The sequence below is a fragment of the Sceloporus occidentalis genome, unplaced genomic scaffold, assembly GCF_023333645.1.
Source record: "Sceloporus occidentalis isolate IW3139 unplaced genomic scaffold, rSceOcc1.0.p SCAF_137, whole genome shotgun sequence".
NCBI lineage: Eukaryota > Metazoa > Chordata > Lepidosauria > Squamata > Phrynosomatidae > Sceloporus > Sceloporus occidentalis.
The window spans coordinates 913147-984539 of record NW_028317117.1 but is presented as its reverse complement, the minus strand read 5'-3'; the positions used below and the strand labels follow the sequence as shown (position 1 = coordinate 984539).

The following is a 71393-nucleotide window of genomic DNA, read 5'->3' as shown; positions in this document are numbered from 1 at the left end:
CGCAGATTGTACCCGGGGACTGTTTCCGACGCTGCCACTCAGGGTCCCGACGTTGGATCAAGTCGCCTTTGGTAACGCATTTCATTACAGCTCCATTATGGATGTCAGACATCACTTTTTGTTTCTGGTCTTAAATAAATGTTTTTAACACTTTCTTTCCTGGATAATGGCTTTTAAATCAAAATGGGCATCTATTCCATTTTCAGTTTGTCTTGGGGTCAGATAGAGCTGCCACAAAATGCCAAGATAAGAATCACTGCACTGGAGTAAAAAGATAAAGAACTACATGGATGACATAACCACAGTTGCACTAGTCCAGGGGCGTCCAACATACGGCCCACGGGGCAAATGCGGCCCGCGAGACCTCGAGGTGCGGCCCACGTAAGATCGGCAGCCAGGGCAACCGATCTGATGAAGTGGCCCACTGCAGAAAAAACTTGGACACCCCTGCACTAGTCAGCAAAAGAAACCATCCAGAAGTGCAAAGACTTTGGCATACCTTCAGATGCAAAGGTCAACTACGTGAAGCCAGAGAGGACTATCTTCTGCCAGCCTTACCCTTACCATTCCTACAGACTTCATTGGGATCCACAGTGTCTAGTTTGGTAGAGATGGTGTGGCCTTGAAGGGCTAGGAAGAACTTTCTGAACAAATTAAAATAGATGTTTGGACTATAAACATTTTTTTTTAAGTTCTGGGCAACAAGATTCTTTCATATGTGGCCCATGCATGGTCCCTATTGGCTACTGTTGATTAAGTCATCACCAGGACAGTCTTCTACTTTATATGGGACTCTAAAATGGACAGAGTAACGTGAACAGTCATGTACAAGGATTGATGACAAAGAGTGCTCAATATACAAACTGTGTCAATGGCTTCCTGTGTGCAACTGCGTGCTTATAACGCTCACCTTGTGACACCTCTGTCCAAAATCCAGAGGGATAGGAGAAGTTTGGTAAAATCATGTCTTTATTATACAAATAAAAATAATAATAGCACGATCCATGGCTATAGTTCAAAATCAAAGCCAGAGAGGGTAGTCGGAACCTTTGCAGCTTAAATAGCCAGAGCACAGCAGGAAAGGGTCTGGTTATTTAACAACAAATAAGGTAGGGGTGTGACCTGTTTAACAGAGAAAAGGTAGTGGGGTGAGAAACCCTCACAATACTTCTTCCTAGATGGAAAGCCCGGAGAAGGGCGGGTGTGTGGACATCAGTAAAAGGAACCCAGGATTCTGGTTAGAAACGCAAAGGTTCAGGTTACAGCAAGATAACCAGACCTTTCTTTTAGACCCAGTAGGAGGTTGCTGCGGTCAGCCTAGATTTTTTGGCACTGCATGGATCTACATAGGGATCCTTGATCATCCTCCAAAGTCAGAATGTTCTTGGGCATGAACAAATCGGGCAACAGTGATGGCTGAAACCCTTAGTTGGCCAATAATGGAGACAATTGAGAGGAGTTAATATCGCCATTACTGGTAAACACCGTCCATGGAAACAGATCAGACCAATTATCGTGATGATCCAAGATGTAGCAGCGAAGGAATTACTCTAAGGCTTAGTGAGACCCTTCCACCGCACCGCCAGACTGCAGATGGTAGGCAGAGAATGATAGTCAAATACCCATCTGGCTATAAAAGGAACGACAAAATCTGGAGATGAACTAGCTCCCATGATGTGAGACTATCTCCTTGGGTAAACTAAGACAAAAGACCTCCCGGGAAAATATTGAGGACGGCTCTTGAACCGATGGCAATTTCTTGCAAGGTATGCATTGGGACATTTTTGAGAAACAGCAGACAACCATGAGGGTGGCAGTATGACCTTTGGATATATATACAATAAAACCCATAGATTGATGTGTCCCACTGGAAGGTGTCTGGGAATTTTGCTCTGTGCTCATACATGACATGCAGCAACAAAAGCAGTGCCTCTTTAGAAAATGTGGAGAATTGGCAAGACAGGGAATCAGAATTAATATTCTTAGTACTGGGAAGATACAAGACTATATAATTCAAATGAGACGGGAAAAGGGCCCAGAGAGACAAACGCTTGGCTTCTGAGATATAGGTTAAGTTCTTATGGTCAGTGAGAATTAGAATGGATACACTAGTGCCCTTTAGTAAGTGTCTCCATTCTTGGATTATAGCCAGTAACTCTCTATCCCCAATCTCATAATTACACTCCGCTGAGGATACTTTTTTTTAGAAAAGAATCCACACGGGTGTTAAGGACTCTCCAGAGTAGGGTGTTGAGACAGTAGGGTGTTGAGACAGTAGGGTGTTGAGACAGTAGGGTGTTGAGACAGTAGGGTGTTGAGACAGCAGGGCACCTAGACCTGTCTCAGACGCATCAACCTCAAACATAAAGCGTAGAGCGGGGTTAGGGTGAATCAAAATAGGAGCCTTAGCGGACACAGCTTTGAGGCTCTCGAGTGCTTGTATAGCTGCGAAGACCAATGAGTTGGAGTGCATTCTGTACGGGTCATGTTAATCATGGGTTTGACTATAGAGAAGAAATTCTTAATATATTTCCTATTGTAGTTCGTCAACCCCAAGAACTCTTTATGCCAATGATTTCCAGACTCTGGCTGCAGAGCTAACTGAAATAATGAATCACTAGATCCAGACTTTTTGAATGACTACAAGACGAGATTGCTGCAAAAGATCTGCCCCTGATCTTGAAACAATTGCTTTTGTGGGTCTCATTGGTTTTTACCTTAGAGAACGGCAGGTTAAATGTGACAGGCAGAGGAGATCCTTTGCCTGCTTTACGCACCATTTTTCATATCCCGAGTCTTCTCAACCTCCCTTGGTGATACCTAGCAATAGGCACTATACGTCTTTCAGAATATGAAAAGCAATTCAGACAACGAGAGGGCCTGGTCCTCTACTGTGGCAAGCGGTAGCATTTAGCCTGTGTGTATCCACAAAAGCTGGGAAACTCCAGCACCAAGAGAGTGAATGTAGTGTGTGTGAGTGGGTGTGTATGTATATATTTTTCCATTTTATTTTTTTGCTGAGTCTCTAATGTTTCCAGTGGTAAGAGCACCAATGTCTGTGGAAGGGAATGGCCAAACCAATATTTGGGCAGTGTACTAAAGCTAGCTCGCTTAACCTATGATAAAAATATTAAATATGTTTAAAAATGATTTAAGAAAAAGGAAAACAAATAAATAACTTTTTAAGGAGCCCAGTGATGTCACTGTGATATATGGTATGACAAAACCTTCATTTTCATCTTAAAAATTTTCATCTTATCAAATGCAAATTACTTTCAGCCATCACATTGCAGTTGATATATTTTGGTTACAAAAAAGCTTTTCAAAGCGATTATTCCAAAAATAATAGAGTTAAGTATAGGGCTGAAACAACTAATCGATAAAATCGATAAAAATCGTTATCGATTAGTCGAATTGATTTTTATCGATTATAAAAAGAGGTTTTTTTCAGAGCAAATGCTCTGAAAAACTCCTCTCCTTATATAATCCGACCTCAAACAGAGATCGGATTATAACACTAGAATCCAGATCCCCCCGCAACGCTGCAGGGGACCTGGATTCCCCTCACTGTCGGCCGGTCTCTCACTTCCGTCTCTCTCCCCCCTCCCATACATCGCTCTGCCTCTCTACCCGGCTCCCTGGTGTCTTGTGAACCTCCGTTGCTGACAGGAGGCAGAGTGGAGTATGGGAGGGGGGGAGGAGGCAGAGTGGAGTATGGGATGGGGGAGGAGGCAAAGTGGTGTATGGGAGGGGGAGGAGCCAAAGTGGTGTATGGGAGGGGGAGGAGCCAAAGTGGTATATGGGAGGGGGAGGAGGCACAGTGGAGTATGGGAAGGGAGGAGCCAGAGTGGTGTATGGGAGGGGAGGAGCCAGACTGGTGTATGGGAGGGGAGGAGTCAGAGTGGTGTATGGGAGGGGCCAGAGTGGTGTATGGGTGAGTTATAGTGGTGTATGGGGGGGGGTATTATGAATTTCAGGGCATATAGGGGGTATAAGGCATATCGATATAAGGCATATCAGGGGGGCATAAAACATATCTGGGGCAAAAGGTATATCAGGGGGCTCAGTTGCATATCACTGCCATATAAGGAGTATAAAAATGGGGGCACAGTGGAATCTGGCATACAAGAGGTATAAGGCATATATGGGGGCAGAGTGGCAAGCTGGGGGTCAGACGTGCATAACTGGGGGCAGTTTGGTAAATAAAAGAAAATATAAACAAGGCTTTTTTCTCATAGTTTTTATTAAATATGAAAAATAGTTATCATATGAATTAATATTTACTAATAACTTTGTATTAAAACCTAGTTTGAGAAACACTGTGTTTGGGTTCTTGTAGCTTTTATTATTATAGGGAAAAGAAAAAATGTCGGTGCGCTAAGCTAGTCACAGGCTCAAATAATACAAATGTATAATACGAGACCTACCAAACAGGTGTAAGCATGCTGCAAAAAACAGTGTATTGGCTGTACAATGTATACAAAAAACAAAAACTGTCTGCACTTCTTACCCTAATAAAGTTGGCAACAAATATATAAACATAATATAAATTAGAGGTTTTGGTTATATGAATTGGCCAAAGCATATTTAAGCTCACCCGCCACGTCAAGGCACACTCTCAATAGGGTGAGAACCAACTCACCTCCTACATAGTGGGCACACAAAGCAGTTTATACTGCTACCAAAACCTTATTAATGTGTTGGGGGAGGTGCAATTAAACCTCCTCCCTATTAACCCCTGGACAGCAAGCTGCAACCAGACTGATGAGGAGCCAACAACCTCAAATATGTGCAAACAGGGAAAAGAAAAAATGTCGGTGCGCTAAGCTAATCACTCCCCCAACACATTAATAAGGTTTTGGTAGCAGTATAAACTGCTTTGTGTGCCCACTATGTAGGAGGTGAGCGTAGGTTCTCACCCTATTGAGAGGGTGCCTTGACGTGGCGGGTGAGCTTAATTATGCTTTGGCCAATTCATATAACCAAAACCTCTCATTTATATTACAGCTTTTATTATTATGTCAGTAAAATAAGAAGGTGAATAGAGAGTGGCCATTGCAATAAAGAGATGAAAATGTAAATTGTACGTTTTTTATTACATTATTTTAAAATAATCGTTAGTTGCGGCACTAGTTAAGTACCTCTTTGATCATGATTAAATTCTATGCAGAATAAATTTATTAGGTAAATAAATCAAATGTGTAAGACTGTCTTTAATATATTCAATTGTAACAAAGTCCAGTCTCCATTTCCTGAAATAATCCTGCACAAACTTTTTCTTAATTAAAGCGCCTCTAAATCTGACTTTCTTTTAGCTGATAATTAGCTTATTGCTCCTCCACTGTAATTAGTCATCGGAATAACAAGTTTTGTTTTTAATGGTTGTGTTTCTTGATAGAGGAGCATAACCACATGAGACACGGAGGGGAGGGACAATGACAACAAGCTCTCTTTTAAATTAACAACCTGATAGTTTAATGTCTGTAATAGCACATAAGGCATAAGAGACAACATGTAAAACTTCAGGGGAAACATAAGCAAATCACCAAACCACAATTTAGGAATATTATATTATATTGATCTCTAATCAAATTAAATACAAGTTTTTGAAAATCTAAAATTTGAACATGTACAAAAATCCTCCATTTAACATGAGTAATTATATATATATATATATATTACACATACACACACCATAAAAACTGAAGCTTTTTTGCCATGTTTATCCAATTGTGATTCTCCTTTTTCTTGCACAATTTTCTTTTGTTAACCATTTTACATCCATACAGAATGTGGTTTCAATGACCATGACTAAGTAGTACCGTATTTGCTCGATTATAAGACGAGGTTTTTTTTCAGAGCAAATGCTCTGAAAAATACCCCTCGTCTTATAATCAGAGTCATCTTATAATCAGACCTCAAATAGGTCTGACTATGAGACTAAGATCCAGATCCCCCGCAGCTGCAGGGGACCTGGATCCTCCTGTCTCGCCCCCCCCCCAACTTACCGGTGCTTCTGAGTCCCCGGTGTGTAGCCGGGGCAGCGTGTGGACATCTACGCGATTCCTCACCGGGGAACTTCTGCGCGATGTACGTAGACAACTCCCGCTGCTAACCACACATCCTACCGGCTGCAGCGGAAGCTGCCTATGCGAATCGCGTAGACGTCTACACGCTGCCCGGACAACACACCGGGAGTCAGAAGCACCGGTAAGTTTTTTTTCTTGGGGAGGCGTGTTAAATTGGGGGCATAAGGCATTTCTGTAGGCAGAGTGCTCTATGAAATGCCTTTTAACACCCTTAATGCCACTCTGCCTCCAGAAATGCCTTTTACCCTCTATAGGCCACTCTGCCTCCTGAAATGCCTTATACTTCCCTATATGCCACTCTGCCCCATAATATGTACAGTGGCATATAGGGGGTTTAAGGCATTTATGGGGCAGTGACAAGCCTGGGGGCAGATGTGCATAACTGGGGGGCAGGTTGGAAAATCAAAGTAATTAAAAACAAAATATTTTTCTCAATCATAGCTTTTTTAAAAAAAATAGTTTACATGAATTAACATTTACTGGCAAAACTTTTTTTCTTATAGGGTCGTCTTATATTCAGGCTTTTTCTCCTAAATTAATATTCAGATTTTGGGGGGTCGTTTTATAATCAAGCAAATACGGTAATATGTTCTATTGGAAATAAAGCAACACACTGCTGGTGCACGGTGGATGAACCAATCTTTGCCCCACCAGAGGCATGTGATCACCAAACCCTAGCGACCACATGCAGGCATGTGACAAAGCCAATGTATACGTTTGGGTAGACTTACTAAGAAACTCAATTCATTACATATGAACGTAACGGGGGTATTTTTGCAGAGTTCAGGCAAGGACATGTGAAGTCACAATTTGACCAGCCTTAATTTACATGCACTTGCATGCTAATACTCATAAGGCAATTCACTGATCTGCAAGTTGTTTGTGAGTAGATACAAAAATGAAGTCATATGCCCTCACCAGAAACTCGAAATTACCCCCACAAATAAAAAAATACATTTAAAAAACAAGGGCCCTCCAAGGGAAGGTAAAGATCACTCTCCTCTTAAGAATAGGGTTAACGGGGATAGGGGGTTAAATAATGTTTAAAAAAATATTTAGGAGGCGCAGTAGGACGGAGGGTTAATTTAACCCTATTGGAATGAGGGAGTGAATTCAAAACATTGAAATCCCTATTGGAGGGGTGTAACAGATCTCGGTACCCCAAATGGGTATATCCACAAAAGTCGGCGTCCATCGCGCAGACCTTCCCCGGCTGTCAGAGATCAGAGTCCGGCACCGGTGCGGGGAATTCTCTCTGACAGCCGGGGAAGGTCTGCGCGATGGACGCAAACAACCCCCGCTGCTAGCCACACCTCCTTCCGGCTGCAGCGAATCGCGTAGACATCTACACGCTGCCCCGGCTGCATGACAGGGGAGTCAGAAGCACCGGTAAGTTTGGGGGGGGAGGGCAGGGGAGTGTTAAATAGGGGGCATAAGGCATTTCTGGAGGCAGAGTGTTCTAAGAAATGCCTTTTAACCCCCTTAATGCCACTCTGCCTCCAGAATTGCCTTTTTAAAGCTCTATACGCCACTCTGCCTTCTGAAATGCCTTAAACCTCCCTATATGCCACTCTGCCCCATAATATGCCTTTTAACCCCCTTAATGCCAGAGTGGCATATAGGGGTATAAGGCATTTCTGGAGGCAGAGTGGCACATAGGGGGTCAAAAGGCATATCATGGGGCACAGTGGCATATAGGGTTAAAAGGCATATCATGGGGCACAGTGGCATATAGGGCGTATAAGGCATTTCTGGGGCAGATGTGCATAACTGGGGGGCAGGTTGGAAAATAGAAGGAAATAAAACCAAAATATTTTTCTCAATCATAGCTTTTTTAAAAAAAATAGTTTACATGAATTAACATTTACTGGTAAAACTTTTTTCCTATAGGGTCGTCTTATATTAAGGCTTTTTCTTTTTTTTCCTAAATTAATATTCAGATTTGGGGTCGTCTTATAATCAGGGTAGTCTTATAATCGAGCAGATACGGTAATTCTCAATCAGGTCCTCCTTTGCACACCGCTTAGTATTTGCACTCTGCCCACCTGAGCCCAGTAGGGGTTGCTATTGGAGTTTATATGGGCTGCTGTTAATGCTCACAAGTGAGGCTGACCGTGGGACCCTGGAGCCCTCTCACATGAAAAATGGCAGCCGCACCGATCATCAAAGAATCGCTTCCTAAGCATAAACGGTGTTGCTAACATGCCTCGATATTAGGGCTGAAACAACTAATCGATAAAATCGATAATAACAATCGATTATAAAAATGATAATCCGACCTCAAACAGAGATCGGATTATAACACTAGAATCCAGATCCCCCGCAACGCTGCAGGGGACCTGGATTCCCCTCACTGTCGGCCGGTCTCTCACTTCCGTCTCTCTCCCCCTCCCATACACCCCTCTGACTCCTCCCCCCTCCCATACATCACTCTGCCTCTCTACCCGGCTCCATTACTGACTTCATAGAAGCCTCAGCGTAAGTGAAGGGCAGTAACGGAGGCTGTCTGTGCGCATCGTTTAGACCCCCACCGGCTGACAGAGGATCATCCTCTCTGTCAGCCGGTGGGGGTCTGCATCGCACAGACAGCCTCCGTTACTCACCTTCACTTACGCTGAGGCTTCTATGAAGCCTCAGTGAAAGTTCCTGTCAGTAACGGAGCCGGGTAGAGAGGCAGAGCGGTGTATGGGAGGGGGGAGGAGTCAGAGGGGTGTATGGGAGCCACCCTCCCATACACCACTCTGACTCCTCCCCCTCCCATACGGCACTCTGCCTCTCTACCCGGCTCCCTGGTGTCTTGTGAACCTCCGTGGCTGACAAAAGGCAGAGTGGAGTATGGGAGGGGGGAGGAGGCAGAGTGGAGTATGGGAGGGGGGAGGAGGCCGAGTGGAGTATGGGAGGGGGGAGGAGGCCGAGTGGAGTATGGGAGGGGGAGGAGCCAAAGTGATGATGTATGGGAGGGGAGGAGCCAAAGTGATGATGTATGGGAGGGGGAGGAGCCAGAGTGGTGTATGGGAGGGGGAGGAGCCAGAGTGGTGTATGGGAGGGGAGGAGCCAGAGTGGTGTATGGGAGGGGGAGGAGCCAGAGTGGTGTATGGGTGAGTTATAGTGGTGTATGGGGGGTATTATGAATTTCAGGGCATATAGGGGCTATAAGGCATATCGATATTAGGCATATCAGGGGGGCATAAAACATATCTGGGGTAAAAGGTATATCAGGGGGCTCAGTTGCATATCACTGGCATATAAGAGGTATAAGGCATATATGGGGGCAGAGTGGCAAGCTGGGGGTCAGATGTGCATAACCGGGGGCAGTTTGGTAAATAAAAAAAATTTAAACAAGGCTTTTTTCTCATAGTTTATTAATAATTATTATATTATTAAATATGAAAAATAGTTAACATATGAATTAATATTTACTAATAACTTTGTATTAAAACCTAGTTTGAGAAACACTGTGTTTGGGTTCTAGTAGCTTTTATTATTATGTCAGTAAAATAAGAAGGTGAATAGCGAGAGGCCATTGCAATAAAGAGATGAAAGTGTAAATTGTACGTTTTTTATTACATTATTTTAAATTGAAAAAAAAATAAAAAAATTTTATCCGATTAATCGAAAAAATAATCGGCCAACTAATCCATTATTAAAATAATCGTTAGTTGCAGCCCTACTCGATATGTCAAGATGGCGTCAACAATAGAAAACTGAATGAGTTCACAGAGGGTCTATCCAGATTCTTGAGCTCCTCATGCAGGTTGAAATAAACAAAAGTTTTTTATGAGCAAGTCCTACAATTCTATATCGTCACAAAAATTCCGGCATGGAAAGAGTTAAAATATTGGCATTATAAATGATGGGTAAATTGAATTGGCCGGCTTCAAAGATGTCCCAAATATGGGTCGTGGGCACAGACTGACCAGATGTCTAAATGGCAAAAAATACACACCTCACAAAGGTGGCCTTTTACCTCTCAAATAACCCAACAAATAACCCATGCATGTGGGGTATCACTGCGCTCCGTAAATTCATACCTGAAGTACAGTGTGTGTGAAAATAATACACAACAAATGTACTACCATAAAGTTTGACAAAGGCTGGTGGTGAAATTAGTGCAAGGAAAGGGTTAAAATACCAGCATTTTAAATGTGTCTAGTTTTTAAAAATATATGGTTTGATGGGGTAAATTGCATTGGCCGGCTTCAAAGATACCCAAAATAGCACATGGGCAGAATGACCAGCTTTGGGGAAAAATTGGTTTTGAAATAGCAAAATGCTACTGGTACTTATTGTCCCATAACGTGCAGAAAAAAAGCAAAAAAACCCCATAAAAATATTGGGTATTTTTAAACTCAGGACAAAATCTATTTAGCAGGTTTTTTCGTTAACAAAAAAAATCACCATATTTTATCATTTTTATAGTAAATTAGATGATATGAGAAAAATAATGGTATCTAAAGAAAGCTCTGTTTGTCCTGAAAAAATATATAATATGTGTGGGAGCATGAAATGAGAAAATCACAGCTAAACAGCAACACTGAAAAATTTTAAAAGAGCCATTGTCCCACAATATACCGTATCGGTTCGGATATAGGCCGCCCCCGTATATAGGCCGCACCCTAAAAGTTTGGTGCTTTTTTAAAGAAAAAGTTTTTTTCTTTAAAAAAGCACCAAAAAAACATGCTGCCACTGTCCTCCCCCCCGAGATATGCTGCCACTGTCCTCCGCCCCCCAAGATATGCTGCCACTGTCCCCCCCCCAAGATATGCTGCCACTGTCCCTCCCCGAGATATGCTGCCACTGTCCCCCCCCCCCGAGATATGCTGCCACTCTGCCCCCCCCCGACTTACCAGAGCAGACTTCCAGGTGTCTTGTGGGGCTGGCGGGGGACATCTACGCAATACGCGTATACCAATTCCGGTGCCGGCACTCAGCGGATGTGCCGGCACCGGAAGTTGTATACGCGTATTGCGTCGATGTCCCCCCGCCGGCCCCGCAAGACACCCGGGAGTCTGCTCTGGTAAGTCTTGGGGGCAGAGGTAAAACACATCGTGCAGACGGTCACCGGCTGCGGCGATGCGGGTAAACAACCTCCGCAGCCGGTGACCATCCGCACGATGCGCTTAGACAACCTCCCGTGCCGGCACCCCCCCGTGGAAAGTGCTGGCAGGGGAGGCTGTCTGAGCGTATCGTTGAGTAGGATGCAGGTCCCCTGCACCGCTGCGGGGGATCTGTATCCTAACCCCGCTGCCTGCCCGGCGCCCGGGACTGCATGTCCCGGGCGTCGGGCGCTAGGCCCCGAATATAGGCCGCACCCCCACTTTAAAGACTTAAAGTGGGGGGGGGGGGGAGTGCGGCCTATATTCGAGCCAATACGGTACTATGAGTAAGAAAGTCTTGTCATTAAGGGGTTAAAATCGAATATCAGTTCTTTGTGCAAATACTGGCCATATAGATGTCTGACCTGTAAGTCTGACGGTGACATCTATGCTCCTCAAAGGTAGAATAACCAGGTTGCTCTTCGGAGCCATCACAAGGCAATCGGGGTAGTGGGTTGTGTTGCTGAATGCCTCGATATTGAGGCATGTCAGCAACACCGATTATGCTTGGGAAGCAATTGCTGATTTCTTCCTAAGCACTGTTTCATCTTTGATGATTGGTTCGGTGGTGGCTTTTCTCCCATGATCCACGGCCAGCCTCCAGCTTCCGTGGATGCTGCAAAGTCGCAGATTGTATCGTGAGCCCGTACATGTACCGGCTTTGACGTGAAGGGGTTAATAGGTTAATCACTCATATCTGGAAAACCACTTAAAACTAAAACGATAACATTATATAGCAAAACTATTCCACATGAAAAACTTCTGCAGCTCACTCATCTTCGCTCTATTGTTTATTTATAATCTGCATGTTATCTCATCTTGGAAAATTAATTGAATTAGTTTACCAAAAATGTAAATATTGCATGAATATACAGCCTCAATTACTAAGCTCTATTTCATGTTAAAAAAATGTCTTTAAAATAAATGTAATCAAAATCATAGAAATCATCAATTTAGGGGGGAAGCAATTTTTACCGTATTTGCCCCCCCCAATTTGAATATTAATTTAGGGGAAAAAAAGAAAAAGCCTGTATACCCTATGTCACCCCACCTCCCTAATAAGCCAGTCTGCCCCAGATATGCCTTTTAACCCCCTATTTGCCACTCTGCCTTCCAGATATGCCGTATACACCGATATACGTGATGCTGACGCTCCGTCATAGAAGCCCCCAGAGGAAGTGTCGGCAGCAGCAGAGGCTGCCAGAGAGAGGAGGATCCAGGTCCCCTGCAGCACTGCGGGGGATCTGGATCTTAGCCTTGTAATCAGACCTCAAGACAACCTTGAATATAAAACGAGGGATATTTTTCAAAGCATTTCATCTGAACAAAACCTTGTCTTATAATCGAGCAAACGCAGTACTTTTTTTTTTTTTTTTATAGTAAAGGTGGTAAGGTGCGCTTTTTTAGGGGGAAAAAATTATTTACATTTTTTTGCACTGTTTCCAGTACAGTTTGGCTCATGATCCTTTTGGGGATCTTGCATACATTTTTACATACATTTTAATTTTCCTCTCCTCCTGATCTGGTTGTGCTGATTACAATACGATCGGCAAGCAGTGCTCCATTACCCTGGATTGCAGATTGCAATACAATCGGCAAGCAGTGCTCCATAGCACTGGATTGCAGATTGCAATCAGGCAGCAGGGGGAGTAGGGAGAACTTCCAGCTTGTGTCACTGTCTTCTTGCCACAAGTTCTCCTGCCATTTTCTGGCTCCTAGATCAGAACCAGCTGCCAGAGAGGAGGATTCCCCCCACAGTGCTGCAGGGTACCTGGATCCTCCTCTCTGGCAGCCGGTGAACATCTGTGCAATGCGCGCAGACAACCCTCGCTGCTTCCAGCACTTCTGCTGGGGCTTCTATGACGGAGAGCTGCCGTGACCTGACTTTCCGGGGCTCAGTCGTAAAAGCCCCAGCGGAAGTGGTGAGCAGCAGCCACCAGGGAGTATGGGGAAGCATTGGTAAGTCAGGGGGGCAGAGTGGCATATCTGGGGGAGTAGAGTGGTGTTTCTATAAGTAAGGTGCATTATGAACAAACAGGGGGACCTTAAAATTTCTATTGGTTTTTCAAGGTTCTGTTTATTTATAAACATATGCTAACTGCATAATAGATTCCAAAAATGTTAAAATACATGTATGCCTGTTTATCAGATAAAATATTGTTTTACCATTCCACTAATGGGTATTTTTTCTTTAACCCCTTCAGTCCCCTATGGATGTACCGGTACATCCAAAAAACGCATCCCAAGAATCCCCTGTACGTCTTGCCCTTCTTGCAGCAGCAGGGACACATGCCTGCCTCTGCACGGAGATCAGGCTGTCGTTTGACAGCCTGGACTTCCCCGACAGCAAAAGCCGGCACCGCCGGATTTCTGCTGTCCAATCTGACGTAACAGCTTCCGGCATGAAAGCCAGAAAGCTGTTACATTTTTAAATTGGGCATTCCCTTCCAGGTTGTGTCACTGCAGGGGATATCCTGTCCTCTAATGAGGCACAGACGCTGCGATCTCTATGCAAGTCTGTGGGGTCTGCAATCTCTATGCAAGTCTGTAGAGTATGTTCCCTATAATTGCTGGAAAAGTATGGAAAATCTATATAAATTAGGTATTTCTGAAATCAGGACAGCTGAATTGATAAACTCGGAGGGGATTTTCCATCACTTTACCTAATTATGGGAGGATTCAGAGGGAAAATTAGGTGTTTTTTTTCTAATTTTCACTAGTTTTTACTAAATTTCTCATTTTAAATATGGTATCAAAAGAAAGCTCTATCTCTCCTTTAAAAAACAATATATAGTTTACATAGATACACTATTCACAGGAAAAGAGAATAATCGCTGAACCGACAAAAATAGCAAAATTGCTTCAGGACTTGAGGTATCCACTCAGACAACTTAGGAAGGCAGTGGTGTGGAACCTGGATCCAGCAAACTCATCTGTCAGAATTCGATGTTTGAAAACTGTAATGCGCATGTTCCAGTTTTGAACCCACGGTGCCAAAGACACATGCACTACCCAAATACAAATCACAAGTTGTTTTAGTAATTTCACGTACCTGTTACTCACCTGCAGTCTGTTCCCACCCCACCACTACAACCACCACGGAGGAGAGGGAGACCCTCCTCAGCCACAGACTTCCGAAGAGCCGCGCAGAAGTAGTCCTCCGACTGTATGGCAATCCGCTTTCCGAACTCCCAAACTGCAGGACTTTACACACTCAAGATGGCCGTCATGACGGTTTTGGCGGGAGATTCGAACTGCCTCTGCAGATCTCTATTTAAACCCCTCAGACCATAGTGACCTCGCCTTCTGGTGGTCATCTATGCCTTGTGCTAGCCCTCAGAGCGTGTTTATATATTACTGTTATCCGTGTTTGACCTTGGCTTTGTTTTTGACTATGTTGTTCTCAGGAATCCTGACCTTCGCAAGTTTACCGTTTATCCTGTCCTCCAGAATCCTGACCTCTGCTTGTTCCACTTTCTGTACCCTTGGGTTGTACTTGACTTCAGTTACATTACTGTGTTTGGATAGAATGGGTTTGTTAAAACTGAAATTTTACTGCAATGTTTAGGACAGACTGGCACTAAAATGGTTAAATCCAAAGTGTTAAAACGCCCTTAGTAAAATTTTCAAAAAATATATACTTTTGTTTAGTAGTTTTTCTTTTTCTGGACGCTATTGGGGTGAAACTGCCAGCATACCACATCTTAAAAAAAATCTTGTTTAGAAACAGCAATGTGCATCATTCATATTTAACCCCTTCAGTCCCAGGGGTTTTTGGTACCTCAAAACCAGGAGCAATTTTGCCATTTTTGCTGTATGTCAGTTCAGTGATTATCCTCCTTTCCTGCGAATAGTGTACCCATGTAAATATATAGCAGAGAGAGGGCTTTCTTTTGATACCATAGTTAGATAATTTGCTGAAAATTTAGGATGAGAAATTTAATAAAAACCAGCGAAGATTAGAAAAAAAACCCCATTATTTTCCCCTCTGAATCCTCACAAAATTAGGTAAAGTGACGGAAAATCCCCTCCAAGTTTTTCAACTCAGGTGTCCTGATTTCAGAAATATCTAATTTACATAGAATTTCCATACTTTCCCAGCACTTATAGGGAACTTACTATTAGGTGTACGTTATTCTTTACAAAGCCGTAGAATTTTTACATTAGTTATGGTGGGATTGCAACTCTAACTTTAAACAAATAAACCAAAAATACCCACAAAGACAATCCAGACTATCAAATCAGGGGTATTTGGGCATTCATTCATGCAACTATTTGACCACCAATCACTGTCAAAGGTGGCCGCAGAAATAATTTCCTGCACTTTTTTCACCATCACTTCTGTGTTGCTTAGATTTTTTTGCAGTGTATGTGTGGTTAGAGGTCCTCTTAGGGACCTCTTGAACATGTTATTAATGCCACTAACTTTTTTTTTGGCTGATTTGTGTTTCAGCATGTGGGAAAAGTGAAAAAACACGTTTTCTCTCTCCTCCCTGGACCGATCACACTGTGATCTCTATGCAAGTCCCCACAGACTTTGCTTCCAAAAACAGGACAAATACCTAAACACACTTTTGGAGTTTTTCCCATTTGCGCTGGTTATATATATTTTTATAGGTGAAACTGTAAAAATATTTCCTTTTTTTCCTAATTTCCCCCACATAGATATTTCTCATACTAAATGATGGTATATATATATATATATATATCAAAAGAAAGCCCTACTTCTGCTGAAAAAAGTTAGTGGGCAATCAGAGTTGAATAAAAACTGCTCTGATCATTTAGTGCAAAAATGGTGTGTGGGGGGGGGGAACCCTCAGTCCTGAAGGGGCTAATGATTTTTATTTAAACAGTTTAAATTTATAAAGCCAATCCTGCTATTTCTATACACATTATTGGGACCTTAATACCCCCTTTATACCCGCATACCCAGCAAACATTTTGAGCTCCTAGAAAAGGAGAGCACCGGGGATTTTGGGCCCAAAGAGGGTCTTCCTAATGAGTGGATATGACATGAATAGGGTGGCAGGAAGACATGGGTCACGCAGGGTTAAAAAAATTATGCAAAGAGCCAGGGTGATTTGCCGATATTTGTACACCAGTGCAAATACACCGTACATTTAACCGTATGGGTGCCGGGTGCAGGCTTTCTGAAAGAACTTTAAAACAAAACGACTGTAAATAATAAGTACAGAAACCGGCGCCAAATAATCAACAACACAAAATCTCTGACCGACTGTTCCAGTCACCTCAGACGCATTCCCGCCACGGAGCTTTCAAGCACCACGTGACGGTGAGAGTCACATGACCCGTGACGTAACCAGGTCGCGTAGCTGGGAAGGAAGTAGTCTCTGCCATGGAGTCAGATGAGTGCGAGCAGTGGATGCTGGAGTCTATCAGGCTGTGAGTTGGAGTTGGAGTTGGAGTTGGAGTTGGAGTGGGAGTGGGAGTCAGAGAAGGGCAGAGCTGGGCGACTCCGAGCAGTCAGAGAGTCACGGACAGTCATTAACTCTTTGTGGTATTTTATAATCGGGTCTGTTGATGCATCTTTTATGGCTGGTTTTTGACGTATTAGTTGATATGGAAAGGTGCTCACACTTCACAGCCAACCCCCCCCCCCCGCACAAAAACACGTATTTAACCTTTTAAGTGCCAGAGGTGAACCAGAGTCACACAGCTGGCACTCGCAAGGTTAATCTTGAAGTCACACTCTTTCACTCCATGACATATCGGTGCCTGGTTCGGTGCTTTAACCTCATGTGTACCAGGACACATTTTTTTAAAAAAAATATTATTTTGGTTCGGTGCAAAGTGCATAAACAATATATATCATATCAGATAATATTCCTGAAAGACACAGAAAAAATGAATGTAAAAAAAAATATTTCTGAGTGATAAAATATGAGATTTAAATCAGCAAGGCGGCAGCAGCCGGGACGCATTTTTCTACCCGATAGGCCGGGCCAATTTTTATAGTTATGTTGTACTTTGGAGACAACCTTGGAACCTGTATATTTTGAGGCCAGCAGTGCATCTCATCACATCCCACCAAACATCAAAGAAAAACCATTTTCCCCATTTATGTTAAAGCGAATAGTAAAAATAAAGTAAAAAAATTTTTTTTCTTAAAACGCCCTTAGTAAATGTAGTTGTTTATACGTGGAGATCGCCCACACAGCACATGTAGGTGACAATACACAACGTACTAAAGGGTAGGTACATATTAGAAGGGGGTAAATACCGTAACAATCTGGGGTGAAAATACACACTTACGCAAGTACAAAACCTTTGGAATACACGTATTTTAACATTTTTGGTATCTATTATACAGTTTGTCTGCTTATGTTATTTACAAAGAGAAAACCAATAGCCATTTTAAGGTACCCCCTTAATTCATAATGCACCTTACTTATATGCCCCTCAGATATGCTTTATAACCCCTGATATGCCACTCTGCCCTTAATGTGCTCTATAACCCCAGATATGCGTTATGCCCCCTAGATATGCGTTATGCACCCCCCCCCCCCCTAGAAGTGTATCGAGGCCAGCCGGTGGACGTCTGTGCAATGCGCGCAGACAACCCCTGCTGCCGGCACTAACGCCGGGGCTTCTATGAAGGAGAAGCGCCGGCGGAAGTGCCAGCAGCGGAGGTTGTCTAAGCGCCCTGCAGCGCTGTGGGGGATCTGGCTAAATGAAAACGCAACAACTGCATGTCCCGGGCGTCGGGCGACACGAACAGCGCATCCCTGCGCTAAACCCCGAATATAATCCGCACACCCGCTTTAAAGACCTAAAGTGTGTGTGTGGGGGGGGGGAGTGCGGCCTGTATTTGGGCCAATACGTTACATATGCAAAGGTGGAAACCACAGAAATTTAAAGGGACCACACAGTTCATACATAAAGTTCATACGATGGCTGGAGCATAAGGCTCCGTTACCGACCGGTTTATTCCAGAGCACATCTCATTATTACATCTTACTGGCCATCATCACCTATAAAGTGCCTTCTTGCAGTATGGGGGGGATGCATGAATGTACCTCACTCATACTGCAGGGCAGCGCTATAGGTGGTCAGCAACATGTGGGGGGAAAAAACATCCAGATCCCAAATGGTTTAATGAAATGCTTGGCAGTTTTAGCATCTTGCATTTTGCTGGAGTATAAATCCTTACAGGACAGGAGGTGAACATAATTGCTACAATAATCATTTTTTTTGCCATATATATATATATATATATATTTCGTGTGATAAGTATTGGAAAGGGCTGGGTTATCGGGAGCCTTTTCTATAGACAGACATGGATGATTATATATGGTTCTGGAGATAAGTAAGCTTACAAAAATAGCAGAATTTTTTTATTTTAGGTATAAAGACCTCCATGACTTTGAGTTGCAGGATCCAACGCGAGTCATTGAGTGGGTAGGCGAAAAGAGTAAGTGAATTGAGTTTGTAGGCCTGCATTACTGTTGCATTTCCTTTTTTGTGATTGATACACATATACACGGTTCCCTTCAGGTATCTGTGTAGCGGGTTATGAGTGTGCCAAAACAAATGAAATTCTGCAGCTGCTTGTACCACAGAAGTTACATACAAAAGAAAATCAGGTAAGAACTTTTTGAACGTGTTTTCAGTAGACTTGGGCACCAGGGGGCTCTTCGTGTTCGTCTTCGTGCTCGTCTTCGGCAAAAAAAAGAACTTCGTATTCCGCGAATATTCGCCTGGTCCTGTCTTCTCTTCGGGCGAATATTCGCGGACATTCTTCGTGCTCGGGTTTTCTTCGTTTTCCCCGGTTAAGGGGTTAAAACGGGGTTAAAGCCGCTCTGGCGCCAGGAGTTTAAATGTCCGTATGAGCAACTCTATTGGTCGTCAGCAGGGGGCTCGTCTGCCATTGGTTGATGGCAGACGAGCCCCCTGCTGGCGACCAATAGGGTCGCTCGTACAGACTGTTATACTCCTGGTGCCGTAATTGTCCGGCAGATCCCGCTGGTCTCCCTGTTCTATAATTTATTAACTGATAGAACAGGGAGACCAGTGGGATCTGCCGGGTAAGTTACAGCATTGGGGTTTTAAAATTCTGCACGAGCGACTCTGTTGGTCGCTCGTGCAGACTTTTAAAACCCCAATGCTACAACTTACCCGGCACATCCCACTGGTCTCCCTCCCTGTTCAATTAATTAAATGTCCGTACGAGCGAACAATAAAGTCGCTCGTACGGACATTTAACTCTGTACAGGGAGGGAGACCAGTGGCATCGGCAGGGTAAGTTGCAGCATTGGGGTTTGAAAACCCCAATGCTGCAACTTGCCCTGCCGATGCCACTGGTCTTTAACTAATTGAACAGGGAGGGAGACCGATGCCACTGGTCTCCCTCCCTGTTCAATTAGTTAGTCTGTGCCGGGTTAAATGTCCGTACGAGCGACCAATAAAGTCGCTCGTACGGACATTTAACTAATTGAACAGGGAGGGAGACCAGTGGCATCGGCACTGCCGATGCCACTGGTCTCCCTCCCTGTTCAATTAGTTAGGGGTTAACCTTTTTTTAAAGGGTTAAGGGGCCGTGCAAGTGAGCCTATTGGTCGCTTGCACGGCCCTTTAACCTATGGATTTCTGCTCCCGTTAACCCCTTCGATGCTGTGTTAACGCAGCATCGAAGGGGTTAACGGGAGCGGAAATCCATAGGTTCGCTGTCAGGGGCTACAAAGACCGTGCGAGTGAGCCTATTGGTCACCTGCAGGGTCTTTCTCTGGCATCAACCAATTGGTTGATGCCAGAGGAGGTCCCTGTAGGCGACCAATAGGCTCATTCGCACTGCCCTGTAACCCGTGACGGCGAACCTGCGGATTTCCACTTCCGGGAACTGCCGCGATGCCGCGATGCCGCGAAGACAAGACAAGGTAAGATGAAGGGGGGGAATGGTAGACGAAGACGAAGACAATCACGAAGATCTTCGTGGTGTGTGTCTTCGTCTTCGCCTACGTTTTACCGCCGCCGTCTTCTCTTCGGCGTGTCTTCGGAACGAACACGAAAACGCACTCTTCGTGTTCGTTTCCATGTTCGCCCGAAGACGAATGCACAAGTCTAGTTTTCAGAGTAGTTGACATATAAGAACAGAGAACTGCAAGAAGTACAAGGTTACAATCAAAGCCAATACAGAAGCAGTATCAGTGAGAGTAAAACGGTTAAGGTTATGATAGAGTTTAGCTTCTAGTGAACCACCATTCATAGGGAAAGGTGAAGTTGCAGTGTATTGAGGACCTCGGAGGTCCCTTCTTCATATGTAATGCAGAACTGAGGAGTAAGGGGGGATTAAATACATAATATATGAAGCTGCCTCAGATTGTCATTACTTCAAGAAGGGCTCTGCCAGGTCCATAGAGCTTCCCTGAGCGCCAGTCCACTAGAAGGTATCTCTCTGTAAACAGAATACCCGCAGGATTGCTCTGTGCAAACAGGGGCAAACGGGTAAAAAATATTACCTGATTACCTGTTAGGTGGGCCCGCATCAAAAGCATGGAAGGAATTATCAGTTGGGTCTTCCCAGTTAAAGATCAGTTTGGCAGGTATGTAAATTACAGGCGAAGAAAAGTCTTTCTTTTCCATATTGGAGTTTTTTCACATCGTCATTTTTTTTTTTACTGCTTTTGCTTTTTTGTTTCTTTGTGTTTCCCTGACCAATAAAAGGCAGATAAATTGGAGATGAACGTTTGTCCTAAGAATGGCAGCTCTTTGATCTCTTCTTTAAGGAACCAGAGCTTACTTCTGGTGGAATGGTGCAGAATGCAGAAGCATAGAAAATGTTTTTCTCTCTTAAAACAGAAAAGTAAAGTGAAAAAATAAAGAGAAAAAATATATATAGATGTATATTTAGGAAACCAATATAGCCATCGAAAAATTAGATAGGACTCGCCAAACTTGTGGTGGTTTGACGTAGTGGCGGGCAATGCGATATATGGCCGTATAGTGTGATGGAATCCCCAATATCTATGCCTCAGATAGGTATTTTTGAATGGTATTTGCTGGGTATGCGCTGAATGCGTGTGCAGTGTTTTGTGCCTTTTATGCTGTTTGTAAATAATAATAAAAACAATATTATTTTTGCCATTTGATATAGAAGATCTGTACTGCAGGGCTGCGTTCACATAATCAGTGACATGTATAAACTTGTCCTTATTTAAGGAGCCTTCTGGTCACCCTGATTTGACAGTAACGCTCTGTATTGAGTTCAGATTCTGCAGTCTTATATTAACTCACTAGGTGGCGCAATTGTCCTGCTCAAATAAATACAATCGTAGTGACAGAAAAGAGCTAAATGGCCCTTTTAATTACTTAATTTACGTATTTATTCGAGGCTTACTGTCACCGCCAGGCACTCGCGCGATTTGCCGCTGCCAGAGTCTGGGTGTGCGTGGCAGCGCACTACTCTTTTATGTTTGTGTAGCATTCAGCCACACGTATTACAGCCGTCGGCCGCGCGTATATCATCAGGTGGCCGCTGCCCTTAAAGTGCCAGGACCACCCTGTCCTTGCCAGTCCGGCCCTGTCTCAATGTATTCTTCCTGATAAAATGTTTAACAAATAAATAACCATTGTGTAAAGTAGGCATTAAAAATAAGGCTGCTTTCATCCAATCCAATGGGTCTAGTATTTGTCCTCCTGTCGTTTATCATTCATTTCATATGGGCCTCAGTTTTGCAATTGTGTAACCAGAGCTCTGAAGGTTTATATGTAAAGCAAGGCAGTTTTACTTTACTGAGAGGGTAGTAGATAAATGAAACAGCCTCTCGGGAGAAGTGGTGGAGGCTAATGCAGTGACAGAATTTAAGCATGCATGGGATAAGCATAAAGTTACCCGAAATCTCAGACAGGACCAAAAACGAATCAAGGTCCGAGTTCTTGCATCTGGGAAAAATGGGCAGACTAGATGGGGCCGAATGGTTCTTATCGTACGGTGTAATATATATATATATATGTGTGTGTGTGTGTGTATATATATATATTTGCAGTCTACACCTGTCTGTTCGCCCAGGAGTTTAAGCAAGCAGGGTATGGTTGAATATTGGCATATTGAGGTTTCACATCGGCAAAGTCGTTCAGTAATTGCCGGAATCGCTGTGTGGCAGATCTGTGTCCGAACCCTTTACGCTCCCCAGACTTGTCGCCGCGTTTGGCCGCATTCTGGCAGCTTCCCTGCTTTGTACTTTCCATGTAAACGCTGCTCTGGAATCCACTCGCTTTCTCTCGTTTTTCTCCTTTCCCTTTAGGGTTTGTGTCCAGAGCGAGATTTGAAAGTAGAGCACGGCGGGTTTTCAGAGCATCCCGTATACAGCCTGAAACACATCCCAGAAACGAGGTAACAACTCGCATTCAGACTAATAGATTTATTGTAAGTTTCAATGTGAATCAAGGATGTACAGCTTAAAATATACAGGGCCAAGAAACCTCTACGGACAACGCGCTTGCATTCTAGGAAGCTGCCAACCAATCAGGTGCGCACCGGGACATAGGACGTAGAATCCAGACGTTATTGTTCTGTATTGTAGCGAATATCAGCAATACTTATTCCTCCTCTGTGAAAGGCAGCGGGTATCATTGCTACTTTACAGATCTCTGGTGAGACATCGCCTGCAGAATTGGGAACCATTCCGGGGGCCATTATTTCCAGAAGAATATTGACCTTTCGGAGAGAGTTTTCGGGAGGCTAAAACGGTGATGCTTTGCAGGATAAAAATCTGGATCTGGACTCAAGGATCTGGATACGTACATCTTGGTAGAGAGACGAGAGAGAAGGGATAGGGGGGGAAACATTTAAATACATAAAGAGATTTAACAAAGGAGGAGAAATGTTGGAGCAAGAGACCTGAATCTACTGCTAGAGGGTCAGATGTAGGGAAGTTTTACTTTACCGAGGGGGTGATTTTAGGATAGGCATACGGCTCCTGAATCGAAGACAGGCTCAAGAACTGATTAAGGTTTGAATCTGTACATCGGGAAACCTTGGCGGATTAGATTGAATGAATGGTTCTTATCTGTGTGGAGACAGCGGAGGAATCGCTGCAACATATCTGCCCTGTGCAGCATCTCCTTCAACAAAGATGGTGGTGGATTCTCTTCTGTTCATTTTAACCCTTTCATAGCAATAGTTTGGGCATTCGGCTGTACCAAGAGGCTGCTAACTAAACTAAGTCAACACTCTGTCCTGAGTAGAGAAGGAAATGTGAGACGGCATCTCATTCAATCATTCGTTCATTCTAGATGTTCTTCTGATTTGCAAGAGGTGCTGCAGCTGCCTTCAACCACACATCATTTTCCTCCTCCCATCGAATGTTTTTTTGCAGCTCGGGCGGTATTAGTACGAAAGGGTTTCCGAAACTTTGATTTCTTGTCCGCTAACGATCCTGTTTCCATTCCGCTCTTGGACGAAAGTCAACATGAAGTCCTGTGCGGGCCCGATATGCTGTTTTGCCTCTGCTTATGTGTGTGGCACAGGGAGGGCCATGCAGATGTCCGAAGCATTGTACTTCTATCTAATTATCTGAACAGGATTCTGTATGCTGATGGTGTAATTACAGCCCTTCCTGTTATTCGCACACCCACTTCCCTTTTCCAATTGACTTGAATATCGAACACAGAATATGGGCTGTTATGATTTCTTTTCTTTTTTTAATATCCCATAATTTAATCCTGGAGCGTGGTTGGTTTTATTATCTTTTATCGATGTATTTATCTTATGTTGTTAATGCTATAGATTGAAACAAACCACCTATAAAAGAACGCGGTATTGTTAGACTGTACAGACGTTTAAATATTTGTTGCATCAGACCACCTTTTCCTTAAGGATCTATTTTTGTTCGCAGTCTTTTGGTCACTAGTGGTCCAGCTGTCGGCTCGGTGCAGGTTTGGCAGGTTGGAGCAGAAGACAAAGGTGGGTGACCGGACCCTCTGCTGAGCTTAGAGTCTGGCAGTTGAAAAACGTTTTTAACCACCGTTTATCCGATCTGGCATAGTCTATAAACATACTTCCCGTATGTCCATGGCTATGGAGGACAGTGCCCCTCGTCCCTCTCTTGATGTCCCATATTCTATGGAGCTCAGAATATTTCCTGGGGTTGAGGGTATCTGTGTGATCATCATCACATCATGGAATGGGTTAATAAGTTAAAAATTATAAATAAATTACACTCATCTAAAAATATAAGTATCTATGAGTCACAGAATCACGTAAGTCTTGTAAAACTCTCGTCCCTCACCGCTTGACGGGAAACCTGTGCTTATGTTTCCACGCAACGTTAGCCCCTTATGTTCCTACAGATGTCATTACACCAGTGAGCACCATTCACTCGGAAGCCGGGAAGGAGACGTGGACGAAAATAGCAACTATTTCGTCATCAGCACCTTGCCTTATACATGGCTCACAGGCTGGCAACACTCGTGTTTCAGAGGTGGAATCCTCCAAGCAGATCTACAGTCTAGGTACACCTGTGCGTGTTGTAGTGTTGCGTTGAATGTTAAGTAACTACGTGAAGGACTTCTCGTGTCACTAGAACGACAAAGGTTAGCATTGACAAAACATGTTTTTATCTTGTTTTGTTCCAATAAACTCCCTTTATCTGCAGACCTGGAGCCGCCGTTGTTGTCAGTCATGTGATATTTTGGGTGACTTTTCCTGCTCAGTCACCACACTGAGCTGATGCTTTATGGCGATGCTAATGAAGTCCGTTCCTCCATAGACTTTTATTTAGTCAGAGTCTAGCTGAATGGTTAAGACTGAACCCTTCTATTGTTTACCACAAGGCTGTATCATAGGTAGTCAGGGGGTTTGTCTGACTAACTCATGAAGTAATTTTACTTGTAATAGTTCTAAGTCTTTGGGCCATCAATTCTTTTCCCTGGACCGAATTGTTCTGTAGTTCACATGTCTGGTTCTACTGACACGTGAGTTAGAAGCTGATTTAATCAGCAAATGTGCCATCAGTCGTTGGGTAATTTGAAACGCATTCACAAGCAGTCCAATCATAAATTTCAAGGAAATTGCTATTTAACCCTTTTATTTTATTGTTCTGCCCTTCCAGGTGTAACTAGCCGTGATCCTGTGAGCACCATTTCCTCCCTGGATTCTAACACATTCTTCTTGTGCTGCTCAAGTGGACGTCAATACGTGGCTGATGTCCGGCAGCCGCAGCCAGCCGGTGAGGGCACTTTAGACGTGTCGTCTTCCTCTAATGGCCATTGGTGTGCAGCTGTCAGGTCCACGAAACAAGAAGCCCGGTCCACCATTGCCAGCCTCTCTTCCGAGGGACACATTATCGTTACAGACACCCGGGACCTAAGCACTCCCGTGAAGTATGCCAGATGCAGACCTTCTGGTCCTACTTCAGCAGAGCTTTTAATGTGCATCAGTTGGGCACCAGTGCTTGAAGACACCATTTCCATCTCAGGTAATTAGCCAGGATAAGGAAATTTTTACCTAACTAATAAACTATATTAGGCTCTTGATGCTTTGCCAGGTTTTCCCTGTCCGTCTCACTACTCTACCCCACACAGGGTTAGAGGACGATGACTCTAAATCCATTCTAGTTGGAGACCTAACAACATTTACTTGTATGGCTTTTCAGTTTGGGAGAGTTTGCGGATCTCGCTGTATATGCCACTTAAAATGACAAAGGGAAAAAAATATATATATAGGTATCTCTAGGTAAAGTGCTGTCCCCCAAATGTAACTAAAGAAAAGCTATAGGGAAGGGGAATGCTTCAAGAGCACTGGCACTCAAAGGGTTAAATAGTGCAGGAATAGGAGACTGATGAGTAAAATATATATATATATTTTTTATAAACAGGTGGGATTTTGTCAGATGTCCAGAGAGAAGCCTCCCATGAGTAGCTCTCTGTAATCAGCCATGAACTCTCTTCTCTTCCACTAACTCTTCGTACTTCATTTCTGACGCAGGGTTTGATGGCACCGTACAAATCTACAGCGCTAAATCCTGGGACACGACGATGAAAGAGAGAGACCCTCTATTCGCTCACAAAGGCCATTCTGTGATAGGAGGGTGCGAGGATGGAAGCGTCCCAAGAGTCACAGCACATTCTTGGCATCCATGGAAAGAAAGGACTGTTTTATCGGCAGCCACAGACGGATCTTTCCACGTCTGGGACTGGTCGGACTCCAACTCGGAGCTGGACTCTTAGTCGCTGCGTCCACCAGCCACCTCCTGGATCGCGAGAAGATATACAGTGCATTGTCTAAAAAACATGTTAGTTTTATGTGTTTTATTCTTTATTCCAGACCAGGCCATTTTTTATAGTATGCAAATTAAACTCTTTACGTTTCTATTAAATTTTTTTATTTATTTGAAGTTCTATTCATTTATTCTCCACCGAAGTGAACAATAACATAACTTACCAGGAAAAAGAGACCAACACGTAGAGTCTATATAGGGATCCCGTTAGCCTTGAATAGAGCATAGGTTTAAAACTGTTGGCCACACCCACTATGCAAATGATTATATAGTGTCAATCACTGGATTAATCAATCAGTACATTTGTTTATACCACCAATAGCCTGACCTATAAGTCATTTTTATGTTCTATGCCAGGAATGACAAACTTTGATGGTATATGCATAATATTGGTAATAATACTAATCATGAAGGGTGCTGCCTCTCCTAACTTCGGATACACCCGTGTGGCGGACACCACAATATATGTTCTCTTATTGACCCACAGGTTTGCATGAAAGTTGAACATGGCAGTTGCCTGATTTCACTATACATTATGAAGGGCCAATCCTGGTGAGCTTTGCTTCAAGAAGGGGGTTGGACTAGCCCTGTGTAATGCATAGTTAATGTGGGTTGGGTTTGTATGTTTGTCTCCCTATAGACCGCATTAATTACAGAGGAACTCAAACGCTGTCTTTTACATGGGCGTCCAAGAAAATTATTTTGAGCCTCCTCCTTGGGTCGGAGGAAGGAGCTTCTAGGGTCGGTCTAAAGCCACGGACTTTCTTGTAAGATGTGCTCGTATCTGCTGTAAGATCTATGAAACTGCTTAGTAACGAGGTCCTTTTTAAGCAGATATGGAGACCTGAGTTATAGCTGCGTCGTTAAAAATGTGGCTATATTTGCAGAAAAAGATGAAAAACAAATACAAATATATAGCATTTAGGAGATCTTAGTATTGTATTGTCCAAAATACATACATCTTACGTGGCTGGGTTTTTCTCTCGAAAAAGTATATATTACATCATGTTAGGTATTACACGTTGATATGCAAAAAAAAAAGAGAAAATGACTCCCAGTGGTATCACAGGTTGCGGTTTTGCCTATTACTCCCCCCCCCCCTTGATTAAACTGTGTTTGGATATAATGCTATATATTATATATGTGTATATTTGCAGGTTGTGAGCAAGCGTTAGGCACCCTGCCGAATACACTGGTGTCTCATTTATGGAGGGGGGATTTAAATTGGATGAGAGTCTCGTTGTGTCAGAAGGCAGTGCAGTCCCTCTGATTCAGCTCCTTGGTAAGTAATATAGCCGTGTTTATATTGAATAGGACTCGCCAAATCTGGGGTACTCTGACGTAGTGGCGGACTTAACAACATATGACGGTATAGTGTGACGGGACCCCCCAATATTTAAATTTACTTAATATATTAATATTTAAACATGAAGATTCCATGTTTACTTAAAGCATAGTTTTTGGCAACATCATTTTATTCGGTTGAATTACCTTTCTATGTTGATCTTACCTCTTCCTGCCTTAGGCATTCAGAGTCTTTTCGTACTCCCTTTTCCCATGACATTGTCCCCTGCGTTTTATCGATTTCTCATAAACACCTTATACGTAGCGGAAATAAAACATACTTCGCATCGCCTTAGTTTTACTTTATTTAGAGTTTCCCCACCCAAACCTTTCAGCTGCTGCCTCTGTTGTCTCGCCGTAATCTTGAGTCTTGTTCCAAAGGACCGTTCTGTGGAAAGGAACATGGTAGCTGGTCTGGTTAATACGAAAACAACTCTGCTTACATCCCAAGAAGAGACCTCCGATGTCTTGACATCTCTCGTGACTGCATCTCGGCTTTATTACATTCCCGCTAATATTTATTGATGCGGTGGAGGCGTCGCTCCTGTCTGTTTTATTTCATCCGTGCATCGCGAATAATCTGCCAATGTTCTTGGCAGCGTATCTGGAATGTAGTCATCCTGCCGTGATGCCAAGGGATCTGTTTCTGTTTATTTATTGTACTGTATTGTATTGTGTCATTTGGCCTAAATGTTCGCTTAAATGTTCATTTTCCGGTACAGGATGCTATATTTTTATTGTTTGACCCGCAAAATCTAGTAAAAGGATTCATCCTAATTTTCTGCCAGTAACATAGTAATTTAGGTTGAAAAAAAGTCCTTTAAGTTCAATATCCTTCCTACTCAAGTTTTTTTTTTTTTTTTTTTTTTTTTAAAGATTTTGGCACTTTGGGGGGGGGGGAATTCCTCCTCGACATCAAGAGGCAATCCGATTTCTCCGTGGATCAAGAAGATCTGAATTTTTTATGTTTATTCTAAGTCTTTTTTATTTATTTTTTTTATGTGGGGGGTCAATACATAATGCAATGCATACACAGAAGCCATTTTTAAATGTCTGCTCCAGTCCTATTTTCAATGCATAATAATATAAAAAGATGCATTTTGCATGGTCTACAGTGTATTTTACTGCATCTGCATGTATCACTCTCTCTCCTCTGTCTTTCTCCTCTCTCTCGTATGTATATGTGTCTCTATATATATATATATTTATATATAAATATATATATCATTTATATGTTTATATATATATATATATTTATTTATAGAATCTTTTTTTTTTTAGAATTTTCCTCCTTCACCTGACTTCCTACTGAAACCAGAAAGTGTAACCAGGAAGCATACTTAAGTATGCTTCCTGCACATGCTCAGTAGCACTCCTTTTGAAGTATATTGGACTCAATGGATGTTGGAGCAGCAAAAAACATCCACAGGAGTCTCATTAATGGTGTCCAAAGAAGGCTTTAAATTACTTGAGAGTCTCATTGAGTGCAGTCCCACTGATTCAGGCCCTTCGTAAGCAATAAAGCCACGAAAAATTAGACAGGACTCGCCAAAGTCGGGATAGCTTGAAGTAATGGCCAGCAAAGCAATATATGACCATGCGCAGTATTCATGCCGCAGATGTATTTTTAAATAGTAGTCACTGGGCATGCGCGGAATTCTTGCTTTGTTTAATTGACATCATAAATGCGATTGGCTGCCACGTTGTGTCTTTTGCACCCAACTGCAAAATCATATAAGTGTTTATACTGAAATACAGTGTAGCCACATAAACCAGTGCAAATCCCAGGCGCTGACTAGCCATGGCTACTAAAAACAAATGAATTAAAACTGCCTTATTAACCCCCCCCCCATTCTATATGTCTAGAGGCATCAGATCATTGCTCCTCTCCATCTATGTTCTACATTGTGTGGCCATAAACTGTTAGGAGGTTAGTAGACGGGAATCATTCGCTTGGCCCCAGTTAAAAGGCCACATTCTAGAACCCGTGCTGTGTGAGACGGGATGAGCTGGATCTCATTCACATACAGTCAGCATTTCATCTCGGCCGCATTCAGCGACTCTCGACTGTTCTAGTCCTCCCGACAAATCGCCTCTTTCTATGATATAATACCCAGGATCCGGACCACAAAAGGAAATGTTTTTTATTGGGCAGCAAACACGGTGATGTGGTGGGGCATTGGAGAAAATTGTTCATTAAGTTACTTCTTTTGTTGACCTAAAAATTTTGTCTTTCCGTGCTTTTTTGGTCCCCCCAGCCCCATTGTGACAATTGTTTTATCGCGGGGATTAGTAAATCCTTGTTAAAGGAGAACTCTACTAAATAAGTTGGTCGAAACCCCTTATTTTTGGGAGGTGTTTAGGCTCAAATTTACTTTATCGAAGCCGAGATCCGCACCTCACTGCAAAGCCACCAATTCCTCTTCAAGGTCCTGTCCTGAAGTTCTCTCCTTTCTTCTCCCCAAACCCTGCAAAGGCTGCCTGAGCCAATTAACAGTGATCAGCGATTTAATGGGGAGGAATAATCCTGCAGATCCTGAGGACAGGAAGACGGCTTCTCCCATGGTGCACACATACATGTTTTTTTTAATTTGTAAGCACCCTTACATAGGTTTATTTAGTGTATAGGACTGTAACATGTAGGATTTAGGAAAAGTGACGCATCAGCCAGGGTGTGAGCCTGAGTGTCAATCACTTTTCAGCAAGTGCTTAGATGTAATGTAGGGAAGTTTTGCTATACTAAGAGGGTGGTAGATAAATGGAACAGCCTCCCAGCAGAAGTGGTAGAGGGTAATACAGTGAGGGGATTTAAACATGCATGGGCTAGACATACGGCTCCTGAATCTAAGACGAGACCAACGACTGATTAAGGTCCTTACATCAGACTTTATGGGCCGAATGCTTCTTATCTAGCGTTAAATTCTACGTTTCATTAAAGTACAGATGATGTCTTAAGTGTTCTTCTAATAAACTTTCCCTTTTAAGTCCTGTAAGCCCCCCCCCCCAAAAAAAAACCTTCATGGCTTTTCTTTATGTTGTTTAACACAGTGCAGTAAAGATAATGTCTTCTTAATCTAATCTAGATGACTCCCGACAGGAAGATAATTTACACCGGAAGATGAATAAAGCCAGTATAGTTGGCTCAAAAGCGCACGATATTAAAGAAACCGGCACGTTAAAAACAAAAAAAACTGATAAAAATGGAGCAGTTCCAGAACGTGTAAAGTGGTGGCAATAAAAGAAAATTAAATTTAAAAAATTCTTATTTTCCAGCAAAAAAAAAAAAAAAAAAGATGATACAAGTTGCTCTCCGTCGCGTGCGACATTATTTCATCCAAATAATATGATTAAATAGTAATAAATATTTAGATAAGTCAGTATTTTTGGGGAGGAATCTGTGATCAGAGGCAGGGTGTGGGATGCACGGAGTACTAGGCAGTACTAGGCTTGGAATTACCCGGACTGCGTATCCAATGAAAACGGACCATCTGGGAGTCTCCCAAACCGAAAAGGGAAAACAATTCACATCCCGCATCGGCTTCCAGCAGCCAGAGGTCGGATCCGGCTCAGCAGTCGCCTTCTCTCGGTGGCCTAACTTGCTGGGTGAAACGCGTCGGCCTTTAACCCTTTGAGTACTAGAGCGATCTGCTAGAACACAAGCAGTTAACAGGTTGGTGACATTGTAACAAGCGAAGATTCTGATGCCGTTACTGTATTCATACAATGCGTTCTGTTGTTTAACTCGCAGCAATGATATCGAGGACTGAATGTATCAAATGTTATCCTTCTGTTTGATCAAATTCTGTTCGTCGGATCGGCAGGAGATATTTCACTCCGATGACTCAGCCTCTGTGATATCATTACCCCACGTGGGATAAAAACAGGAGCTTTTCTCAACTTCTGAAGCAGAAGTAGTATCTAGAGACCCGATGAGAGGCGTATTCACTAAACGTTTCTTCTCGCTGACTTCACTCTGTATTGTGAAGGGCCATCCCCAATAAGCAAAAGAGGGGGCTTTGTCGCAAACTCTTGTTATTGTAAATACATCTCTGAATATCGTGGACTACAACTCCCAGCAGACTCTGCCCTATTGTCTATTAGAATATGTTTGCCGGCATTATGGTTTAAACAGAAGACCTATAGGCTACCAGAAGGCAGTGAAAGGGTTAGTTGACTACAAGGTTAGGAGAAGATTACCAGAAATGGTCCTCTGGGATTATTGGACTACAACTCCCATAAACCTCTTTCAGCCAAAGGGAGACTCTGGCCATCATGTACAGTACATGTGATAGCTGCGAGGTCCCTTTAAATTTACGTGAATTTACCCTTGCCAATGTTTGCCCCTTTTTCTGCCCCCAGCTATTTTCTGTGCCGGCATTTCTCTCTCTCTCTCTCTCTCTCTCTCTCCGGTATTTCTCTCTCTCTCTCTCTCTTTCTCTCTCTCTCTCTCTCTCTCTCTCCGCTTGCAGAATGTAAATATATTCCCGTATCCTCCCATTCTGAACCGGACCAGCTCCTGCCCCACATACCACTGACCGTTAACTGTTCGTGTGCTGCATGGAATGCATACTTTTTAGAATAAGGCTTGCGGCTAAGAACTAGTTATAATATAAAACCAATTTCTAAGAATTCACCAAAAAATCTAAAATATAATACAGTATTTTTTTCCAGGAGGATCTGTTTAATGCCTTTAAGCCGGCAGATCTGCCCCACTCGGCCCATCTAGTCTGCCCATTTTTCCTGCTATAAAGCCTCAAGCCTTAATCAGTCCTTGGTCATGTCTTATGCTCGGGAGAATTATATACTCTCCGGCCGTATAACTAATCCCGTCCTTATAACCCGTTATATCCCTGTATATTCCTCATATTATATATTATATACTCTCCGGCCCGTATAACTAATCCCGTCCTTATAACCCGTTATATCCCTGTATATTCCTCATATTATATATTATATACTCTCCCCCCGTATAACTAATCCCGTCCTTATAACCCATTATATCCCTGTATATTCCTCATATTATATATTATATACTCTCCGGCCGTATAACTAATCCCGTCCTTATAACTCGTTATATCCTGTATATTCCTCATATTATATATTATATACTCTCCGGCCCGTATAACTAATCCCGTCCTTATAACCCGTTATATCCCTGTATATTCCTCATATTATATATTATATACTCTCCGGCCGTATAACTAATCCCGTCCTTATAACCCGTTATATCCTGTATATTCCTCATATTATATATTATATACTCTCCGGCCGTATAACTAATCCCGTCCTTATAACCCTTTATATCCTGTATATTCCTCATATTATATATTATATACTCTCCGGCCCGTATAACTAATCCCGTCCTTATAACCCGTTATATCCCTGTATATTCCTCATATTATATATTATATACTCTCCGGCCGTATAACTAATCCCGTCCTTATAACCCATTATATCCTGTATATTCCTCATATTATATATTATATACTCTCCGGCCGTATAACTAATCCCGTCCTTATAACCCGTTATATCCTGTATATTCCTCATATTATATATTATATACTCTCCGGCCGTATAACTAACCCTGTCCTTATAACCCGTTGTATCCCTGTATATTCCTCATATTATATATTATACACTCTCCTCCCGTATAACTAATCCCGTCCTTATAACCCATTATATCCTGTATATTCCTCATATTATATATTATATACTCTCCGGCCGTATAACTAATCCTGTCCTTATAACCCGTTATATCCCTGTGTATTCCTCACATTATATATTATATACTCTCCGACCCATATTACTAATCCCGTCCTTATAACCCGTTATATCCTGTATATTCCTCACATTATATATTATATACTCTCCCACCCATTTTTAAAGACCTCTATTGGGTCTGATAGCTCAGCCACCGTGTTTGGTGAAGGCCACATCTTTACTGCTCTTACTGTAAAGAACCCCTTTTCTCTGCTTTAAGTGAAAATTCCTTTCTTCAAGTCTGAATGGATGACGTCTTTGATTTTAAGAAACCCCCAAATCTTTTTGGTGCGCAAAAGGGCCCTTAATCAGGCACTAGTCTGATGCTAATCACTTCTGTAATTATTACTATGCAATGCTTCACATAGCTGCACATGGTTAACCTTTAAAATGTGCAATTACACAGATTTGTTCGTTTTATTTACACAGAACCAGACATGAAGTCTCCTCTTCCAGAGAAAACCCCGCTGTTCATCCATGAACCCAGTGGGCCTGTGTATAGAGCCCCCTCGCTCACTTACATTAAAGAGGCAAACACCTTCCTGGCCTTGGCCGAAAGGCGCAAGAATTATGAAGACGTCAACGCGGAATATTTGGTCATGAGGAGAGGGATCTACAAGACTGGATATGTGAAGGTAATTTCCCGATTTTGCTGCTACCTTCCATCATCTGTAGACTACCTACTGCATCTGCTCACCTCACCAATGGTCAAGTTTCTGTTGAGTCGCGTATACTTGAGTTGACAAGTGTGTGCACCCTCATCTTTTAAAGACAATTCAGTGTGACTTTGTCTTGGTCAATCCCAGGACTAGACATCTGACACAACGGGCAAATGCATTGGTGAGCCGCTGGTCAACAAGAGTAGCGTCCGGCCAGGCATCTCCAGCCACTGGCCTTCTGCTACAGCACCCCATCTGGAGCTGGAGTGGCATATGGGAGGCTGTTAAGTGGACCAAAAAACCTATCGTACATATTAAGCAGCTGGCCTTGCTTAGGTCATCAGATGACCGCTGGACCTAAAGTTCCAGGGCCATCCTGTCATCACCAGTCCGACCCTGGGTATACATATATCTTCAGGGTCGGTCATGTGGTACGTTTAAACAGTTATTAAGAACAAACTTTAAGCTACCTGTAAGAAAACAGAACAGATGCATTGATATGGATCATATTGTGGGTTCTCAACCATAATGAAGTTTTTTTTTCTTTTGTCTTTAGTGGGAAGGAATCCAACCTTTACATGAAGCCACCCTAAAGAACCATCGCTCGATGAATCCATGCGCCGTCTACGAGGCAAGCTCCAAAGTTGTGTTCTTGTTTTTTAATTGTATCCCAATTGGGGTTACCGAGAAACACATGAGAATCTGGGGAAATTCTTCTAAGCTGTGCTACATCACCAGCAACGATTGTGGGGTGACGTGGAGCACCATCAAAGATATCACGGAAGTGACCAACCCCATTAGGAATATGGCTACCTTCTCCGTGTCTCCAGGCCACGGAATTCAGACACAAGCTGGGAAACTCATTATTCCAGCATATGTCCATGTGGCTAAATTTTGGTTTATACGCTGGTGGTTTGGGAAGAAACAGTCATTTTATCTGTACAGTGAGGACCAGGGGCACCGGTGGCAAATATCTGAGCGGATTACCAGATATGAGTGTGGTGAATGTGAGTTGGCAGAAATAAGCGATGAAGGCAAGAACATGCTCTATTGCAACGCACAGTCCACAGGAAACAAAAGGTTGGAGGCTCTAAGCTTGAACGTTGGAGGTGAATTTAAGTTTGTAGAAAAGAGCAAGAAGTTGAAAGAGACAAGTGGCGGCTGCCAAGGGAGTATTGTAAGTTTTCTTGGAGCTGAACAACCAGGACAAGATCGCAATTATTGGCTCCTCTTTTCACATCCCCTAAAAAAAGATCATAGAGATCTTGGAGTCTTCTTGACCAAGAATCCCCTTGTCTCTGAGTCTTGGTCCAAACCTTGGGTCATTTATGAAGGCTTCGGCGGTTACTCAAACCTTGTTGATTGTCAAGAAGCCAACACGTTTGCCATCTTGTTTGAGTGTGGCGAGGAAACTCAGTATGACAAAATAGATTTCTGCCTTTTCACCTTAGAAGACGTGTTGGAAAACATTAAGAAGAAGAAGAGTTTGTTTGCAAGATTCAAGAAATAAGAGGTCGCATTATTAAAAGGGGGACCATGGCTGTTCATAAGGTAGGACAAATGATGACACCCTCTGTCCACTTGGAACTTTGGCCCATGTGTCACGCCATTGCACGATTACCTCCTTGAGATGTTGAAGGCATAGTCAGAACCCTTCACAGCGCTTGCCAGGTTTTGGACCTCTACAGGTCACGCACCTATATACCGTATTGGCTCGGATATAGGCCGCCCCCGTATATAGGCCGCACCCTAAAAGTTTGGTGCTTTTTTAAAGAACCAAAAAAACATGCTGCCACTCTGTCCCCCCCCCCCGAGATATGCTGTCACTGTCCTCCCTCCCCCCGAGATATGCTGCCACTGTCCCCCCCCCCGAGATATGCTGTCACTGTCCCCCCCCCCGAGATATGCTGCCACTGTCCGTCCCCCCCCCCCCGAGATATGCTGCCACTGTGCGTCCCCCCCCCCCCCGAGATATGCTGCCACTGTCCTCCTCTGCCCCCCGACTTACCGGAGCAGACTCCCGGGTGTCTTGCGAGGCCGGCGGGGGACATCTACGCAATACGCGTATACAACTTCCGGTGCCGGATGTGCCGGCACCGGAAGTTGTATACGCGTATTGCGTAGATGTCCGCCGCCGGCCCCGCAAGACACCCGGGAGTCTGCTCCGGTAAGTCAGGCGTGGGGCCAGAGGTAAAACGCATCGTGCGGTTAGACAACCGCACGATGCGCTTAGACAACCTCCCGTGCCGGCACCCCCCCTACGTGGGAAGTGCCGGCAGGGGAGGCTGTCTGAGCGTATCAGAGAGTAGGATGCAGGTCCCCTGCACCGCTGCGGGGGATCTGTATCCTAGCCCCGCTGCCTGCCCGGCGCCCGGGACTGCATGTCCCGGGCGTCGGGCGCTAGACCCCGAATATAGGCCGCACCCCCACTTTAAAGACTTAAAGTGGGGGAAAAAAGTGCGGCCTATATTCGAGCCAATACGGTATATATCTTGGAGCTATTCTTTTGATTTTGCCCCTGCCTGAAGAATTACATGTTCGTGGGCCATGAATGAAATCACATAATGCACTATAGCCTACAGGATAGGGGTATGTATAAAACCCCTGGATGGGTACATTCAGACCTTGGGCCTTAATCATTTAATAACCTCACTGTACATTTTCCGGAAAATCGAATTATATTGCACAAAAAATAATTAATGGAAAAGCCACCATGTCTTTTAAAATAATCACTCTATGTGCTGGAACGTCTTATGCATGGAACCAACCGAAGCAAAGTAGCAGGTTGTTGGATTCTGTGAATGGCTGGTGCATAAAATATTTGTATTCTATCCACAAATCTGCATGTTCTAATACTAATACGGGTCGCTTTCCTTCAAACTTACATTTTATAGTTCTATATGCTAAATAAACCAGTGCAAAAGTATTAGAAACCCCCCCTTATGTGTATACCATGGGCAGAGGTTTGTTTACCCTGGGTATTTACCAAGGGCAGCACCCCCAGCCACCCTCTCTGCTGTAAGCTTCTTCACCCCATTAAAATACCTTTAGGACAAGAGCCAAGTCAGGGCTCTCCCGCGCCCCCCCAACTGAACCTGCAGCCCTAGGCCAAGAGTCGTCATTGACCATGAGAGCAGCCATCTTAACTTCCTATTCTCTGGATCTGCATGATTATTCCTCCCCATCGCGCTACCTCTCCCCTATTGCAAAGTTGCTGATTGATTTGATACCTTCGTTAGGTATTTAGGATAGAATATAAAATATATTGACATATAGAAAATGTATCACTATTTTACTATAGATCTCAACTTCATATAGATATTAACAGTCCCTTAACTTTAAAATAAATGGGTTTTTGGAGAAAAGTGACGATGGTGCAGGTTAGTATGAAAAGTAGTCTTATCACCCTAGCGATTCTAAAATTCTGATGGTTGCTATGGTGATGAGACCGGTTTTGTTATGCACCAGAACCGCTTTTTGTACATAACCTTCAAATTGGACAAGCAAGTGTTAATAAATTAATTTATTTCATTCTAACAGCAAATAAAATAAAATAAAACAGGTTTTAGTCCTTCAAATTCACCTTGAAAATTATCAATATTTTTTATTATTATTATGGAAGATGATATTTGGCCCTGGTAGGGGCAACCAAGGTAGTGGAACACTGCGGTCGACAAAGGGTTTATTTGTTTAGAATTCTTTTTTATGTTTCTTGTATTCATTTGTATTCATTTTAATGCATCTATCACAATACTTTTATATTCAAAATAAAATGTAAAAAGTACAGAAGTGTCGCTGACTCGTGTGCATTTAATTTCTTTGTGCAAATGTGTGTAAGACCCCCTTTTTTTTTTGTCGTCTTCAAAATGATCCCAAATGTCCTTTTTTGTACTGAACGGTCCCAATGTTGCCACTCCATTTCGCTGTGTGTTGTGATGTCACACGCCCCGCAGTCAAGCACGAAGGAGAACCAGTGTTGGTAAGTATGACAAAATCAAATAAATCCCTGCCTCATAGCTCATACCTCTTAAGTGTCTTCTTTAGTTTGGCCAGTTCCTCTTTGTTCCCCAAGTCCTTGTGCCCCTTTTTACTCCCCGATGTACTTCTTTTTTAGAAGCTAAAAGTGCCTATGTGGCCATTTATAATTTGCATCAGTTATACCACTGTAATATAGAACCCAGTGGGCCGGTATGGCTAGGATACAAACAGGGGCGTAAATAGAAACCACAGGGCTGTGGCGTTAAAAATGCCCCGTGGACCCCTAACTTGACCAAGCAACATGTGCCACAGTTTCATTCTAACCCCCAAAAAGCCTGTTTGTGTCATCTTTGTCCCAGCTTGTCAGCGACCCCAAACAGCTAGTGCCATTGTTCTCAAACAGCTTGTATGTGCCATCATTGCCCCCAAACCACCTATCTGTGCCTTTTTTGCCCCTCGCCCCCACTACAACATATGTACACATTCATTCTTTCTAACACACACTCCACCTCACCAGACTTACACACCCATTCTCACACACAATAGTACACATCCATGCTCTCACACACACACACAATTACACATGCATGTATATATATATATATATATATATATACCGTATTTGCTCGATTATAAGACGAGGTTTTTTTCAGAGCAAATGCTCTGAAAAATACCCCTCGTCTTCTAATCGGGGTCGTCTTCTAATCAGACCTCAAATAGAGTCTGATTAGGAGACTAAGATCCAGGTCCCCCGCACCGCTGCAGGGGACCTGGATCCTCCTGTCTCACCCCCCCCCCCCCCATCATACACACTTACCGGTGCTTCCTGCTGTATTGCCGGGGCAGCGGGTTGACGTCTACGCGATCCGCGTAGACAACGTCCGCTGCAGCCGGAAGGAGGTGTGGCTAGCAGCGGGGGTTGTCTGCGTCCGTCGCGTAGACCTTCCCCGACTGTCAGAGATCTCTGATCTCTGACAGCCGGGGAAAGTATACGCGACGGACGCATACAAACCCCCGCTGCCAACTCCACCTCCTTCCGGCTGCAGCAGAAGGCGACGTCAACTCGCTGCCCCGGCTGGAAGCACCGGTAAGAGAGGGCTGAGAGGGGAGAGAGGAGAGAGGAGAGAGGGGAGGGGGGGAGAGAGTGTGTGTGTGTGTGTGTGTGTGTGTGTGTGTGTGTGTTAGTTAGTTAAATGGGGGTATAGGGTGTGTGTGTGTGTTAAATGGGGGCATAGGGCATTTCTGGAGTGGCGTTAAGGGGGCATTTAATAGAGCACTCTGCCTCCTGAAATGCCTTATACCTCCCTATATGCCACTCTGCCCCATAATCTGCCTTTTAACCCCCTAAATGCCAGAGTGGCATATAGGGGTATAAGGCATTTCTGGAGGCAGAGTGCTCTATACAATGCCTTTTAACTCCCTTAATGCCACTCTGCCTCCTGAAATGCCTTATACCTCCCTATATGCCACTCTGCCCCATAATATGCATTTTAACCCCCTAAATGCCAGAATGGGATATAGGGGTATAAGGCATTTCTGGAGGCAGAGTGGCATATAGGGGGTCAAAAGGCATACCATGGGGCACAGTGGCATATAGAGGGTTAAAAGGCATATCATGGGCCACAGTGCCATATTGGTGTGGCAAGCCTGGGGGCAGATGTGCGTAACTGGGGGACAGGCTGGAAAATACAAGAAATAAAAACAAAAAAAATATTTTTCTCAATCATAGCTTTTATTAAAAAAAATAGTTTACATGAATTAACATTTACTGGTAAAACTTTTTTCCTTTAGGGTCGTCTTATATTCAGGCTTTTTCTTTTTTCCTAAGTTAATATTCAGATTTTGGGGGGTCGTCTTATAATCAGGGTCGTCTTATAATCGAGCAAATACGGTATATATAAAAAAAACAAGCAAAAAATATACCAACCCATACAAAATAGTTTAGAAAGTGCCCTTCCAACCGGTGCAGTCCAGATCGGAAGGGCCCTTTCTAAACAATTTTGAACCCGTACGAGGAGATAGGAACAAGGGGTCGCAGGGGTCACCAGAGGCAGGGGCCTGTAGTTACCCCACTGGGTCCAAAAGCATATTGTTTGCGCAGAAAAAAGTAAGCTTTAAATAGGCAAGAGAGGAAAAGGAGGGATGCGATATTATGTTTTAAAAAAAAAAAAAATATGAAAAAATAAGCATGACCCTTCCTCTAATATAATTGTTAGAAACTATAAACTTAAAATAACAATTTTCCAAAAACAAATATTCTTAAGGATTTAAAATAGAATATGAGGTAGTACACAAAAAAAACACATTTTGTATGAACTGCCTGGAGCACCTAAAGGGTTTCCAGCGAGTCCATTATCAGGAAGGAAACTCTTATTAACGACACATATATGAAGGGAAGCGTTTGTTTATTCTCAGGACATCGATAAGTGCCCATGAGTGGCAATGAAAAATAATCACTTTTCATCAAGAGTTTCAAGAAAATATTCTCAAATATGGTTTTTCTTTAGCAATAACAAAAAAGTTTTTCCCCACATATTTTTTTTCTCCCTGCTATATCACAACACCATATGCTCACACACGCTAACACCACACGACAATATACATCACGCACACAAACACTTCTGTTCACTCACTTTGCCTTATGTTAAATGATTATAAATAAACTATTAACATCTGTTTTTTCACATCTGTAAAGGTTAATGCCCTCCATGATACAAATTAATATATATATATATATATATATATATATATATATATATATATATATATATATATATACACTATGTGGGCATAAGTATAGGGATACCTGGCCACTACACCAACATGGACTTTGATGACATCTAATGTGGTTGATGGGGTTGAGGTCAGGTCAAGTTCTTCCACACCAAACTCATCCAACCGTGTCATTATGGACCTCGCTTTGTGCGCTGGGACACAGTTATGGTGGAATAGAAAAGGGCCTTCCCCAAACTCTTCCCACAAAGTTGGAAGCAGAACATTGTCCGAAAAGTAATGGTGCTAAAGCATTAAGATTCCCCATCACTTGAAGTAAGGAGCCCAAACTCTGATTTCAATAATTAAGAGGCGCGTCCCAATACTTTTTTCCATATAGCGGTGCACAAAGCAAGGTCCGCAAAGACATGTTTGGATAAGTTTGGCGTGAAAGAATTTGACCTCAACCCAATCAGAGACCTTTGGGATGAACTGGAACGGAGATTGCAAGCCGGGCGTCTCTTCCAACATCAGCGCCTGACCTCACAAACGCTCTACTGGATTAATGGACAAAAAGTCCCACAGAAACTCCCCAAAATCTCGTGGAAATCCTTCCCAGAAGAGTGGAAGCCGTTATAGCTGCAAAGGGGGACCAACTTCATATTAATGTTTATGTATTTAGAATATGATGTCATGTAATGGTCAGGTGTCCCAATACTTTTGTCCATAATAGTCTGTATATATATATATATATATATACACACACATAATGTTTCTTGCTGTTGCTGCAGAACCCCCATGACCTTCGTCTGACACCCCCTATGCCTGTCGGTGCTGGTATAAGGCTTGAGAATTAATAAACAAACGCTTCCTTTAGTACGTATGCTATCGCCCCCGTTAGAAAGAGTTTCCTTCCTGATAACCGACTCGTCGAGAATCCTTTAGGCGCAAGTTCCATTTGGGGGCCCCTGCTGTGCCTACATAATGCAAATGTTTGCATATCCTGCTCCCAAATGTTATTTTAAAATATACACGTTTGGTTTTTTTTCAAATTTTAACAATTGTGCTGTTTTAATAGTACATTTTCTAAAAACGGTGTCAGCAATTTTGTAAAAAAAAAAAGAGGAATGGGGCATCACTACATAACGGTCTAAATGGTAAAGTACAGTATATATATATATATATAATTTAATGCTCTATTTATATGATTCCAACATGATTCCAACGAATTCCATCATTAGTGTCCTCTGTAGATGTCTGACCTAGTCCGCTTCGGTTGTTTGGCGATGTGGTGATGCAAGGGGTTAAGCTGGGACAGCCCTGATTATAGGGACAGGAGCCTGTCTGGATATAGAATTTTTACATCATTAGAGAAATCAAAATTCCATGTGGATGGGCACTTCCCATATGATGACTTTAGATCACTAAAGTCCACTTGCCCTGAGAAAGGTGCCATGGAGACAATAGTAATGAGGAAAGTGGACACCTGGTCTTGTTCCATCATATAATATTATGGCTGATGACTGGAGACCAACCACTCCTATATGTTGAGACTCACACAGAACAGAGGGGTTTTATCACATTTAGGAACCCTCCATCCAACTCATGACTAAGATCTAGAACGCACAAGGTAATTTTATCTCATCCTACCGCGATCTTCCATTATACCGACACGTGGTAACCTCACCATGACAAACGTGTTTCACAGTGTATTTACTCCAAATGTTTTAGTCTATGGTATTTTTCTCTAATTATTTTTAAACTTTCTCACTTTTTCCACCATCCTAGCTTTTCAGCCTGTCACTCTTAACCCCCTCTCCTCTTTTTTAGATCATCATCCGCTTTTATTTTTCATTCTATATTTAACACCCCTTACACCAGAAGAAAACTATATCCACTAATGAATATTGTATATAGGAGGCTTGGGATGTTGAGCCAGAGGTCCACAGAAATGCATCAAAAAATTTCACCGACAACCACTTGCTTTACAAAAGAAAAATATATATTATATATCAAGTAATTCATCATTTTTACTGGGAGCACTTAATGATCATGTGACATCTATTAAGGTTTAATTAATTATTATTTATTACTTTATATAGCGCTGTCATATTCTGCAGCACTGTACAATGGGTAAGCATGACTACCCGCTGATGTCGCCGGTGATCGCTTAATTATTAAAGAATTAACAACAACTATATTTTGTCAAATGAATCATAAAACACAATCAAAATAATAATACAAACACAAATACAAACTGCTAAAATTTAATAGGTTTTGATGGTTCACATCTCTTCCAGTGTATCATGCAGCAATTTCCATACTGTAGTTATATAGCATCGTCTTCACTGGCACATTCCTCCAATAATATTTAATAATACAGTAATAATTATTAATAATAATAACAATAATACCTTCTATAAATATGTTTTTAGTTTTTGGAACAATTGAACAGGAAGACAAAACTCCACAATCTTTAGTTGTATCCAGTGTGGAAACACTGTGTTAATAAGCACAGAATCAGATCGGCTGCTGTACAGTCAAAACATATTTCAGCGGAATAAGTTATGTCTCCATTACAGACCTGATCTCAATTTTTTGACTAGCCCCAGGCCTAGGGGCAAAACCAGGGGCAGATCGCCCGAGAAGGCCCCCGGTGTGGAACTCATTAATCGGCCGGTTGCCGGATGTCCCCAACTGGCCATTAACACTATATGCTGCGTTGGAAGTGGGACACACCCCCATATAAGGGTGTCAAGAACCCCCATCCCAGGACTCAGGTGTCAAGCACCAGGAGAACTCGAGTAGCGGCACTTGCCCCCGAGCCTCCGGGCGAAACTTGGAGTCTGGGAGCCTATAGGCAGCCATTCAGTAGCTGCGAAACGCGCAGGGTAGTGAATTCAGTAACATCGTTCTACACCTGCGTATTATCGAGCCAACCAAAAATCTAGAATTTACTATATTCTTTAAGAATTTCCCCTCCGCTTTTTGTAAACAACCTGTAAACAGTAGGTTTTAGCACCCGACACACAGTAACGTTAGCCGACGGCCGCGGATATCTTTCCAACATTATTAAAAAGCACTGTAGCTGCCACTAACTACCCCTTTAGCGTATAAAAATAGCATCTGGATTCCAAACGCCGCTGGTGGGGAAAGGGTTAACGAGAGGTTTATGTAAAACGAAAGTTTAACAAATTAACTCATTCACTGCATAATGCGGGTCATTCTTCAGGAGTGTATTGGCAAGCAGCAGATGAATTTTATGTTAATAAAAATTAAAGAGAAGAGTTCTGGTCACCGCTGGTGAAATTGGAGGAATCGGCGGGTAACTTTCCATTGGTTGCCATGGTGACTGCAGCACTTTTTCCTTGAATGGAGAAACTGGTTGACCCGGGGTCTTAGCGGTTACATGCGGTAAAGTGATTCGGAGTTTCTTTAAGGCACACGGATCACCAGGTAGGCGCAGCTCCAAATATCCAAATCACATCTCAGCTGAGGAACAAGAAATCATTGCGACTGTAATAGATTGTAAGCTCCCTAGACCAGGGCCCTCCTCTTCTTCTGCCTATTGTAATAGTGTTATGGAATCTGCTGGTGTTCAATAAATACAGTTAATCCAATGAGAAGATCGAGGAGGTAGTAATCATGGCCACCAGCCCAGTTAACTGTGCCTTGATGGTGTCCTCATCTCGTTCTAATATCACGTAGCTTTATGAGTCTGACACGTTCTTCATTAGTTCTTCCAGTGTGAACCTCCTGAAGGTGATCTTCTCACATGCGTTCACGCCGCACTCAAACAGACACCCGAAGCTGTGGGAATCTTGGCAGACTGCTAAGTCAGAATAACCACTTGGACCTTTATTGATGATCCATGGCTGGGTCCACTTGGACGGTACCAGAGGAGACTTGTTTAAGTAGATTCCTAAGTCGACTCTCTTCTTGTTGCTGGTTGGGTGGGAATAAAGAAGCCAAGACAGTGTGCCTTTTTCCATTAAGGGCCTTATTGACTGGGAAAAGCCGTCGAGTTCTTGTTTCTGGTCCTTCCACTCTGGTGGACGGTAGCTCACCACACTTCCTTGACAGCCGGTGGGAGGTTCACACAAGCTCTTGCAAAAATAAGAGTTGGCAAAATCCAAACCTTGGCTCCTGCTGATGGCTTCCACTCGGTAATGTTCCTTGGTCCGTGCGCTGCAGTACAGGACGGATGAATTATTGCCGCAGGCCACCTCGGCCACCTCGCACTCACATGTCTTATGATTCCACAGTGTGCTCCCTTTGTGCCATGACCTACCATGGTCATCGCTGTAGAAGACAAACGAATGACACTTGGTCTTGCAGGGAACAGGGAGGCAGCAGACACGAGAGTGGACATAATAAAGGTAGGCTGGTACTATCAGCCTCCCCGATGGAGCTTGTATACCGTGGCCAGGACCCACAGCCAACGTGGCACAATTCTTGAGGTCATCACCTATAACTTCCGCTGTGAGATCGCGCAGCTGGCTCCAGGTTTTACCGTGGTCGCTGCTGGTCACATAGCAAAGCCTTGCCGCGTTCCTACCCGTCAGAATTTGGAACAGCTCGGAGCGGTTCGTCCGAACACAAATGAAGAAGAGGAATATCGTCCCACTTTGCGCATCATACACGGGGCAGGGATTCATGGTTCGGTGGCCTGTTAACTTGGCAGATGTCAAGGCAATAACGTCCTCCCACTACAAGAAATAAGGGAAAGGCCACAAGGAGGAGAGCTTTCGAGAGGCAATGGATACAAAAAAGAACTGAGACACACAAGTGTCGTATTAACCCTTTAAGTATTGAGTAGCAGATATATCGCGACTTACGTGAATAGACCCATGCTTTTCCACGCCTCTCCTCGTTACGAGGTACAGGGCGTCCTGGTCATCAGGAGATGAGCGTTTCTCAGCAAAGGCCAGGAAGGCTGGTGGCTCGGGGATATAAAGGAGAGCTGGGATCCGGTATGTGATCCCACTGGGCTCCTGTTGGAACAGCGTTACCAGGTCTGCGGAGTCCGGGTCTGCCATGACTACTCCCTAAAAAAACGTAAATTAATAACAAAAACAAGAAAAAGCAACATATTAACAAAAACATTTAGGTTCCGTTATGAAGCGTTTAGAACAAAAGGGCCATTCCTATGGTTTTTGGTCATGCTACTAGAGTAGAGTTAACCTTTTAGGCGCCGGGGCAGTAATGTTGGTCACCGTACAAGAAGCGTCCTCTTCCTAAAATTAAAGTTCCTCTCTCTCTTTCTCGACAGGCTTTAACAATGTTTGGTGTCTTGTTTAGAACAACACTTCTGCGTAACGCACATGTGATGACGAGAATATGGCCGTATCACGTAAAATACATTTTTCTGTACAATGTTTGGCATAGGCAGGTCTTTCTTTAATGGGATTATTAACTCTGAACCGGGGACAGTAAACTGTTTGGTTAAAGGTCCCCAAAAGGTAAAATATTGGCTGCACCGCCAGTAGCTTGGGATCCAGTGACGGAGCCTCTGTTGCCACCGATCTCCCGTCTCCTTCTCCCATGCCGGTCTGCATCAAGATTCAGGGATAAAACATTATAAAGCAGCACCTTCAGTCTTCGTGAGAAGAGATATTGGTGCAGACAGAAGCGGAGGTCCCTCTGCGCCCCTTCAGACCACTCAGCATAGGACCGGCTGGATCAGGATGACCACATTGGCCATGTTTTCCAGTAGACACATTTCATGTACAGTGCTGCCCCCTGCAGGATGTGGGATGTATAGACTCATGAAAGCGAATCAATCACTCACAGGGGTAGCAGCTGACATGCCAAAATTATTGGACTGTAGAGGACATTCACTAAACACGGGCTTCAACATATACAATATATAATATACCACTCAACTTAACAGCTACACACCCCAGTTTGGACAGAAAATGTAGTTTTTCTTACCACTAAAATGTTTAATATTTACACATCAATATTTTGTCTCCTGCAAAACAAAACAAAAATCAGACACATACACTTTTATAATATATATGTATAATATATATGTATCTGTATACAGCATATCAATATAGATCCATATTCTCTGTCTGTATAGGCAATCTCAGATATGCCAATCTATAGATCTATATGTACCCCCTTTCCTATATACTCCGTATGTGCTATATATGACACCCATACGCTGCCTAATCTGCTATGACACATATAGAATTCAGTAGATTTATATCAGACCCCCCTATATAATAAGGGCAGACATACCTACTTGCTTCCTTGTTGGATGTCAGGGTCACGCCTCCACAACAGGCCAATCCGCTGCCAGCACAGAGCCGTTCCCCTAACGTATGCTTGTTACCCTGTCTCTGATTGGTGCATTGGCTGTGCTGGTGACAGGGCACAGCTGTGTTACTGTAACAGTTCTCATTACTGGTGTACGATTAACCCCGTGAGTGCTGCTGGACCTGCTCCCTGCTCCATTGCCATTGCAGCACAATGTTTTATAGTCAGTATGATGATTGTTATTGTGGTTCTAGGGCAGATCACATCTATCATCTATTCCGCATGTGACAAACGATGGAAGGTTTATGAAAATATCACATGATCCTTCCCATGAGCTAAAAATATCGCCTCAGGGGCAGAGAATTGTAAATGGTTCTGTGCAAAACTGATAAACAGTTCCTCCTGATCACTCATTGTACAGTGCTGCGGAATATGATGGTGCTATATAAAACAATAAGTAATAATGATCGTTCACTGTGAAGGAAACATGAAGCCGTATGAGCCACGAAGTGAGAGCAGGACACAGAATTTCTGCCCTATACGGCAAGGATTATGCCCCTAAGCTACAAACATGTAAATGTATTCAACAAAGGACAGAAGGGGAGTTTATTTCAAAGAGGAGAAAAGTTACAACAAGAGACCGGAATCTAACACTAGAGGGTCAGAGGCTGAGATGGAACGGAAGGAAGTTTTACTTTACTGAGAGGGTGGTAGATAAGTGGAACAGCCTCCCAGTTAGACTTTGGCGGGACAGGCAGCAGCGATACCTGAGCGGAGGGTAGACACGACCAAGCACCGTTACTAAAAATACTAACCTAGTGCCCCGAGGATACAGATCCTCACCAGGAAATCCCAGCAGAAACCCGCATTTCATTGTTTTAGTTTAAAATCTTATGTATCCACAAAAAATAAAAAGTCTGTGATGCCCCAAACTAAAATGACTTGATTTTACAGATTAACTCTTTATTCTTCAGGACCAGCGTGGACCTTCTAAAGGAGACATGTCAGCGTTGGTCCTCCTTAATGCAGGGTGATGTTGCGGGCTGAAACTCTAAACCTCCTGCAAACCCACCCAAAAAACGTAGGCTTCGTCATAAACGGTGCGTTTGGATTTTAGCCAATGTAACAGCTCTCGCCCCGTCCCGTTCACCTTGTGATTATTTCTTTCCTAAGACCGTTACGCTCAGATACATTACGTCGGCCAGATGTCTCCAAGAAATAAAACGCTTCCCACCTAATGCATGGGTGACACATATGGCTAGTGGTAGCCCACCACGCATGTGCCCAGGTTGTCTACAGTAGATCCTGTAGGCTTTTTGAAGCGTTGGACTGTTGATGTTTTTTTTACTCAATCGAGTAGGGTGGATATGGAGAAGATTTTTTCCTGGAACCTTTCCAAGACCCGCTTCTGGCGCTACACCAGATGCCACCAAGAGCCGATACAAACTTGTTCCCTTTAAAAGAGAGTCGCGGACACACCGTTGGGGGCAAAAGTGTTTATAATAACCAAGCTTTTGAAGTAGACACACGAACCCTCGTGCAAGAGGACATCTACCGACACACCAAATAGGCTGCCCGTTCCTCTTCCTTTCTTTTATTGGAAAACAATACTTAGAAAATAGCCATTCGAAAACAAATGCTCAACAGAAGACGAGTAATGGAATGTAACAACGTGACGGAACTTGGACAGTAACAGATCTAAAAAGGATTCTTCTTCTTTTATTAATATTATTATTAATCGGCCGTGTGACAAAGCTAAGCTTTACAGCTACAGGCAGAACGGCTCTGCTTATCTGACGGTGTACAAAAGAACAAAAAAAAAAAATGCTTTTTATTTCCATCAAATAAATATTTTTTAAAAAAAATATATATAAAGAAATGGACAGATTTCTGTTCAAGTAAAGATTTTGTCCTGAAATTCTATAAGCATAACTTTTTGTATAATTGGATTTTGGATCAAACGGGGAAAGAATAAGTAAAAAAAAATATATATATAATTTAAGTTTTATCTCCGTCAGCACCGAGGTAAGAACTGAAATGCGTTTCCAATCTTACATCGTTAGCACAATGTATAGAGGAAATTATGTACCCCTAAGCAATGTATTCTTTTGATGCATTTTAAATGCGCGAGTGCTCCCTCTACAGTCTAATATTGGTAATGCACGCGGAACCAGGCGCTGGTTAAGATATCTTTTTTTCCAGATTTTTTATATTTAAATTTTTTGGGGGTTTGTAGGAATATGTATTTTTATTTTTTAATTTTTTTTTTAGAGGAGGAACAATGCTCCAGGTTCGAAGAACCGTATTCACTCCATGCCTCGGTGCGGAATTAAAACTCCTTGGTGGCAGAGGACTTGTTACCGTAACAAAAACCATGACCAGAGGATTTCAGGACAAAAGCTTTTTAATCAAACCTTTCCCAGCCGAAAACACCTGCAAGTTCCGTGTGTTTGGGGTAGAGTTACAGGATAAACATTCGTTTAGAGCAGGGGTTCTCAAACTGCGGCCCTCCAGCTGCTGCAGGACTACATCTCCCATAATGATCCTTCAGCTAAGGGGCTGGCTGAGGAGTATGGGAGATGTAGTCCTGCAGCAGCTGGAGGGCCGCAGTTTGAGAACCCCTGGTTTAGAGTAAGGGGGTAAGTCAGCCAGTAGCTCCGCAGCTGATCTTCCATTACATCCCCCCCCGAGTCATGGGAGTTATAGTTTAACAGATGAGGAGCTACAGGTTGTCAGACCCCAGATTAAATCACATTGCTTCCGTTTTGTTTTTTGTTCCCCTCTTGCCGCAGCCTGGCAGAAAAAGCCCTGATGTGAAGGGTTACTTTGTCTTCTTCTCGGCAGCCAGACTGTCATGGAGCTTGGAGACTTCCGGCTCGAACACGTCCATCACTAACGTTCCGCTCTCGTCAAAGAATTTGGCGATGGATCTGGTGAATTCGGCATCGCGGTGGTGCCTGGTTTTGCCGCTTATATAGGTGACTTTCAGCGTGTATTTGTCGTCAAACCTGCAAGAGCCACGGAGGGACAGATTGAAACACAAGCCGCCGGCTCATTTGCTTTTACGTTACGTTTACGTGACCCGTTTCTCTTAAGCTTTGAATCTCATTGGATTACCGTTTCAGGCTGGAGGAGAGGTGCCAAATGTCATCAGGGTCCATTCCCGCAGGGTCCCTCCTGTGAGCAACCAAGAAAATGCTCTTCTCCTTATACGAGGTGTAAATCGTCAAGACCCCCATCATCAGGAAATAGGTTCACAGGAGTTAAGGTATGAAACACCAATCATTAGCGGTCGTTAATGAAAACCTTCTGACCTCGGTCCAGCCGTTAGACTACAACGTTCATGGATGTAGACGATTAAGGTTTACCAGATCCTTTACACTAAATAATTATCCAATGGTGTTAAAAAGTAACACACAGGTATTAAAAACCTACCATGAATTTCTTTCATATATTGGTTCGGCCCCAAAATCTAGCTTTTTGGGGGGTAAAATAGTCCCTTAGTGTAACCGTCACATAATAAGATCTAGAAAGCATAAACAAGCACGTCTAATTTTGGTAAAACCCGACGCTTTTTGAATAAAAACCACTACAAAACTGTGATCTCCCAGTCAGATCCGCGCAGGGCGCTGAGGCCGTGAGGTCTGGAAGCGGTTCAGTCACCGATCTCTACTTTGTTTTTCAGTCACAGTATTTGTTTTAGTGATATTTGGTTGAAAAGGAAGGGGGTTATTTTACCGAACCCGACTTGAGTGGCAGTTGATAACAAGTCCTCCGTAACCAAGACTTCCTTACCCTGATCTACCCTCCGATATCCTCACCCATCTGGCTGCAGCTTCTTCCTAAAGAGAGATCCAACTTAACCGATAATCGTGCCATTAAACCATAAAGCCACATTAATTCTCCATGAATGCACGGGGCACGCAGTGCATTGTGGGAACTCTGTAGTTGGCACATACCCAAACCACCGCCACGTCACAGATCCATGTACAGGATATTTCAGCGACGGCGTATACAGAAAAAGTCGGAATTATTATTATTCCCCCCTTACGGACGTATACCAGCCTGCGAAACGATCATAAACCAAAAAGAAAACCAAATCCGTATATAATCAGAAAGGATATGATATGACGCAGAAGGCCAGAACCGGCTTGGACTCGGGGAACGGGTGCAAGTAGTCCCACACCAAGGCCACGATGGCGAAGACGCAGGAGATGGTGCAGATGACGAGGCGGCCATCGATCAGGCTGAAGTTTTCCACGTACTTGTACTTCTCGAGGAAAACCTGATCCGGAAACAGACACGCTGTGAACATTCACACACACGACGACGACCCAAGACGGACTCGCCCCAAATGCATTCCTAAAACGGACAATTTATGGCAAGACGGGGAGAGCCAAGCCAAGCTCAGACCCCCGAACCTTTATACAAGAACACCGTGCGATGTTATAAAAGACAGGATCCGGTACGCATCACATTAACCGGCGAGGTAACCGTATATTGTACCTTTTTGGCAGCGTCGTCCAAGGAATTCTTCACTGCCGAGCCGTCCCATTTGTCAACCTTTACCGGTTTGTCATCAATCTTCCACTGCGAGGAATAAAAATAAAATAAGAATGATTTATTAGGATGTCACTCAAGGCAACGAGTTCGATGGGAAAGAGGAACAAAGTTAGTTTCTGAAACTATGCAACAAAGTTTCTGTCACTGAAAACAAACTTGAATTTAGTGCGTATGATCACCATTACATTGACTCCCCCCCCCCGCACAAATGGAGGGTTTCATCAGAAAAAAAAAATAAAAAAAAAAAAATAAAAAAAATAAAATATATATATATATATATATATATAATAAAAAATATAAATAATAATATATATATATATATATATATATAATATATGTATATGTAACCAAAGAAAAATAGGCACTCACGGGTCTTTGTAGTAAAGTGCATTAAACACTAGTTTATTTCAATCAGCACGGCCAACGTTTCGGACCACCTCTGGTCCTTTCTCAAGAAAAAATATATATATAATAAAAAAAATATAATAATTATAATAATAAGTCTCTGAGGTCGCTTTAAGTGAGAGTCTGATGTCCCAGAGACCCCTACTATAGAAGAATGCATAGTTAATATGGATTGTTCCAAAATTAAAATAAATAATCAGTTAAACAAAAGATGGAGCCTGCAGCAGCCCCCTTCCTCCTCCACGGCCCACCTATTCCGATTAGCGCCTTAAAGCAGTCAATGGGTGGCAGGAAATGAAGGGCTGCACTTTCAACACATGTGCACGGGGGTCTAAAAAGACCCCCGGGCGCAGCTGGAGCTGTTCGGCGGAGAGTAGATCACGTTCAGGACCATCCACTGCAAGGCATTTAGCTGGGGGGGGGGGCATCAAAGGGAGCACACAGATTACATTTGCCTACGATGGCTTGGGGGGGGGGGCTTTATAAAAAATAATAAACCTGTACGGAAAATGAACTCCATACATCAATAATATATAATTCACCAAACAACTAACCCTAACAAAGACTGTGTGATGTGACCACTGGGGAGGAATAATCATGCAGATCCTGAGAACGGGGCATTTTCACATAGCTGCTCCCATGGTATTCACAAGTTGGGTTTCTAAGATAAGTTTGATGAAATGTTTACTCATTTCAGCATCTGATCTGATCTCCAAAACACAGACCGCAATCCAGGAAACTAATACCGAGAGTGTGGTTGATACAGGGAACAGCCTCCCAGCAGAAGTGGTAGTGTAGGTAATACAGTGAGGGTATTAAACATGCATGGGATAGACATACGGCTCCTGAATCTAAGACGAGACCGACGACCGATTAAGGCTTGAGTCTTTACAGCAGGAGAAACGGGCGACTAGACAGGGGCCGGATGGGGCCGATCCGCCGGCAGATTCTATGTTTCTAATTAGGTTATAAGTTTTTAAATGCAGTTGTGGAGTGGGGACCGGATCTGACGTCCAGGGAGCGACGGCGCCTTACGGGAATCGAGTCGTCTCAAGATCCGTCGAGGTTCCAGAGGAGTCAGCAGTACTTAATGTGTTAACGCAGTAAACAAAAAAAAAAAAAGTACTCTGAGCAAAGCCCTGATTGGCTGCGTCCCCCCCATCAGTTAGTCCGTTACCAGCGGGCTGATTTTAAATAAATCGCATCAATCCGACTCATCTCAGCAGGAAAGAGGCGAAACGCGTCGGGGTCTGATGACAGCTACACTCGCTGCTCCGAGCACAGTCATCACCCGTTACCATGGCTACATCCGCTGCCCCATTACATTATATATTTACTCTCCTGAACTTGGCCCGTCACCCGGTAGTTAATCGCCCCCCCCCGAACACATGGTGTGTAGTGGGACTGCAGCAGTAGACAGACACATGGACGCCAAATACACCTAATTACACCCCCGCAGAGCCATCAGGGTCCCCCCCGGGGCAGGAACCATTCATGGCGGACGTCAGGAAGACCGACAGCTGTCACTGTGCCGTCCGAGATCACATCAGGCGCTTCAGGGGAAAACCAACTTAACAAGTCTGCCCCAGTCCCAGGACTCAGGAGCCATATGCCCGTCCCCTGCATGGTTAATAACATACTTATTATATACCCATAAGGTACCTAATCCTGGATCCAGGGACCTACCCCTCATAGAGGCAATACACCACATCCCACAGTTAGCCCAAGAGGATTTAGACACATGCCACCTCTGCCAGGAGTCCGTTCCCGGTCACACTACATTAGCTTTAGGCACCATACCACCTCTGCCGAGAGACTGCCCTGTGCAGCCCCAGCAGCTTTAGCACCATAATACCCCCGCTGGGTGACTGCGTTTGCGATTACACCTACACATTAGGCCAATTTACTAAAAATCATCCCACCCCAGCAGGTCCCCGGCCCTGGTTTCTCTATTCATGGGGAGTAGCATCCTGTGAAGGACTCACATTGCAGCCTGCCAAGACACGCAAGGGTTAACACTACCCCTAGCAATACAGAAAGTACCCCAAACAGCCCCCTCCTTTGCACCCCTACCCCAAACCATCACCCTCAGCCCCAATTACTTTCTCCAGTATGCCGTTCCTGCCTCCTCTCGCCGCCATCTTCTCTCATCCCGCTGTCTTCTGACCCGGCAGCTGCTGATTGGCTAACGGCAGCGATGACGTTTCTCCCGCTACCTTCTGCTTCGCCTGCTTGTCATTAGAAAGAAGCCCTAAGAAATACAACTCCCGGCAATCCTTGGTCGCGGAGACGTGACGTCAGGACACATGCGGCGAGAGTGGTGCATGCCGGGAGTCGTAGTCTACATTTGCGTCAGGGTAAAATGATAGCGTCTCTTGTTGCTAGGAGACCGAGGTTCCCGGGAGAGGAACATGGTGCTGGGAGCAGAGTTTTGGGGCTTTCTTGGTCCCCATCGGGGATCCTAATTAGGCGGGTGCAGGTAAAGTATACTCTCAGTAGAAGCCTCAGTATCTTTAGTACTATATCGGCCTAGAATTAGGGACTGTCCAGACCTGACCTGTTTGTTGATATAAATTGCCTCACATAACATTATATCAGTGTATGAGACGGCCATGTCTACCGAATGGAAATCATTCCAGCGAGACGGCCACGTCTGAGTAGTCGTCATTCCAGCGAGACGGCCGTGTCTACTGAATGGAGATCAAGATCATTCCAGCGAGACGGCCATGTCTACTGACCGCGTCTACTGAATGGAGATCATTCCAGCAAGGCGGCTACGTTTATAGAACGATTATCATGAATGGAATCAAACGTGCTGACAATATTCACCAGAAAAAAGCACAAAAACAAAGCACTCCGCTGCTAAAAAAGTATATTCATCCAAAAAATAGAAGTTTATTGTTATTTAGACTGTAAGCTCTTTAAGCCGGGCTCTCCTCACCTGGTATTTCTGTTAGTCAGTTTGTTATGTTACATACTACTTGTTACGTCCGGTCTACCCATTGTACAGCGCTACGGAATTTGATGGATTTGATATAATCCATTTATAACAATAAATAATAATAATAATATTTTTTATTTATTTATTAATATTATTATTTTATTATAATTTTTTTATATACCGCCATCATATTCCGTAGCGCTGTACAATGGGTAGACCGGACATAACAAGTAGTATGTAACATAACAAACTGACTTACAGGTGAGGAGAGCCCTGCTGAAAGAGCTTACAATCTACAGGAGTATTGAGCGAACACCAAAACATGGACAGAGAGACCACGCCATTTGTGTCTGACCGAGCAGGTTCCCGACACGTCGATCCGTATTGGAATAACTGATGGTTCATAGTAAAAACAGACAAAAACGTTTATATCCCAACAGATATGGCGTCTGACGGACCCTACAGGATGGACAACGGAGGAATATTTGTATCCAATTGCTTCCCAGCTAGAAGCCTTTTTCGATTGACTAATAGAGGTGCGTTTATTTTCATAGATTGTTTATTATGGTACAAGATCATCATCAGAACACTAAGTTTAACCCCTAGCTATAGTACAGTTCAATGTGTACGTCTTCTCATTCAGCAGAAACCATTTCTATCTGTAACATAATTTACAAAAGGGTCTCTAACCATCAGTTAGCCTTTTACACTTAAACTTGGATCAGCGAACACAACGTGCCATTGGAACACAGGAGTGATGGGAGTGATAAAGGGCCATTGGAACACAGGAGTGATGGGAGTGATAAAGGGCCATTGGAACACAGGAGTGATGGGAGTGATAAAGGGCCATTGGAACACAGGAGTGATGGGAGTGATAAAGGGCCATTAGAACACAGGAGTGATGGGAGTGATAAAGGGCCATTGGAACACAGGAGTGATGGGAGTGATAAAGGGCCATTGGAACACAGGAGTGATGGGAGTGATAAAGGGCCATTAGAACACAGGAGTGATGGGAGTGATAAAGGGCCATCAGAACACAGGAGTGATGGGAGTGATAAAGGGCCATTGGAATACAGGAGTGATGGGAGTGATAAAGGGCCATTGGAACGCAGGAGTGATGGGAGTGATAAAGGGCCATTAGAAAACAGGAGTGATGGGAGTGATAAAGGGCCTCTGTACGCTTATGAAGCGATTCAATTAAAAATCAGCCGTTTCCAGCTACAATAGTCAAATCTGCTTTTCTTTCAAAAACAAGGACATTTCTAAGTGACCCCCAACGTATGTTTTTCTGTAAATATCCTTTTTGATCTGTACATTTCCTAGCCATTTACTAAACACAAAGTATAGGTTAAAAGCTTTCCAACTTGTACACAAGTCATTTTTTGAATATTTTCTTGGAGGCATTTTATTAAGCAAAGCAACAAGTGAAATGATAGATTACGGTTGAATATTTGATTAGATATTACTAGCCCTGCATATCAACAACACAGGTCTTAGCATCCATAGAAACCTCGACAATTCCCCCTTTAAAGGTAAACACTAATTTAAAGAGTAAAAGAGCGCTACACAATGTATACCCGTTGCACACTTATTCCTCCTCAACCACCTAATAGATTGTCAGCTCCCAAGAGCAGGACCCTCTTCTCCTTCATTACTAGTATGTCCTAAGTGTCTCCATGTTATTGTTAATTTATTAAGGTTAATTATTGTTATTTTTTATTATACCCCATTGTTATATCGCGACGGAATCTTCAGGCCCGCTCTATATAATGTTTTCCATCGTGCCACTTGGTAATAACGTTTTGTGTTCCTTGACTGCGATCATACGTCTCTAACACGGTATATTCCACTTTTTACAGGAGCTGGTCATTGGCAGATGGTCCACAAAGCTGCCCCAGAAAGGAGGTTCAGGGCTGTAGTCGGCTCAGCATCATCCAACCAAACCAGCCGCTCCGACCCCGAGAAGACATCGGTCATTCACCGGCAAACCAGGAGCTCCTTACACGGAACTTCGGAGAACCTAGAACGTGTCCTGGATGGCTCGTTTCTGGTGAGTGAATAAAATTCGTCAGGTCTCAGCAGAAAGTTCAATGATTATGAGATACGAGAGGTCTGTGAGCCATAAAGACCAAGAAGAAACAGACTGGACAGGAAGATGAAACCCAGGAAATATTTACCTTACTTGGACAGATAATTTTTACAGCAAGGGAGTCTAGAAATCCTTTAAAGGTCTTTAAAGTGACAATAAATAAATAAATAAAAAGTCACAGTTATTTCTTCAATGCTAAGCTTTCATCCAAGAGATATAAAAAATTCTTCTTATTATTTTTATTATTATATTATTATTTATCGTTTTATATAGCGCCATCAAATTCCGTAGCGCTGTACAATGGGTGGACAGGACATAACAAGTAGTATGTAACATAACAAATTGGTGAGGAGGGCCCGGCTCAAAGAGCTTACAATCTAGAGGGAGTTAGAGGTATCGATAAGTATAATGTACAATGCAGCACATTTTCTGTGTCAGTTGGAGGGTAAAAACCTGGGTGAAACCAAATAAAATTCAGTCGTGTAAAACAGGCCAAAGATGTATAAAGAGAGTAAAGCTCAGCAAGTCGCCCTTCTTTCCTTCAGATGAAAACGCACTTTGTGGCGAGGCCGACAGATCTGTGCTCTGTGGATGCGAGCGACAGGAACCTGACTTCCGTAAGTGTGCAAGCTCCGCGGGCAAGGCCTATAACCCGGATCATGTACCCATCCATCCCTTTTTATATTAAATAACTGTTTTGATACTTTGACACACGAACGCTGAATTAATTTGCCTTAGAACACAGGGGTGTCTGACCTGCGGCCCCTCCAGCTGCTGGAGGACTACATCTCCCATAATGCTCTTTCAGCTAAGGGGCTGGCTGAAGAGTATGGGAGATGTAGTCCTGCAGCAGCTGGAGGGCCGCAGGTTGGTCGGGGCCTCTTCTCGCTAATTACATTTTATTTGTGTAATCCTGTATAGCCTGCTTTAATGATCAGGTTTCCCGTACTTGATCGTTGGTATATCCCGCAGTACCTGCTGCCGTATATTTTCAGATTAGAATTACCAGTTATCTTTTATAAAAAGTTAAACGATATCACAAGAGCTGAAAAAGGAAAATGGGGCAAATTAACACTTTCTGCCCTGTGGAGACCCCAGTGCTAGGAATCCATGGCCGTGCTTCCCTGTCCTGTTGTGTCACTCGTGTTTTCACTCTACATCATGCCACTGCTCATGATGTCACAACGTACTTCTCACGGCGTGACATCGATGGGTTGAAGCTGTAGACTCAGCCCGATTTTAATGGCGTCTTGAGGGGCAGAGGGAAGAAATCTGAAGGTCTTCACTTTTAGCCCAACTTTAACTCTGTTATCATGTAACTCGCGTCCATAAATGCTCATATTTTTTTTCACTAATCTAATACTTTATTCTATATATTTCTTCCTTCGTTTTAAGGCTAAAAGGGACGACTTTGTACAGTTTAATTCCGTGGCATATATAAACGCAGCCGAGAACATGCTGACTTTAGGTAAGCCAATAATTAGATTGCTTTGTAAGCTCAATTAACTTTACATTTAGGGACAGCCAAACCAGATTTCATTTGTATTCAATAATCATTCATGATGGCAAAACGATCTCTGCGCTATTATTGTTTTATTGTCAGAGGATTTTCTCACTTTTCCGGCAATTCGAGAACTGGATTTGTCGATGAACGCTTTGACCGAGATCCGCATAAAACACGGAGACTTCCCCCACCTTGAAGTGAGTCACGTCTCTTTCTGCAAACGTACGTCATTTAATGCATCGGGGAACTTCCATCAAATGTCCTTAACCTCGGACTGACAGCGCTGTTATATACAAGATCCTTCCTTATATTGTATGTGCATTACACAGTGAGGGGATTTAAACATGCGTGGGATAGACATACGGCTCCTGAAGACGAGACCGACGACTGATTAAGGTTTGAGTCTTTACAGCAGGAGAAAACGGGCAGATTAGATGGGGGCCGGACGGGGCCGATCTGCTGTTAAACTCTATGTTTCCTTGTTTAATCGGGATTCCTGGATTCCTGGTACTGTTATATACTCAAACCCTATTTTAGATACATTGTAAAAGCTGTGACAATGACCACTCAGCTTTAGTCATGGACGGCTATTGCCCCCCCCCCCCCCCCCATCTCTGAGTCGACGAATTGAACTGGGGCATTCTTGGGCGTCTCCACCTCCTTTCTTTCCCTTTTTTTTGTAATTCATTATTAACGGATGTTTTCTTTGTGACAGAGCAAGGCGGTATCTTACATGATGAGTTAGGTGGAGACTAGTCTGTAAAAAAAATATAGCATCACCAAAAACACACATACCATCTCCGACCCACCCCACCACCTCCCAGGGACACCCTTCAAAAACACCACCAGTTCCCAATGATAAAACCCATTTTGAAACGGACCCCTTGGGGGGGAGAGGAACTGCCTCCCATACTTGGCATGGAGAAAGCAGAAAAGCGCAAGAATGAGCACCAGGAATAGGTCCACCTCCTTTTTTAGGCTAGTCTCAACAAGTCACCCTGCTTTTGAGTGACGTCGCTTCACAGCCACGTTCTTCTTTCTTTTATTCTAGGTGTTGGACGTTTCATACAATAATCTGACACCAAAGGCCATCTCTCGGCTTAGTTTCCTGCCTCGGCTCCGAGTTCTGCATCTGACTGGGAACAGGCTCACTCATCTCCCGGCGGACATGAGTGTTCCTCACGAGTAAGTAGAGTCCTCTTCTGCATCCAGATTTTTCACCACCATGTATTGTGCCAGCAGCCTATGTAGTAGACTGGAGCCTCACTGGGAAAACCTTAAGGGTTGAGTTAGAAGAACGTAAGGCGTAGGCAAAAAACTACTAAGAGGTGGGAGAATTTATTCCGGTTTGTAGAAAATGCTGTGTTCACCAACTTATATTCTTTTTTAAAACAGCAAAGATCCAGATTTTGTTGGCTTTCCATCGCTGGAGATTCTGATGCTTGAGGACAATAAATTGTCTGATCCTGCCGTGTTTGCGAGCCTGGCCAACCTAAAGAGGTAGGACGCTATATGATCCTCGTAGGAGCCCACGCAGGGACAACGTCTACGTTCTATAGGGCCCTTACTGTATAGATGATGACCGACTCTGGTGACTGAAGGAGATGTCAGGTCAGACACACGTGTGATACAGTACCAGTGCTCAAGGTTTGGTATCTTTGAATCCTGTGTTTTGAGTCAAAAATAGTTAATAAAACCTCATCCTTGTTAACATTTACCTAGTAATGGGTTCACCTTGACAGCCTCCAACACTCTAAAACACATTTAAAGGTGCTGTTCGACCTTTAACCAAATTATGAATTATACGCACATATTCTAGGGATTTCTGGTCTTCTGTTCACAGCCTACGTCAGCTAAACCTCGATAGAAATGGCATCGCAGAAGTCCCATACCTACGTGAAACGGCCCTGGCGACCTCCACGGATAGTCTGTCTGGAGGACAGATAAAACAGGACTCTGACACAGACATGTACGAGAGACGTGGCCAACAAAACATGCCGGAAGCCACGTCAGATGACGGTGGGGACATCAGCTACACTGTGCTCCAGAATGCAAGCGATCCGGATAGAACGCGTATGCAGATTTCTCCTTATCCTTTGTGGGGGGCTATGGTTTCCTTGAATGACTTTTAAAAATGGTTGTAAAATGTGTATTGCGATCATCGGCATAGCGGTTACCGGAAGAGCATGTTGGGTATTTCTCAGTGTCCATATGGATACATTGGCACTGTACATCTCAGCCTTCGCCGCCAAGTCCCCCGCTCTTACCATTCTCTTTCCTCCACTCTACTTCTGTTCTCAGTCATCAATCTGGTTCCTTCTTCCCAAATCCCATCCTGATCTTCCACTCCCCTTTTCCCCAGGGCTAGATAAGCCAAGGGGCAGATGGAGCAATTGCTCCTGGGACACAGAGTGGTAGGGACCCCTGAGCCCCCATCTTGTAGTAGTTGAGTAGACCTAGAGGGGAACTTTTTGTATAAGTGTTCCAGGGCCCCAAGCTCCTTAATCTTGCCTTGTCCCCAGGACTTCCACTGGTTTCTCTTTTATCCCGCCCTGGTGGTGACTCCTATACTCTCCCCTCGTCCTACATATTCCATGCACGTTCCTTATTTCACCCCTTTATACCTTCTCCCTCTGCCAAAAGGCCACATTGTCTGTACATAGTCCTCTCTGATTGCTAAACCTTAGGGCTGGTTTGTTGCTGACCAGCGATGTTGAGAGGACATTTTTTTTTTTTTATAGTGAATACGTCAACAGCGACCAGCTATGGAGCGCATGTGCAGAAAATAATTGTATTTACAAGCAGGAGATGAATTATTGAATAAATTAAAGTTATTTTGTTTAGGCAAATGTTAAGGAACTGGAAATCAGATTATAAACATTCCTTCTATTTTTTATTTATTTCCAGATGTTATATTTTCCTCAACTTACAGCTCACCCAACAGGCATTTGCCGGTAAATATCCATTTTTCGTACTTCTAACTATTTATTTTTAAACGGCGATACGATATGGTCACGGTGTATTTAGCTGCCTTGCTCGGAGTGTTCTGTGGCGGAGTGCTTTATGCCACTCCGGCCAACTCTTGGCATTGTGCACATATACTGTATGATCTTCGGCTTTTTGTCCAGCTGCTCGGCCATGGAAACCGATTTCATGAAGCCTCCGACACACAGAGCTTGCGCTGATGTTGCTTCCTGAGACAGTTTGGATCTCTATAGTGAGAGATGTTACAGAGGACAGGTGATTTTAACACGGTACTTGTGGCGATCCCATGAGAACACCACATTTAAGGTCAATGAGCACTTCAGTACGACCCAATCTACTGCCGATGTTTGTCTATGGAGAAAGCTGCTGATGTCCTTGATTTTATGCACCTGAGTGCAGCTGAAACTCCTAAACTCAATAGTAAGGAGAGGGGAATCCACATACTTCTGGTCATACGGTGTATTCGTGAATTTTCCTAGTAAGCTTATAGCCGATTGGACCATACCATTGTTTGTATTGGTAATAAGATCACGTTTTTGCACCTAAAGCTGAACCTTAAAACTTTTAGTGCCCCCATCCGCCGTTGGTCCGTGGAAGGAACCAGGTCAACTTTGGTGTAAACTTTCTGAAAATCACCCGGGATTTCCGCCGTGTATTAAATGATTTGTCTGGTGTTTGTCGGTTGCACAGCTAATATATAGAAATAAACCTCAATCTGCAGATACGGGAAACGTTCAACTCAACCAAATTCTGCGGTCACATTAATAAAGTCACGGCTCCGGATCAAATACTACGGAGAAGAACTATACACCTCTAACGGGGAGAGTGGGTCTACCTATGGATCTGTGTTTCGGGTGTTAAAACTTGATTAATACGCTTGTTATTTTTTTTTCTTCTTTTTTTTTACCAGAAATTCACTGTTACGCCCAGAAATTCTTCCTTTCTGCCCAGCAGTACGCTTTCTGCCATGGCTTCAACAGACAGTTCGAGTCAGATCTTCTCCCCACCCTTCCCAAATCTTAGACACCTGAGCCTGGTGGATAACAAGGTATATTTTACATATTTCTGGATAAATCTAGAACTGATGTGAGCCGAAACCTCTTCCATGGTCCCTCCTTTGAAAGCCTTTATCAGGTCCACAAAGTATCACGTGTCCTGGGCAGGACTGGCCAATGAAGGGCAGGACTGGCCAATCAAGGTCAGGACTGGCCAATCAAGGGCAGGAGTGGTCAATGAAGGGCAGCCCTGGCATCTTAAGGCCAGTGGCAGCCCGATGATGTAAGTGTGTCCAACCATACACTTAATACCATTTAAGATCTCATCTAAAGTTTGGGATTATGTCCGTAGCTGCAGAGTTCGTAAACGCGTTTCGCTCTGTACTCTCCCGTGTCTCAAAGAGGCAGCGCTGCGTGTGGAGCGTGTCTCGTGTTAATCGAACATGTTATAATCTATGTTCCTCAGATTGCATACGAAGAGGACCTGTTAGCGGTGGCTCTTTTCCCCTCCTTGGAGGAGCTGCTAATTCACAGGAACCCCCTAACCACCCACAGAAAAGGTAATTGGGGTAATTGTTTATCTAACAATCTATTCTCACAAAACAAAGGAGAAAGGGTGAAAATACACAAAAAATATCACAACGTTTAGAAAGCGACAATATAATTATTCATTTAACAAAGCAAGAATTCAGCGCATGCCCAGCAAATGCCATTTAAACAACACAGATCTACGGCATAAATACTGGGGATTCCGCCACATATCGCTTCCCCCGCCACCGCGTCAAAGTACCCCAAGTGTGACGAGTCTTTTCGATGAGCTGAATCAGTGGGACTGCACTGCATTTTAACCCAAAAGAGGCTCTCAAGCAATTTAAAGCCCTCTTCGGGCACCATTGATGAGCTTCCTGTGTGGCAGGAGGAGCGGCTCAACCCTAAGGAGCAGAACCTGCAAATATAGCACAATAAATATACAAAAGTAGTGTTTACGGTAACGTGGATCACGCATAGTTGTTGGAAACTCTGACTGTATATCATTTGAACGGACAGGTGATTCCACTTTGCTTCGGAGTTTCCTCCAGGAACGCTTGGGGATCAGCGTTATCCGAATGAAAACGGCTGGAACTCCCAAACCGCACATTTTTATACCGGTGAAAGAAACAAGGAAGGTAGGAGGAAACTGGACTTTCTGCAACGTATGGAATCAAGTAGCGCATTTGTTGGCGGCGTGTGAGGACACCCCGCATATTTATATAGCGCCAGCAGATTCCGTGGCGCAGTACAATCAGAGTCAATAAAATAAATTAAAATCACACACAACAGTAAACCGGTAGAAAAGGAGAAGAGTATTAGAAACCCACCTTATGTGTATACACATACACGTGCAGCGCTACGGCGTCTGCTGGCGTTATATCTTACCCTTAACATCCTGTTCTCCGGATCCGTATGATTATTCCCCCCTTATTAAGTTATCTCTCGTCTAGGGTTGAGCTGCCGATTGCTGTGGATTCAGGCAGTTTTTGTAAAGGTGGGAGAGGGAAGAAAAACTTCAGAGAAAGGAAATTGATTTTGTAATGCTGGCTCTGCCACAGGCTGCCACCCATTGATACCTCCAGATGTATTCAATGTAAAGGCTACAAGGACAGTTCCCCATTAAAGCATTGATCCAACCATACAGAACAATTTCATTGTTTACAGACACTCTAAATGTGTTTACAGGTAAAAACTCACGTCCCGAAGATCCCCAAACAGCCTCTAATGTTGGAGCCGCCATCGTACCCCTTTCTGGGATTCCTGTTTGATCGCAGTGGCCCGACGAGCAGCGAAACTCAATATCGGAGGTCGCCCGGTCCTCTTCCTCCTATCAGAACATCCACACAGCCGGAGAACGATGAAGCCCAACACACGAGTCATGGCGTTTCTCCAGAAACATCAGGGGAGGAAGAAATTCTCCCCGGCTCTGATCCTGCCGTGGAGTCTGTCTTTATGACCCAGGTTTGAATGTTCCTCCACATCTCTAACCTCTGAGTTTCTTCTGGCTTCTATCTCCGTAACCATTTTATTATCCGCTTGATACCCCCGCGACCCCTTCTTCCCCTCTCCTCGTACCGGTTCAAAATAGTTTAGAAAGGGCACTTCTGACCAGTTGTGTGGGGGGGGCAGTGATGGCGCAGACTAGCTGTTGAAGTTGGGGGGGGGACGGGACAATTTTTCGCACCAGGGCCCCATGCTTTCTGAATTACGCCCCTGCCTGAGAGGTGAGCAACCCGGTAGATATAACATCCCTGGGGCAGATCTGTCAGTTTAGCACTCAAAGCTATTTAGGGTAACGGCTTGGAAAATGTAGGATCTCGGAAAAGCGCCAGATCTGCTCCTTGAGATGACACAAGTGGGCTTAAGCCCACCCTAACGTGAGACAAGGCCAGAGATTACGTAAGATTTTGCTTCATAGCAGACTAGACAGGCAAGAAGCTTTTTTAGATCGGTTCGGAATATGACGGTGTCTATCAATCAGTCATAAAGTCCAGGAGGGGAGGTTCATTTCAAAGGAGGAGAAATGTTAGAACAAGAGGCTATATTTTAAAGCTAGAGAGTCAGAGGCTTAGATGGAATGTAAGCAAGTGTTACTTTAAGTGGAACAGCCTCCCAGCAGAAGTGGTAGAGGGTAATACAGTGAGGGGATTAAACATGCATGGGATAGACATACGGCTCCTGAATCTAAGACTGATTAAAGTTTGAGTCTTTATATGGGGAGATGTAGACTAGACGGGACAAATATCTGTCATCAAATTGTATGTTTTTAGGATAATATAAAGGTGATTATTGTTGGCCTTATTTGCATGCGCCTACCCAGAATCCCTTGTGGTTGTGGCAGCACCATGACATTTCTGAGGGCAAAAAAAGCCTTCTGGCTTGTCTGGTGTCTGTAGATGAGTGTTTAATAAGACTTCTACTACCCCTAGGATAATATACAATCTGCTGTGTCTGTATTAACCCTTTCCTGGTGTTTTCTGACAGTTTTCAGCAGAAGTTCTTAGCACGTTTTCTTCTTTTCTGTAGGTGGATAATGTGCTAGATTCCCAGCGCATTCCCAGACGAGTTTCTGCAAGTCATTTAGATGTCGAGAAAGAAGAAGTTGTAGTGGCGCAAAAAGACATCCCAGAAAAGTTTAAAGGCTATGAAGAGTTATTTGATGTGAAGACGGACCCGGCGTTCAAAGAACCCGTAGGTAAGATGATTTACTCTTTTGAGTAATATCAGCTCTCCAAGATGTTCAGTGTAATGACCTGTTTTTATTTTATTTTGCCCCAAATAACTCCCTTTATCCGCAGATCTGGAGACGCCGTTGTTGTCAGTCATGTGATATTTTGGGTGACTTTTCCTGCTCTAACACCACACTGAGCTGATGCTTTATGGCAATGCTAATGAAGTCCGTTTCTCCATAGACTTTCATTAATCAGAGAGTCTGGCTGGGTGATTAACACTGAGCCATTCTATTGTTTCCCCAGGCAGTATGATAAGGAGTCAGGGTGTTTGTCTAGTAGATCGGGCTCAAAAAAGAAAATAGAGCAATATTTTTGAAAAAAAATGGTGGGAATTCTCATTTAAGTCAACGTTTCTCTATGGAACTCAACTCAATGGAAGTCTTAGCAACTTGTCTTTCCTACTCAGATGTACAGAAGAACATTATGTGAATAGAATAAAAATAATAATTATTATTTATTAAAAATCTCAATGCTCATTTATCTGTCAATCTGTCGAAAATGAAACTATTTTAAGGCACATTTATTGGGGTTTAGTCCCAGCATTCCTCCAATACATTTTTTTAAGAACATATTTTTTATGGGATACTAATAATTAAATAAATGAGTGGGAGATCCTCCTTTAAGGTAACGTTAGGCTTCGCATAAATTCAGTAGGAGATTGTAGGCACCAGGTTCCTTCACAGTTCCCCTGGAAATCAGAGCCGCCATTATGGTTAATCCAGAAGATAAAAACATTGTTTTCAGTGAGAAATGTTAGTTGTAGAGCACCATCAGATTCCATAGTACTGTCACCACTCTCGCTTACAGGGATCCAGAACAGCGACAGGGCTCTGGAATCACCAGTTTCGTCGTTTGTGATATACCCAACTCACAGAGCATCACGTGTCTGTATTATATATATATATATATATATATATAAATTATATCATGAACGATGCTAACGTTTTGGAATAAGATCTAGAATAGCTATTGTGCTTTAGTATCTCGGGTACCGAAATCCCAAATTATACTGTGTCTGTGTTATAGGGATCCAGAACAAATGCCACATTTCTAGAATAGCACCTTCTACTGTACTCAAGGATCCAGAACAACGTCAGGGTATAGAACTCTCAGTATCTCACGTACCGATATCCCAAAGATTACCGTGCATGTGTTACAGGGATCCAGAACAACGTCAAGGCTCTGGAATATGCTCTGAAGCACCTGCTTTTATGCAGGGACTTTAAGCCACGGCTGCCTCGTATCCAGAAAACATCTGTGCTGAATGAAGTTAAGGTAAGACTTGCATTTAAGAAAAGGTAGAAGGTTTATGTTTACACCTTTCAGACCTCTTCTAGATTGTAAGATCTTTGGGCAGAGCTGCTGTCACCCTTTGTCTCCGTAAATCCAAATTCTTACGTTTGTCCCTTTAAATATATATATATTTTTTGGTGCTTTTATGACCTTGTCATCGGGGTACAGCCATAACCCTTCCTCTCCTTCCCACTCTAGGCTTGGAGGCAGCCTACTGACACTGTGCACAATACAATCCGCCGGTTGTATTTTTAATTAGCGAAAACACAGCCGCGTGTATTGATTATGAAAGCAGACTTAACGACCGCTGTTTAAAGCTGTGTCTTCAGGATTCGAGATGTAACACTCTTGATTGTGTATTACAGGCGCTGCCTAATAAACACAAGGCTGATCCCGTACCGAGACCCACGGACATGGCTGTCGTAGCCAGCAACAAGGTAAGGGCATCAAACCCAGGCGCAAAACTGGCGAAAAATTGTAATAGCGCCAGTATCCTCTGAAACGCCAAAAAAGTAATTGTGTAAAGAGAGGGTGAACCACCACGCCATGCGACGTCGTGCTTCTCATACATACTTGTTGAGTGTTTTGCCCCCGAATAAACAAAAGTATCCAGCAAATCCGAGTGGCGGGATCGCATCTGCAGCACATGAAGCACAGGGAACAGAATTTGGTGGCTGATTGGCCAGCTGTGGTTTTTCCCCCACCTTTCTATGTGCGAAGGCTGGTCCTGTGGGACCCATCAAAAAACTTGAGAGTGCGGGCGGTTTTTTCAGGTGGGAGCGGGCGGTCAGACGATGTACCTGCGGGTCCCAGTAATCCCGCAAAGGCTGCCTTCGCGTTGCTCCCACACATCGTCGCTTCTCTTGTTCCACCCAGGAACCCAGCGGAGTCACGTGAATTTACGTTACATCACATGACTCCGCTCTGGCGGGACAAGCGAAGAGAGACGCTGTGTGCGAGCAACGCGAAGGGGTGGGGGAGTTTGTATGAACGAGTATGCGTGATTGAGGGAGTGAATGATTAGTATCTGTGAATGAGTGAGTATATGAATGAGTAAATTAATGTTTCTGAATGATGCTTGTCGGGAGCGGGCGGGATTGGACACTTATGTTGCGGGAGCGGGCGGGATTGGACACACGTTGCGGGAGCAGGATTAAGAAAACAGTCCCGCACAGGGCTCTAGCTCAGATTATAAAATGTATCAAGGGACCCCGTCCAGAAAGGCCCCTTTTAAGTAACGTATTAAAAACATTATCTGTATTTTCTTTGACGCCTTTTAGAGTGATCTAAAAACGCGTTCCTCGCCTCGGAAGAGCAAACGGGAGGTCGCGGCGGAAGTGATAACAAGTATGAGAGAAACAACGCAAGTAACGCAGGAACCGCTAGGTGCGTATCCTGACTCACTACAAACATACAAACTATGCACGGACCTGCAGGAAGGGCTGTGCTGGCCCTGTATAATGTATACTTAATGTGGGGAGATTTCTAGAAATCAATTTCAATGATTAATCTATGCATTATACAGGACATTCTTCCCGGAAAGACCCGATAGGGTTAGCCTTTCTTAACGCAGAACATAGAAGTTAGGTGTCAGATAAGAACAGTTGAGCCTGTCCGGTCTATCCGTTTTTCCTGCTGCAAAGACCTTAATCAGTCGTCGGTCTTGTCATAAATTTAGGAGCCATATCCCTACCCCATGCGTGTTTAAATTCTGTATTAACCTCTACCACTTATGCTGGGAGGCTGTTCCACTTATCTTCCACCCTCTCAGTAAAGTAAAACTTCCTTCTATTCCGTCTCTACAATTTATACCCAAGACTAAGCTTAGACGATCGACTGAAGATCATTTACAAAATTATTTTGAGTTCTGTAAACATATTGCCCGATATAATAACCCATCCTGAAATGTCTTCTGATATACCGCGTCATTTTCTTTTTAGCCACAGGTTTGGTTTTAACCAAACAAAAAGTAGCATTTTCGCCCTTATTTTATGTCATTCGCAGAGCGCATGCTGAAAAATTCCAGCAAAGATCGCAAAAAAGCCCAACAGCTCCTGAACGAACTGCAGCAAAAGTACAGGACGTTCTACGCGGAGACGGTAAAGCGAGCCGCCGAACTGGAGTGCAGCCTCCTAGACACCGCGCGGAGGCTCAGGGAGGCTGAAGAGCAGCTGGGAACCATGGAGGACGGGGTGAAGTCGGGGGAAAGGTGACCACAGGCGGCCAGGCACACAAATTCCAGCAATCCGGTTAATTCCTGGCAAAAAAAAAAAAAAAAAAAAAGCAGTCAGGAAGATTTTGTGCGGCGGATTTCCATAATGGGGTAAATTCAAATAAACGTAAAAATCATGATTGGCTTTTTTTTGTTCTTTTCTGCGGACCGTTCACTTGGATGTAATCCTCAGATCCTTTTGGTTTTCTGAAAGTTAGTTTTCATCGTTTAGCTCATGCTTAATAACACAACGGAGAAAAATCCTCAACGCTTTGGGATTTGCCTGCAGATCGGCCCCGTTCTCCTGTTTTGCCTGCCGTAAAGACTCAAACCTTAATCAGCCCTTGGTCTCAGAATAGCTTGATGTCTATTCCATTCTGTTCCTTTATTGTATCAGCCTCTACCACTTCGGCAGGGAGGACGTTCTACGTATCTACCACCCTGTAAGAAACGATCCCCCTATTTTCTTCAGTTCCTTAGGGAATATGTGATGTATTGAAACGTACACAGGTGTATAAAAACATTCTGTTTTTATTTTTCATGTATTTTGCCCCCGGTCTGCAGTTTAAGGACATTTATTGGGGGAATACGACATAAAACACACTTGTTCTGCGCTGCACCACTTTGTACCGTACTGCAGTTAACCCCTTCAAGACAAGGCGTTTTTTACACCATAAACACCCAAGCTTGTATGGTTAATTCTTTTTTTTTTTTAGTGTAACTGCCAAATTATTTCAAGGTTTCTTATTAAGCCATATTCATATTAGTGATTATTATTTACGGGGGGCTTGTTAAACTCTTATAATCAGTGCAGCCATGTTCTTGCTTAAATATGACAGACAGACAGACAGACCACTGCTCGCCCTTACCTAGTGGAGACCTGTCTGCACTGCCTGCCGCTGCCGCCACCAGGTCACATAACACGGGCGCCTGTATTCACTCCCAGCACTCTCATCAGCACCCTTTGTAGCCAAGAAGTGGGGCAGCTCCCCTGCTTCCAGAAAGTGATTCAGTCACAACCGGGAGCTGGCAGCCAAGGTTTGTTGAGAAGGGGGGGGGGGGGGCACGCCAACGTCTTATGCTCACGCACACTGACCCCTTACAGTAACACGCTAACCTTCTTTGATCTACCCTGTTGCATCCACTGCAAAGAGTCATACAGAGTTACTGAATCAAGTACAAACCCAGATTTCTTCCCGATGGGTCGAGAGATAATCACGACGCTGTCACTAGCAAAGAAATGCAAACACAGGACGATCATCGATAGGAAACTTAATCGGAAGGTTAATAAAGGCATATGGCTCTATGGGGGGGGGGAATTCCTTGTTTGTGATTTACCACGACAGCCGACCGACAACCCTTTTAAAAACTGTACACAATGTTTTATTGAGCATATTTCACATAGGCAGACAGTGAAACGCTTATATTACACCAGCACATGGGAAAATATATTTCACGATTAGTGTTATATGCACGTTCATCGCGTAGCATTTGCACTTTATCCTAACGTCACTCAACCTTCGCACTGAAAAGGGTTATTATTTACCAAACATCCATCCAGCTCCTCTATACATCTTAAGGCAGCAGAATGTCGCTGGGCACCGCCAGCACCCGCGAATACCCCCCCCCGACAGTATTAACATTAATAAAAATGACATGTGGCCCTTAATGGGTTAGTCCTCCACCTTCGCCAACGGATAGAAACCCACAAGCTATATCTAGCAGTGCCCCCCCTGTGGACAGAAAGAGGCTGCCAAGTAGTTTTTGGGGGTGTAGCCTATAAGTGAGTTTCTTCAAATACTTGACACTAGTTTTTTTTTAAACTTACAAAAAAGGTTTAAAATGACTCAAATACAGCTTTTCATACCAATTGTAGACTGGAGGAATTTACTCTCATAATCACATTAGATTTTTCCACATGACTTGCTTGTCAAACTGTAGATTAACGCAAAACCCGTTTGCCGTCGATACTTCAAACACCAACGGGGTTAAGTCTGAACGCTGA

General features: G+C 43.5%; 5 protein-coding genes across 5 annotated transcripts; 3 read left to right on the top strand and 2 right to left on the bottom strand.

Moving 5' to 3' along the window:
* The first annotated feature begins 16541 nt into the window (after positions 1-16541).
* LOC149281202 (integrator complex assembly factor WDR73-like) lies at positions 16542-26371 on the top strand. Its single transcript, XM_089499551.1, has 8 exons — positions 16542-16588; positions 18550-18617; positions 18701-18789; positions 22447-22535; positions 24040-24107; positions 24494-24655; positions 25255-25620; positions 26130-26371. The coding sequence occupies exons 1-8, from the start codon at positions 16542-16544 to the stop codon at positions 26369-26371; spliced, it is 1131 nt and encodes a 376-aa protein (XP_089355677.1).
* Positions 26372-33962: 7591 nt separating this feature from the next.
* LOC149281201 (sialidase-3-like) lies at positions 33963-35694 on the top strand. Its single transcript, XM_089499549.1, has 2 exons — positions 33963-34160; positions 34741-35694. The coding sequence occupies exons 1-2, from the start codon at positions 33963-33965 to the stop codon at positions 35692-35694; spliced, it is 1152 nt and encodes a 383-aa protein (XP_089355675.1).
* Positions 35695-44584: 8890 nt separating this feature from the next.
* LOC149281200 (sialidase-3-like) lies at positions 44585-45913 on the bottom strand. The gene is made up of 2 exons (XM_089499524.1): positions 45713-45913; positions 44585-45583 (listed from the first exon to the last, which is right to left on the bottom strand). The coding sequence occupies exons 1-2, from the start codon at positions 45911-45913 to the stop codon at positions 44585-44587; spliced, it is 1200 nt and encodes a 399-aa protein (XP_089355650.1).
* Positions 45914-49959: 4046 nt separating this feature from the next.
* Positions 49960-54247, bottom strand: LOC149281199 (signal peptidase complex subunit 2). The gene is made up of 5 exons (XM_089499587.1): positions 54209-54247; positions 51645-51728; positions 51263-51423; positions 50256-50390; positions 49960-50146 (listed from the first exon to the last, which is right to left on the bottom strand). Exons 1-5 carry the CDS (start codon positions 54245-54247, stop codon positions 49960-49962), a joined length of 606 nt encoding a protein of 201 aa, XP_089355713.1.
* Positions 54248-55489: 1242 nt separating this feature from the next.
* On the top strand, positions 55490-69389 carry LOC149281198 (X-ray radiation resistance-associated protein 1-like). The gene is made up of 16 exons (XM_089499548.1): positions 55490-55583; positions 56907-57097; positions 57682-57753; positions 59692-59825; positions 60036-60140; positions 60484-60713; positions 61548-61594; positions 62536-62673; positions 63087-63180; positions 63668-63786; positions 64337-64612; positions 65678-65846; positions 67022-67158; positions 67542-67613; positions 68457-68562; positions 69181-69389. Exons 1-16 carry the CDS (start codon positions 55490-55492, stop codon positions 69387-69389), a joined length of 2193 nt encoding a protein of 730 aa, XP_089355674.1.
* The last annotated feature ends 2004 nt before the right edge of the window (positions 69390-71393 follow it).

Coding starts and splice junctions, on each gene's coding strand:
- LOC149281202 (XM_089499551.1), top strand. CDS start 16,542: ATGGAGTCAGATGAGTGCGAGCAGTGGATGCTGGAGTCTATCAGGCT. Junction 18,618..18,700: donor TGAGTGGGTAGGCGAAAAGA/GTAAGTGAATTG, acceptor GGTTCCCTTCAG/GTATCTGTGTAGCGGGTTAT. Junction 24,108..24,493: donor GGTTGGAGCAGAAGACAAAG/GTGGGTGACCGG, acceptor ATGTTCCTACAG/ATGTCATTACACCAGTGAGC.
- LOC149281201 (XM_089499549.1), top strand. CDS start 33,963: ATGAAGTCTCCTCTTCCAGAGAAAACCCCGCTGTTCATCCATGAACCC. Junction 34,161..34,740: donor ACAAGACTGGATATGTGAAG/GTAATTTCCCGA, acceptor TTTTGTCTTTAG/TGGGAAGGAATCCAACCTTT.
- LOC149281200 (XM_089499524.1), bottom strand. CDS start 45,913: ATGGCAGACCCGGACTCCGCAGACCTGGTAACGCTGTTCCAACAGGAG. Junction 45,584..45,712: donor AAAAGCATGGGTCTATTCAC/GTAAGTCGCGAT, acceptor TATTTCTTGTAG/TGGGAGGACGTTATTGCCTT.
- LOC149281199 (XM_089499587.1), bottom strand. CDS start 54,247: ATGGCGGCGAGAGGAGGCAGGAACGGCATACTGGAGAAA. Junction 51,729..54,208: donor GGAACGGCATACTGGAGAAA/GTAATTGGGGCT, acceptor TATTCCTCGCAG/TGGAAGATTGATGACAAACC. Junction 50,147..50,255: donor CTCTCCTCCAGCCTGAAACG/GTAATCCAATGA, acceptor TGGCTCTTGCAG/GTTTGACGACAAATACACGC.
- LOC149281198 (XM_089499548.1), top strand. CDS start 55,490: ATGGCGTCTGACGGACCCTACAGGATGGACAACGGAGGAATATTTGTA. Junction 57,754..59,691: donor GCGACAGGAACCTGACTTCC/GTAAGTGTGCAA, acceptor CTTTTATTCTAG/GTGTTGGACGTTTCATACAA. Junction 64,613..65,677: donor AGTCTGTCTTTATGACCCAG/GTTTGAATGTTC, acceptor TCTTTTCTGTAG/GTGGATAATGTGCTAGATTC.